Consider the following 72089-nt stretch of genomic DNA (forward strand, 5'->3'; position numbering starts at 1 on the left):
GCACACTCATCTTGGAGAAGAAAAAACACAGAAGATCAGTAGACTAACACACCGCTGCCACAATGTCGGATGGAGAAACACTGATTATGGTGCCTGCCTGCGTATCAGAAGTGTTTCAAGTGGCACAGGGGGATATTCCTCCATGGCAACTGCCCCACAGCATTCAATCTCACTGATACCAACAACCTTGTCTCATGGTGGCTCCGATGGGCTACAGACTTCAAAGTATAGATTGGGGCAATGGCCCCGTGGATGACGAGTGCAAGAAGAACACAATGATTCTGGCAGTAGGGGCTTCAGAGCGGGACATCATGTGCGAGCTGGTCGATGAGTAAAAAGCCATGTTCCAGGAGATTCAAGATGTGCTTGCTACATACTTTGCCCCACACACAAATGTTGACTATGAGAGGCATATTTTTTACACTACTATGCAGGATATATTTGAAACTCTTGACAAAGTTGTTATGCCACTGCTCATCTGCATCAAACTCTGTGCATTCCACCAATACTCGAATGAGGAAGCACTGCACTCTCAAGTTATTGAGGGATGCGAATCCCCTGAATGTAAAAAGAAAAGGTCCTAGCCATGGCACAGCCTGCCTCTGCCATATCCCAGCATGTTGTCAATTTATGGAGATTGAAAGTATCCTCATCACCAAGAAACTAGTAGAACGTCAAGAAACTATCACTGGCGGCTCATGACAACACCAACAGCACCAACAAGACATGCTTCTGTTGTGGGTATGAGTTTCCCTATCAGGGCACGTGTCCTGCACTGTGCCATAAATGTGCCGCCTACGGGGTGATGACCACTGCCGGGCTGTGTGTAGAAATGCCTCTACGCTGGCACCACAAGGGAGCGTACTGAGGAACAGCCGGCAAAACCCAAAATACTGCCCTGATCACTGAAAGGCCAGCCGTGAGCACTGGAAATATCACCCGGCTGAAGGAGAAGGGGACAGGAAGCAGTCTCGACGGTCGTACGGGTCCCCTGACAGGAGGGCCACTTAAAGAACAGGACAGAATGTGCGAGTTGTGGAGGTACGATCCCCCTCCAGAAGCGAGTCTTCCCCATCTCCAAATGATCACAGGAAGAAGGGTTATGTGTGGGCACTGAGCAATGAGACTGCAAAAGAACACAGCCCCACGTTGGTCCGCAAGGTGAATGACATACCTACTGAATTTCTGATTGACACTGGAGCAACAGTAAATGTCATTGGTGAGGATGCATACAACCAGCTCCCAGACCCGCCAAACCTGAGATCATCCACGGTGGATATATACCCATACGGCTCCTACATCCTGGTACTGTGCAAAGGGATGTTCACTACAGCCTGCTCCCACAAGTCCCATTCTTCTCACTTTCAGCTACATGTACTCTCCACTGAAGCCAACAGTGGCTGCCTCCTGAGCTTTCCCACAGCCAACGACATGGGTCTCATCCACATCTTATACAACATGATGCCCACAGGTATCTGACCACAGAAAGGGACATCGCAACGGCTTTTCCTAACATCTTAAAAGGTCTTAGCAAGTTAAGGAACTGCTGAGTGCATCTCCGCATCGACCCAACGGTCAAACCAGTTGCACAACACTATCGTGGCATTCCCATAAACATCCAGAAGCAGGCAGAGGATGAGATCAGGCACCTGCTGGATGTTAGCATCATCGAGTCGGCAGTAGGGTCCACCCGTGGGCCACTCCAATTGTGCCTGCCCCAAAAGAAAACAGCTGGAGGGTCCATTCACCACTGTGTGGACATGCACTGTCCGAATCTAGCCATACACTAAGAACGCCACCAGGCTCCCAGAATCACAGACATGATCCAATTCCTCAATGGGGCGACCGTGTTCTCCAAGCTGGACCTCAACAAGGGTTATCACCAGCTGGAACTGGCCCACAGTAACCCCAGTGGTCGAAGTGGGGGGGCGGTTGGGAGCAGTTGGGAGCACTGCTCCTCTACTTTTTCAAATTAAGTTTTACTATTCCTATACTTTTATTTTACAATATGGTTTCAATTTAAAATAAAAGTGTTGGAAGAAGTTGAAACTTGCACTTCACCGATGGTTCATTGAAACAGCAGGCAGGTTTGTTTGGGGGTTTGGATTGCACGTGGGAGGGGAGGTGATGATGGGATTTGTGAGGAGCAGGGGCAGGTAAGCAGGGAATATAGTTCCACTACTTATTTTCATACACTTCGACCACTGAGTAATGCTATATCACGTTGGTGACTCAGATGCGGCTCTATTGCTACAAACGGCTAAACGTTTGGATATCCACAATGGCAGAAATATTCCAAACGGAGATACACCAGTTTATCAAACATATCCCAAACTGCCTCAATTATAGCAATGACATTTTAGTATTTGGCAAAACATCCCAAGAGCATGATGACACCCTGAAGCAGGTCTGAATGGTGTTTGAAGCCGCCTGGGTGACCTTAACTAAGGACAAGTGCGAGTTCAGGAAGCGCACTGTGAAATTCTTTGGGCACATATTTTCTGATCAAAGTATGCGCCCCAACCCAGACAAAGTTGCAGCCTTAAAAGGGGCCCCACTCCGATGAACATATCAGACCTGAGATAATTTCTTGGCCTCACCAGTTATTGCTCCCGTTATCTGGAGAACTATGCTACAGTGAGCGTGCACTACAAGAACTGACCAGAGACAACCAGGACTTTTTCGGGTCTCCTGAGTGCGAGGCCAGTTTTGAGTTTAGAGACAATTCGAGCAAATATTTCATCCTTCTTCAATATGGCATACTTCAGTTCATCTAAAGGGACAGAGGTGACAGTCAAGGCCAGCCCCGTAGGTCTTGTCGGGGTGTTGGCCCAATATGACCCCAAGACCGTGCACATCAAGAGAGTTGTGTCCTCAGTAAGCCACAGGCTGACAACCATGGAACAGAAATATTCTCAAGATGAGGGGGAAAGCCTTGGCCACCGAGCAATTTCATCTTTTCCTTTTCGGGAGGCTTTCACTGTCTTCATGGACCACCAGGCACTCCTTAGCTTCTACAGGAACCCAAAAGCCTTTATGCCCCTGTGCATTGCAAAATGGGGTCTCGGGCTACAGGACCACAAATTCACCATCTGCCACAGACCAGGAAAGGACCAGAACCCAGCTGAATACCTCTCACGCCATCCGGCCGAGACCTACCAACCCGAACACTTCATTGCAGATGCATATCTGCATCATGTCATACATCAGATGAAGCCATTCCTTATAGTGTGGGGAATGCGCCAACATGAGTCGGAGGCTGATGAGGCCCTTGCCATCATTGCACAGTGCATTGGCCAAGGACGAATGAAGCATGCTAAAGATATGGCCAAACATCTAGATGCCATGTCTCAAGATGACGCAAACACATGACACTGGTACTGGATGAGCTCACCGTTACTGATGACCACATTGTCTTGAAGGGATGAAAATTGTTTTTTCCAAGTCATTATGCCAACAGGTCATGGATTTGGCACATGAAGGACATCCCAGGGTGGTGTCCACAAAGAAGTTGCTCTGTCGAAAGATATGCTTGCCCAGGCTAGACAAGAAGGTTGAAAAAACACTGAAGAACTGTGCCATCTGCTGCGTGGTAGCTCCCCTTTCATGACCAAATCCATCACAGATGTCTCCGCTGATGGAGGGAGTATGGGAAGAGCTAGCGATTGATTTCATTGGGCCCCTCTGGGATGGCACATATGCTCTGGTGGTGATGGACGAATATTCGAGATTTCTTGAGGTACAGATTGTTACCTCCACTGCAGCAGAGGCCGTCACACTGGGCCTGGATGGCATACTGACAGCATGCAGCATTCCAAAGGTCATCAAGTATAACAACAGCCCACCATTTACTAGCCTAGACTTTGCCAACTTTGCACAATATATGGGCTTCGAACATTGCAGGATCACACCCTTCTGGCACCAGGACAACGACATGGTCGAGCCATTCATAGGAAATGTCGAGACAGCGTTGCAGGTCACCTATGTGTCTCACAAACCTTTTAAGCAACCACTGTGTGAACTCCTGAGGGACTACTGACACACGCCTCATAGCACCACAGGCAAATGTCCAGCAGACCTCACGTTCAGCCGAAGATTGAGGACTCAGTTACCTCAAGCCCCTTTTTTAGAAGAGTTTAAATTATCTGACCAAGAGATCCAAGAGAGGGATTTGAGAGAGAAATTGAAGATAGCAGCTGCTGAGAGAAGGGGTGCTCGTGAGAATACAGTTGTAGTAGGAGACAGGATGATACGCCAGATGCACCATCACAAAGAAGATTTCACACAAGTAAAGGTACAATGATCTTGGTAGCGGACACTGAGGGGCGAGAGATCACTCAATACGTATCCCTCTTCAAGTTGTACTGTGGAACCTTGGAGGAATGCGATGAGCTTTGGGATGAACCTGCAGTGGTTTGGTCCTTGGGAGAGTGGGATGATTGTTACTTGGGAGATGGGGAGGCATCTGAGGGAGAATAGAGGGACATGGAATTCAGTGCCTCAAGTCGCAGTCCAGCTCCACCACGTGAAGGACGGCCCATACAGGTCAACACTAAACCCATAAGACTTATTGAGGAAATGGGTTCACATTTATCTACTTGTTTAAGAAGGGGGAAAGTGTCATGTTGTTAGAGACAGTCCTCCTCATTATGTGTAAGTGGGGCTAGTGTGGGGGCAGGTTGTGGGGAAGTGATCTATGAAGGCAGGAAGTCTTCGATGAAGATTAGAGAGCAATTAAAGCTGGAGCTGACGCTAGACCTCTCTGTGTGGACCTCCATTATTAGTGCATGCTGCGCAATTGTTGTTTTAAAACCTTTTATCAGTATATCCTTCGCTGGAAGGCCTGACTTGCTTGGAGAGGAAGAGCAATATTTATATGGTGAGGAGAAGGTGCAAGATTCCTGCCAGAAGGCAGCAGATGTCTTATTTTTGGGCCGATGATGGATATGCACTGTGATTTTCGACCACACATCATATGCTCAAATGCAGCTGTAGACTTTTCAGAGACCCTGTTCCCTCCTTTTTAGGATCAGACTTTCATGAGCACAACAGGCATGCTGGGAGAATTGTGAAGAAAATATCCCAGTCATTTGGAATGATTTTGGGGGGATCATGGTGCCCTTATCTACAATGATAGTGTTAGTCTGTGAGGACTCTTGAGCACTAGGTTTTTCTGATGTTCACATATGCTTATTATTATTTTGCTTCCTAATGGCAGGCCATTCAATCCATTGGTGTGGATGAGACCATACCTAGTAGGCTTACATAGCAGACAGCAGATCTCTGTGGGATCACACTTTCATTGCTTACATAGAGTTTGAGTCAGCATAAAGTAAGACTGAAACACACTGGTGGGGTGGCCATGAATCCAGGCAGTATAGTGGGGTTGTCTTTTATTTACATCTTAGTGCCATGAGTGCAAGCCCATTGTGCTTTGAGCAACTATGCCCCATCTCTGGAGTGTACATTGCTGGTAATGGTCCGCCAGCCCCAAGCCTAGGCAGACCCAAGGAATCCGAGGGCCCGGCGAGTGATGTGGGCTGTTACGGCAATGTATGCCCCCCAGCTCAGGGTTGATATCTATTCTTACCCTGGGTTTTGCTGGGGGTGGAAATAGTTTATTTTTTATTCCTGAAGAGATGGGCTCTGTGCTATTTATTGCACAAGCCCAATCTCCAGAGGAACAAAAATATGGAAAGATGGCTGCCGCTATAGGAAAAGGGACTTGGTTTCTATAGCAGCAGCGAGCGTGAGGAGCACCAGGACGGGAGCACAACGCTACGGACCAGCAGGTAAGAGGGGGGAGGAGGAGTTAAGAAAGAGTTGTAATGTCATGGGGGGAGGGAAGAGGGTGAGGTTGTGGGGAGACAACAGGGAGAAGCACCCTGTTGCCTCTCCACAGTCAGGATTGTGCCACCTGGGGAAGGGCCTTTGGAGTTGTTAGGGAGAATTCACAAAAAATGTGCTAATTCCCTTCACCTTAGAGACCCACAGCAACTTTGCTGGATTTTGAGGACTTGATTTTTTTTACCTGGGGAGAATGTGACCCTTTTTCCCACGCTCTCGTGTATTTTGATATGTATTTTACTTCTGTGTTTTCTTTGGTTATGGAGTCTAAACAACTCAAGATGCATCATCTTTTTCATTTGTGTCACACAGCACCCTCAGTGCAGTGGCACAGGGAAGCCTTTCAGGATTTCCCCAGGTTTAACTACCTTCTCTGGGATAAACGACTGTTTCCCAGAGTAAGTAAAGTGAAATTGACTTTACAAGTCTTTTAAATTCCTAGACCCAGAACATCTTACATTAGCGTGCTGGAGGGGTTACTTAGTATCCCCTGTGTCTAGATACTCATGTGGCAGTAAAATGCTACCCTTTCCTCTCAGAATTGCTGGTGACAGTGGTTTTACAACGAACTACCATGATTTTTCTTGACCGCAAACTAACTCCGGTAACATTAAATCGCGGGAGCCATGTTTTTCAAGATGGCGTCTGAGCCCCCTCTGTAAAAACAGGTCCCCATCTTCTTTTTTTGCCATTTATTTTTGGAAAGATCCTTCTAGAGTTTGTCTATGCACACCAAACCAGGTTTGGTCTCTTTGTTCAGGAGTGAAGACTGCCTCTGGCGCCCGAGTGTCTGGGGTGGGCAGGAAGTAAGGAGGTGCCTGAAATTCCCTGTGCTTAATCTCATAGGAGACCCAAATGCACTCTGTGGTGATTGGCTGGCTGACTGTCTGGCAAGGACACCCACCCTGCTGGGTGAGTGACAGCTAGGCTGGAATTAATGGGAGAGAACTGAATAAAAGGCGAGTCTCTTGGCTTGGACGCCAGAGTCGACCACTGGAAAGAAAGAACCAAAGATGAGCTTGAAGAGGAAGACTGCTGCAACTCCTGGACCATTGGTTTGCCCGGTGATGCCCTGCTGCAGGTCCGAATCGGCAAGTTCATCTCGACAGAGAAGCCCTGCAAGGATGACTTCTCCCTTTGAGTTGGTGGGACCAATCAACTCAACAGTAAGCCACCTGGACACCTATCTCAGAGCTAGTTGCATTTTCCTCAGTGTGCTGCAGGAAACCATATAACCTCGGAGAGGGACACCAGCTTGTGTGCGTTACTTACAGCCACCGGAATTGAAGATTCACAGTTGTGAACTTTTTTACCAGTTCCAGTGCAGTGCAGGACTCCACCGACGTCCTCCCTCTAGTCCCCACGACTGAGGCCCAGGAACAGCGAGATCTGCAGGAACTGCCAGGAACAGAAGTCACCAGCTGCATCTTTTTCTTCATTTGAAAGGTACTGTGAAACGAGACTGAGGGTACTTACCTCTCACAGTGAAAGTGATTGAAACTTTTACAACTTGCAAGCCTGATAAGCTTGTGACCCAACATATTATTCTTCTTTTTCCAAACTACTTCTAAGAACTTGTGCAGAGACTTTACTGTTTACTTACCAGAACCCCTTTATCCTATCCAAGACTTTAGCCCATTGACTTTGGCCTAGCCTATTGAATTGAATTGACTCTTCTGGTGAACTCCAAGTATTTGCACTGTCTAATAATAATTGTAACCTTTCATGTTCTAATAATCTTTACCTTTTACTCTGCTTGAAAAGTATTCTGAAATAGTATTGAAGTGTATTTCTGTGTTATATAATTGCCTCCTTCTTATGAATGTTTTATAACTGACAGATACATAAATTAATAAGTATTTATCAAAGAAACCTTGAGTGTAAGAGTTTTTTTTAACACTTGTGATCGTAGACCTCTGTGTAGCATCATTACTGCTCAAATTCCCCTCTTGAGATAAGCCTGGCTGCTCAGGTCCACTCCAAAACTGTGTAGTACAGACTTATACCAAAGGTTGGTTTGCTTACACCTGTAGTCATAGTTGTGTGTAGTGGTCCCAGAGGGTACTACATGCAAACTCTGCCTAACAGGTGTTTGGAAAGAGTAGGTGGTACGCACTGTATTTTCACCCACTGTTCCAGCAACCAGATTGAATGAGCACCCTTCACCGGGAACAAATGGACAATAACCTAGGCACACGTGAGTACCTGTTTAATCTCCAAAATTCATAGATGTCAGGCAGATAACACCAATGCCTTATCAAAATAAGTGTCCTTGTCATAAGAGGAACACTTTCTCCTCATGGTATAAAGGAAGATGGACTTGGGGCTCAAGCAGATGGTCATGATTCAAAACAAATCCACCTAACCTTGTTGGTTGGAATCCTGTTGGTTTCTCCACCAAGCACAGCTGTTTTTGTGGTAAAGATTTTCTCTTCCAGATCAAATGACTGAACTTGAGCTGCCCCTCTCCAGAAACCAATTCTAACTAGAAATATGTTGGCTTCTACACCCACTGCAGGTGTTTGTGGCAATGGTTTCTGTGAAGGATGACCATCTGGAAAGGGTGTAGATGTCCTAGCATTTTATGTATGTTTATTAATAACAAAATGATGCATGTCATTGTATTTTAGAAAAGGTGCTAACCAGGCCCTCCTTTCAGGAAACTCCACCCCCAAAATATAGTGCACACAGGTCACATGCATCCTCTTAACAGCCGCAGTGACAGTCAAGTCACTGCAGAGCAGGGCCTAATGTCATGATATGCACCTCTGTTCCCAAGCTATATAACTATGAGAGTGACCATTCTGGTGGCAGTTGTTAAGTGTAAATATATGCCATACCTGAGCTGGGTATGCTGGCTAGCATCTCTCGTACCTGTCATAGCCATACAAAGTTGATATCATATAGCTGTGATATGTTTATGTATTTTCTGGTCAGATAGCCTATCCCTGCTAAGTGATAGGATACTGGATGACTATTCCTCTCCTTTAATCATCTGTGATGTTGGGAAACACCCCTCTCCACTGAGCCAACCTCCCTGCTGGTGCCTGACTGGAAAACAGGAATCTAAGGCTACACCCATCCCAGAAGAACTAGCCTCACATCATGGTGCTGCATACTATATGGGCTTTATTGCTATTAACACAGGAAGGGGAAGATTTAGTATAGAAAGGGGGAGCTCAGACAAGCTGGAGGAAGGTTCCACCATCTTGATGTTTCTATATAACTCTTCTCCTTCATGTCCTCTTCAATTACTTCAACACAAAGCACTTTGGGTATGATGTCAGAAGGCAAAGCCCACTTGACCCAAGGACAGGGAATGGACCCCTAAAGTAGGCTTGCTTTACTCCATTCTCACCACTCAAATTGGGGACATCTTGTCCTCGCTTTCCTCTTCCTCAACCTCTACCTTGTCTCGGGCAGATAGCTGAGGGGCAACATGCTCACCTTGGAAGCAACACGACACAGAGCAACATAGGTTTGATCCCTGGATCCGTGCATAGAAACTTCTGGGTATTAAGCGTGTTGTAAATAACCAATTACAATTACTTCCCTCAGGCTCCCTTTGGCCATCTCTCCCTCTCCTCTTCCTTTTTCCTCCTTCTCTCTGATAGCACGTGACTATGTTTCTAGACAAGTCCAATCTATGAAAGTGTCATCCAAATAGGTGCTTTCCTGCTCTTCCAGAACAATCAAGGACAACATTGCCACCCTCGCTCCAGCCTTGGCCGATTTCTGCAATCACTCTTTTGCCAATGGATCTTTCTACTCTCTCCTCAAGCACTCCCTTGTTCATGCCCTCCTAAAAAATCCTTCTGCTGATCCTACTTGTCCGGTTACCTATCCCCTGATTTCTAGCACTCCTTTCCTGGGCAAACTCTTGGAAAAGCTGGCCATCTCCCAGCTTACTCTCCACACTGAATCTCCATGATAATATCTCTTGCTTCAGAGCAACCAGAGATATGGAAACTGCTCTCCTGAACAGCGGTGAAGATCTGCTCTCTAATCTTGACTCCATCTCTCCCTCTGTTCTCATCCTCCTTGACCTTTCCTCTGCTTTTGACATGGTCAATCACGCAACCCTAATCAATCGTCTCTGCGAGAAACAGTGAATCACTGATCAGGCCCTGGTGTGGCTGACCTCCCTCCTTTTGGACTGACCCTCTGAGGTCTAACCTGGATCCTTGCTCTCCACCACCTAACTCTCCACATATGGTGGCCCCAGGGCTCTATCCTCTCACCCTGGCGCTTGAATGCATATCTGGCCTCTTTGGTTCACCTGATTTCCAGATGACACTCAGCTCTCTTTCAGGCTTCCATCAGCCTCCTCTCATCCCTCGCTCATTCCTGTCTATCCACAATTCAGGATTGGTGCCTCTCCAACAATTTCTGCCGTAATGCCAGAAAGAAGGATATCCTTCTCATTGGGCATCTACTCCCACTTTCCCTCTCTCACTCTGGCCGCCCTCCTTCGTCCCCTCTACCCTTGCCATCGTGTGAGGCAAAAAACCTTGGTGTCATCTTCGACCCCACACTCTCCTTTTATCCTCACATCATGGACCTTGCAAAAAAAAAAAAAAACTTCCAGCTTCACCTCCTCAGAGGTATTCTACCTTTTCTCACTAGCCCCAGAAGCTCACTGTCTCCAAAGCCCTGGTTCTCTACAGGCTGGATTACTGCAACAGTCTCTTTCTGAATCTGCCTAACTCAACCCTTCGCCCCCTGCAACTAATCCAGAACAGGACTGCAAGACCTATCCTTGGCCTCAAGCACAGGGACCACATATCTTCAGCCCTGAAATCTCTCCACTGGCTGCAACAATCAAGTTTAAGGCCCTCTGCATTGTCCACAAGGCTTTCTGGGGTCGATCCTGCACTTCATCCAACTCTCTCTACCAAAATAAGTTCCTTTTAGAGCCCTTCGCTCAGCTACATCCAACTCTTTGAGGGTCAGACGCTCCTCCAAGCTGAGCGTGAGGAATAGATCTCTCTCCTCTGCAGGTGCTGCCCTCTGGATCAGCTTCCCTGCCCCACTCAGACTTCAGCCGGACAACCTCAAGATCCAGAAGCAGCCCAATACATTTCTTTTCTCCTCTGCCCTCTCTCTCTTGCTTCCTTTCTAACTTTCCAGTCTACTGTGCCAACTGGTTGCTTGGTACCCTCAGAGCCTCACTGCCTGCCAGACTCCCCCATGACCAGTCTCCCTTGCATTGCCTCCTGGCCTACCACACACTTAGAGAATGTAATTGTAACCATTACAGCCCCGCTCCCTCAATGCCTCCTTGCACTTACCCAGTGCATTGCTGCTGTGGCTGTATTTACTCTTAGCCTGCTGCCCTGATTGCACTTTCCCCCTATTCCCCCCAAAGGCGAATGAACAAAGAGACCAAACCTGGTTTGGTGTGCATAGACAAACTCTAGAAGGACCTTTCCAAAAATAAATGGCAAAAAAAGAAGACGGGTTCCACTTCCCCCCTCTCCCTTCCCCCTGCACTTTCCGTGTTGCACTTGCACAATCTGAATGACACAGGCCTAGTAAGATTGTTTGTCTTGTCTTCCCTCCCTTGTTTTGTGGCGCGTAGAAACACTTGTGTACAGGCGCATTATAAATGCCATATCATATCATATCCTGGAGACTTTTGCCATTAAAAGAATGGGTCTCCGACTCCTCCGCTGATTCATTCCTGGAGAAACAGCTGAGGAAGAATTCTTTTAGACATCTTTTCAGAAAGTAGTTGATTTTTCCAAAGCCCTCAACCACTGAGGTTAAGACTTGCAGTCCAAAGCCGAGGCAAGCTCTGTCATGGTTATGGGCCAGAGGCATACTTGCAGGCCCTCTACCTGTGTTGTGCATAGGGATAGTTGACAATCAGGAGTGGCATGGGTTAAGGCTCTGAGAACCCAGAGTATGTCACCAGGGAAACCTCATCATCCAATCACATCCAAGAGAACGTCCTGCTTTCCCCAACATGGACAAAGGTTCCCAGCACAAAGTAAGCAGTGCGGTCTAGTCTCTGGGCGTGGTTGCCTGTATAAACCACGCCCAGGGATCGACACACGCTTTGTGTGAATTCTGTATCACATGCTTATCCAGACCTTTCCGCTTACCTGCAGTCCTGTGTGGGCTTCTTCGCTTACCTGTAGTCCCGTGTGGACTTCTCTGCTTATCTGCAGTCCCGGGTCGACTTCTCTGCCTACCAGCATTTCCGTGAGGACTTTGCGGCTCACGGAAATGCATCTCCAGAGTAGCTCACCTTCATCCCACAGCCTCCACAGCATACCAGCACCTGAAAAGGAAAACAAGAACAGGTGATTAAGACCGGCTTGTGTCAGACTGACTTCGTCTTCTGTAGCGCGTTCAGATAATGCTCTGAGGCCGCTTACAGACACTCACCTCCGGAGTGCGATCTTCATCTGCTGGTCCGGCCTCTTGCTCCTTTTTTTCCATCCAGTACCTCAGCACCTTCTGGAGCGGAACTGGGAAGAGAAAGAGAAGACAAGGTTAGTCTCAGAAAACATTTGCTCACCACTTTCAGACTGCAAATCACGCAGTGCAAGGAACTCGGAGTAACCCAGTGAGGCAACTGGGGAATTGAATTTACCTGGTACCAGAACTTAACTGCCAACTCAAAACCCAGTGAGTTAACTGAGTTACTGAATTTACCATTGAAATCTACCAGTGAGGCAACTGGTCCGGAACTGTAACTGAACTAATACTTACCTGAACATTAGCTGTTGTAAGCGGCCATCTCCAGCAGCACCCTCTGGTCCCCAGACATTGCGCCCCTGCAAGAGCAGGATGGAGAGTTCGCCCAGTTAAACAGAAAGGTGAGTCATCCTCTGGTTGGGCTCTGGTTAGAGGGGACTGGGTAGAAGGGTGGGGTTTTTGACTACTCGCCTCCTCTCCTCTAAAACGTTACCTTTCTTGGCAGATAGTCCACCCAACAGTAGTGGGAAAGTAGGAGTCAAAAGAGCCAGTGGACTCCATTGCTCCTGCGGAGGGTCAGGTAAGCGTGACAGCTCTGCACCCTAAGCACTCCCAGGGTACATTGGGAGTGACTCTTGCTGAAAACTAGGAACTGCCACTCCTAGACCAGATCTCCCTAGGATGGAGAGCAAACCCGAACACACGTATCCTGTCCTAGAACCCCTTAAGTGAGTCTAACAGTATCTGAAGGAGCAGACCAGCCAAAGCTCCCTATCCTGCTGCATTAAACTGATTGAACTGCATTTGAGCCGTATTTGCCACATCCAAACCAGAGGGACTTGCGAGTGCTGCTTTTGGCACTCCATTAAACTCGAGGAACCACTGGAACAATGACCATCGTACCTGTCCAGCCGTCTCTCTGTCACATCATGCCAAAGGAAGCATATCAGCTGTTCGGCTTGAAAAACCTGCTCTCAGCTGTGGACCCAACGCAAACCACGATTTCCTTGAACCCTCCACTGAAGCACCAAGATCACTGCATTGAACTGAAGGACCTCAACTCAAACCGCTGGAGCAATGCTGACCCAAGCCATCAGTTACCAATGTCTTCAACCAACTTGACTCCCAATCTGACCCCTATGAGCCATCCAAGCTGCATTCAAACCTCACTAAGCTCCCGATTGGAACTGACTAGACACCAGCTCACTGTTTGACCTTGCAGGACTCCCGGGACCTGAATTTGGACTGACCTGCACCACCCCTTCGAAACCTGGTTTGATGCTGTCAAGCCGCATTAGAACAGTGGAAAGGCACTATTGGCCCATAACTGCTCCCATGTATTTCTTTGGGCCCTAGAGACTGGTTAGGTCAGTTTTGCACCTTTGTTTCCACTGAACGACATCTACGTTTGAGCTCCTTGGTTGTTTATTCCCTGTTCACCCCTGTTTTCATTACCCAGAGTGCTGTATCTTTCTACCGTTGCTTATTCTGTGTTCTCTATTACAGGTTGTATTTTTCTAGTTTTTTTATAGTTATTTGTACCTTAGTGTTTAATTAAAGTTTATGGGCCTGATTTACAAAGCCTTTTTCAATAGGATTGTGCCATTGTACAAAGCTTTTGTAAATCCGGCGCTATTTAAAGAACCTTATTTGGACATTTATTTTTGGACTTTTTTTGAGTCACTACTGGATCACAATCACATCCTTTCTAAAAGAATTGCCTTCCCTTGCACCACGTTACCACAAAAGGTGAAGGATGCATATCTCTTGGCTGCGCCTGTTTTACTTTTATGATGTGGATCATTGTTCATTGTAGAAGTGTGGGGGCTGAGCAGATGGTTTAGTCACTACTCAAGTCATTTGGTCACAGTTTACATTCCAGCTCAAATGCTGTTGTTGTCTCTTTGAGTTAGAGAACAAAGGCAAAAACTAAATGGATACATGGCCTGCGATAGCAGCCATATAGTTATGTTTAAGTTGCTCAACTCATTGGAAGAACACTTTTTAGGAGGCATATAACTTCGCTCCCCATTTACGAATCCTTACCAAACTTTGCAAGAAAAAGTATATGGCCCGCTCTAAACTTTTTTGGCAAGTTTGCTGAGGGTTTGTCTAGGGGGGGCAAAGTTATACACTTTTCTTTCCATAGAGATAATGGAAAACAAATTTGCTCATGCCTACAGCCCAAACCGATGGATAGATTTTCACCAACTCTGTGCCAGGAGTGACGTTTTGGTCGTGAAAGTGTGCTTTTGTAAATTTGGTGTAAATCCGTCCAATTGTTTTTTTTTTAAATGACCAAAAAGTAGGTCCAAAAAATGTGTGATATCTGGCTCTGCTACATGGACCCATTTCCCTGTTTTGTCCTCGAGCAGGCATCTGATTGGCCCAGAGGGTGCTGTGATGTCTGCGGACATCAGACGTGCCCACTGATTGGATGGTGAAAAGCGTGAAGTGTGTCAGATTGTTTAAATGCCCGCCATTTTGGATTCGCGGACATCTGCCGGTGTCCGCGGACATCGCGGTAGAAACATATAAAAAAACACAACACAAACAATCTCTGGGGACGTGAGGGGTGATGAGGATGGGATGGGATATAGCCGTAAGAAATAAATTGGTGTTTTGCACCCCTGAAAGTCTGTGAACATTCCAGATGTTCGGGGGGTACGGTGGGGATAGTCCTGTGATGTTCGTGACCACTAAGGTGTTCAGGAACATCTACGCCTCTTTCTGCATTACTAGGTTGATGAAAAGCAATTATTGGATGGCTCATAGCGTTGGCGTCACTCAATGAAACTTCATGACATTTTGGAATGTTCTTCTAGACTTGATTGTGAATGGGTTTGGAAAGTGTGGAGCTGTTTTGTCGAGAGGGAACACATTTAGAGGGGGGCAAAATATTGTAAAGACTTATAAATGTGGTGCCATTTGACGAATCTGTACACAAGTTTGCAAAACAATTTAAAATCTAGATGTAAATGTTTTTCTAATGTTTGGTGGGATTTTCTCAAGAACGGGCTATATTAGAGGGGGCTCTCAACATGTTTAGATGACTTATAACGGTGTTGCCGTTTGAAAAATGCGGACAAAAGTTTTCAGAAAGATTATAGATCCAACCTTCAATGTTTGTGTAAAGGCTGAATGGATTTTGTCAAGTGGGGGCTAAGTTATATGACATACATTTTGGAAAAAATAAAACATGGGCAGATTTCAAGCAAACTCTTGAACCTTGGACCTTAAAGCATGGTTTTGCAATTGTGCCCATGTTTTATTTTTTGCCAAGTGTCATAAAGTAGGTACAAAAAATAGTGATATACCTTTGGGGACTGAGGTATAGCCTGTGTCCATGCACAGTGGCTAGATTGTCTGAGTCATGGTATAAGGTCATGACCCGGACAATGTGGCTACTGGCCATGACCGTGAGGGACGAAAAATTGTGTTAAAATGGCCATGTAAGATCGCTATTTTGTTTCTCCCCTTTTCCCCTCTTTTGCCTTGTTGCACTCTGAAACACCCGTGTATGAGCGCGATAGAAATAAAATATCAATTCAATTCAATTCATGTCCACCTGGGACTGGCTATGTGGTAAAGTTATTTGAAAGTAGGATAGGTTTGAAAGGAAAAATAAATTTGCTTGTGGTAATATGGTCATAGGGTTCTGACTTCACCTTCTGCAGGCTGCCATGCAAAGAGAAGGAGGGGCTCTGTACAGAGCCCTGCCTTCTCTTTCCATGATGGCTATGTTGGAAAAGGATTTCCCTTTCTACTGCTTTGGGAACCAGGGGTACTAATAGCCTTTAAACCCCATTGCAGGGGCTGTAATATAGGATAATGGTCCGGAGCCCTTGTTATTTATTTATTTATAACGTGCCAAAGCCCGCTGGCATCAGGGCACACACACGCACATTTTGCTTGGGCCGGGGGATGAACGTCACATTATTCCCATTAGCATAACACAAAATGCTAATGGAAATGTTGGCAAAACATATTGGCCCTCATTAGGACTCCGGCAGAAAACCATGTTGTTATTAGCACCATGGTCGATGCCGGAGTCCGCCATGGCGGAATGGGGAATTACCCCCCCATTCCATGGTTGGCGGGGCGGTAATTCCCCATGCCACCATGGCCCTTCACCATTCCCATTTTTGCCCCATAGGGCATAATGGGAATGGGGAAGGCAGTAAGTACGGCACCGCAAATTGCGGTGCCGTACTTACCTCGAGAGTCCCTTTGCAGGCCCTTACTTTAACGGCTGGTCTTGGGTCCCACAAAGGGACCTCAAAGTAAGGCGTTAAGGGTTTAACAGCGCTGACACCTTTTACAGCGCCGTTAACCCCTTACCGCCAGGGTCCTAATGAGGGTCATTGAATCTATGTGGGTCATTATGACCCTGGCGCTAAGTGTTTAACGGCGCCGTAAAAGGCTACGGCGCCGTTAAACGCTTAGCGCCTGATTACAAGGTCCCTTTGCGGGACCCGACCTTAACGGCTGGTTAAAGTAGGGTGCCGCAAAGGGACCTTGGTGCTAAGTACGGTACCGCAATTAGCGGTACCGTACTTAGCGCCTTCCCCTTTCCCATTGAGCCCTATGGGGCAAAAATGGGAATGGGGAAGGGCCATGGCGGCATGGGGAATTACCACCCCGCCAATCTCGGAATGGGGTGGTAATTCCCCATTCCGCCATGGCGGAGTCGGTAAGTTACCGGCATGGACCATGGTGCTATTAGCACCATGGTCCAACGCCTGGGCCGTAATGAGGCCATATGTACTTTACTGAGAAATGTAAAGTAAATGGAGTCTATAAGATTTTTCTTTGTTCTGTTTTTTTAACTGTGAAAGGTGGTTCCTAAAGGAAACTTTCGTTTTTTATTTTAAAAAAAAAAAATGTGCACGATAGGTTACAACGTAAGGTGAGGAGGGACTTGAGGGAAGAGGCACCAAGCACTAATATGGAGGGGCATGTGGACAAGGGAAGATGTTGCCCATGTGTTATTTGTAAGGTAGTGGGCATTGTTTCTCATGCTGCTTGATTACAGCTTCAAACACTCGTCCAAATTGGTTCCCCCTGCAGAGTGGTGTGTTGCAGTATATACAGAGAACTGTTGTCTTCCAAACATATAGGTCAACAGCCTCTTGTATTGCTTGCAAGGTAGCTGGTGGGATTTTGTGTCTCACAGAAGGAATCTGTCTGGTTACATTATTGGTTGAGGAAGATGATGTGGAGGAAAACAACCTACTACTTGCTAAGAAAGGAACAATCTTTCTGAGAGCATTGCAGTAGTTGGATCTGGTGTGGCTGCACATGGAGGTGGTCCCGTAGGAGTAATGTCCAGGTAGTCCGCGACTGAGCACAAAAATGTACACAGTGCATTTCCGTTTTGTAGCTTTATCCTTTGGTAGATTCCAGACAGTGGTAAAGAACTGCCACACCCATGATTCTCTCTTGGTGCTTGAGGTAAGCACTTTTCTGCCTCATCTTCTTGGTTGTCTTCATTGTCTTTGGAAATACTGCACTTTTTTTTGATGTGTGGGTCCTCCAGCTGTTGGTGGTGGTGGCTCTTGGGGAGGAGGTATGGCGATAGCTGATGCCATTTTTAAAATAAATAGCAGTTTTTCTTCTATTCTTCCAAGTATGTGCTTCGTCCTAGATTTTTAATGGATAATGAGTAAGAATAGGTCTAAGAGCTGTGCCAGGGTACATTTTGAGCTTAAAAGTTCCTAGATCAGTAGAAAATGCAGTTCCGAACTGTCCTCGAAGCAAGGACGCGAAATGAAAACATATTGATATACACGTCATCATGCCACGCGCAGCCGCATGGTCATGTGGCACTATCCGGAAGGTCCACAATGATGTCAGACGTTCGCAAACGTCGACGGAAGCAAAAACATTGGAAAATATATAGAAGCGTTAAAAATGATGCTAGAAGGTGGGAAATGGCAGAGTTTAAAGGTGAAACGTAAATTAGACAAAAAGTTGCCTATATTGGCGTAAGTATGATATTAGTAAGTTGTAGGAAAATAGCATGTACTGGTAAAAACCCATGGAATTCTCTGAAAAATACTTTGTTAAAGAGATGTTATCGTTAAGTTGCACCAACAAAAACGTATATAATTCACTGAAAAAACTTTGTTAAAGGGACTTAATGGTTGAGTTGCACTAATAAATTCAATGAAAAAACATTGTTAAAGTGGCGCCACCACCGTGCACTGCTAAGACTAACACCCAGGACATCAAAGATGGCATTACAAATGTCATTAATGACATCACATGTAAAATTAAGTTGATGAAAAGTCCCTACAAGGGGTTGTGTTTATAATGTTGGTTACATGATGTCACGGGTGATTGTGTAATGTTAAACATGCAATAACTAGCTAACAATTCAAAACTTACTACAACCTTGAAATTTACAAATTTACAAAATCACACTTTCGGGACCAAGTCGCAGCTCCTGCCAAACATTTGGTGAAAATCCGTCCGGCGGTTTGTGCTGTAGGCATGAGCAATATTTTTTTTCATTGCGTCAATGGGAAAGACCTCACATTTTGGGACAACTCCTATAACTTTGCCTCCCCTTGACAAAACCTCACCAATCTGACAGGGCTATATACTTTTTTTCCAAAGTTTCGTGAGGATTCGTCCAGGGGGGGCAAAGTATAAGCCGGCCAAAAAGCAACTTAACCATAACTACAGGGCCGCTACCACAGGCACTGTAATATAGATGTTTAATTCTAAGTCCAAGACTCACAGGTGTATTGTTGCCCCAAAGCACAGTAAATAACTACATTTGCCTTTTTCAGGTTACAGAATGAAAGCAAAATCACTGCCAGAATAAATTTTCCTTCTAGTTCCGACTATTCTAAAAATAGTCCAAAGGAACAGTTAATAGAGAAGCGCACCGCCGGGAACAGTCATTGCAAGACTGCAAGTGTATGTTCAATGGAGCATTAAATATATTACTTTTTTAACATTTATATTAAAAGCTGTTTGTACATTTTATAGCCCTGATTTAGAACTTGATCGATCTAACAAGCTTAAACTGCATTATGTTTTGTAAAATAGCAAGAACCTTGAGGAAAAGCTATCAAGCAGGTACAGGAACATTAATCAAAAACAGAGCTCTCAACAATAATTGAAGCTTTAATAAGGATAAATGTATTGAAGCACAGCGTTGCATTAACTCTGCATGCCTCGCTGAAAAACTAACGGTGGTATGGGGTTTTTCAGAAAGCAAAAATGGATCTGGGCGCAGCCATAATGATTCCAAAAAGGGGTTGTTAAGCAACTCATGCAAATTGTGTTTTTTTTTTTTAACATTACTGTGGATTTCTGTCACACTCTTTTAAAGGGGCTTGTAAATCATGCATTAGTTTCCACACATGCTGCTGCCTTCCTGAGCTTATGTTAGGCGGCTTTTATTTTCATTCTCAACAGCTTGCAGTTTAGAGCTAGAATGCTGACAGCAATGAACTCACTCAGAGTCAGAGGTGGACTGAAAACAAAAGATGCCGTAGTAGCCCCATATTGCACATTTTCAGCAAGCCCAAGCCTTTTTCCTATGAGAACATTTGGAAATAAAATAGGTTACTGCACGAAAAGAGGTGCAGGGTGACGGGCCTACTGCAAAATCTCGACTATGGACCAGTACCCCCTTAAGGATCGAGTGCAAAAGTCTAAAATCTGTCATAACGTTTCACAAGGATTAATGGCCCAGGCACGCTTTCCCACATGCAGCAAAACGGTGTATGTGTATGCGTATTCGGGTTTTTATGCATGTGCTACTGCTGTGCATGCTAACGTATTACATTTGTGTGCACATTTTCTGCTCTGACATTGCAATGGAAAGTCTTGGTGAAGTGGGATTATTAAAAGTATTCCCACTCCTTCCACCAATTCTTCTGTCATTATCTGGTCGAAGGAAGTGGAGGGATCATGTTGCGCCCCCTTGTCTGATGGTGTTTGTGTTTCTGCGTGTCCAACAGGCGTCACCCAGAATAATGTAACACTTTAGGCAAGCTCTCAGCATATCAAAAAGGGGTCCATTTCACTATAAAACAGGGATCTATGGCAGGAAAGCCCCCTTGCTAATACAACCCTGCCCGCTCACTGTCTGTCCAGTACTACCAGGCTCACTCTTTGTTGGTTACCCCTATCCACTTTCAGGTGGTTTGTAAGTGGTATGGTGACAAAATGCCAGGCAGTTGGTCATGTGATTTTCAAAAATCTTGCAAGTAGCCCAGATTGCTGAATGAGATTTAAGTAGCTGAGTTAATATTTTAGGGTGGCTATTCCACCTGTTTAACGCTTAACAAGTGACTACTTAAATGTTAAAAACAATTGTGGAACTTTTAACTCATATGTATTCTGTCATTGATAATTTTGCTTTGGCTAATCAGTTAATGTTGTTGTTTTTGCAAGGTTTACCTTTATGATTTCACAAAATGTCTGTCTTTGTGAGATAATCACATAAAACATTTTTGAACCACAGCACATTGTAGTGTCTGGACTTAATTTTCTTTTATAATGTATGGGAGGTAGCCTTGTAAAACTCACCAAAATATTACAAAAGAAGGAGTTTACACTGGTGCAAGAAGTAACACCATTTTATTCAGGGCCCCAGACGCAGCTGGGACAGCAGATTCAAACGGATCGCAGGACAGAACTGCATAAAAAGGCACTGTCAAAGAAACGTCCCTAAAGTCAGAACTTTTATACAATGCAAAGTAATTAGTATCCATGATTGTGTGACATGAAAAAATCGCCCCACACAGAGGTGAGTGGATTTCACACTTTGAACCCTTATAGAAAAATATACATTGCATTCAACAATTGGATCCACAAACCTTAATTACACATGTACACAATTACACATTTGACGTCACATTCCACCCCCAAATCCCACAGTACAAAGTAAAGGCATTGAAACATTTGAGATGACCAGCAGAACTTTAATCAATTGCCCTGGTCATCTCATCGGGATGGCCGACCACCATGACACTGCCAGAGCCTTGAACCACGGACCTATTGCTACACAAATGTTGCATATCGGGAACACTCTAACCCTTTTCCCGGGGAAAATGTTCTACCAGGCAATTTGACCAAGCATTGGTTCTTTTCGGCTCCATTAGAAAATCGTATTTCATAAATGATTTTGAATTATAAAATGTTCATGAATTCATTATTCGTTGGCGGAATCTGTGAGCTCTAATCTGTGACCTCGAAAAAAGTAACCACTGTATGCTTCTTTCAGCACTGGCCTGGGAACGCAGACTCTGCACTGAATCATCAATGTCAGGAATAAGGGCAAGCATGTGTACACTGGGCTCAGAGGGCTAACACACTGAAAAGTCCAACAAAACTACAATTCCCAGCAGTACTTGGGAGGCTGGGTAGTTTACTGCCGTGCGCGCGTGGGGCCAGCTGATCATGATTGCTAACGGTTTATGAGCGGCCCACGCCGCGCGGCAGGTGTGGCTTATTTTGTTTGGAGGTCGAAGCTGCGTCGGTCGGAGCAGCATTCGGAGAAGTCAGGAGCCGCCCGCTATGAAATTGGCAGGAACACGGAGGCGGCGGGCGTGAGCACTTTGCAGCGGGGAGAGGAGTGATCTTCACGGCTGCTACGGGCGACAGCATTCAACGTCCGGGAAGGCTCAGGAGCTTCCCGGACACAAGATAAGTGCGGAAAGGGTTTATTGGTCATTAATGAAATGCACATGTGATTACGAGCATGCTCATAGAAGTACTCGGCGTTGAGAGACTGTGCACATTTTTCTGTTCTGCTGCAAGGAAGCAGTCGACAAATCTTTATGTCCTACACGTTTAATTATTGTCGTGCTTGTTGTACTTGTTAGTTGCTATAAGTGTTGCATATACCAGCCCAAGGGGCCATGTGTCATGTCTTCATCTTGGGAGTATTCCCATCGTATGTTTCATCTGCTAATCATGCTTTGTTGTTTCATGTCAATGACATGCAGTGTGTGAGATACATGTATTAAGATGTTCTCAAGGTATGGGTTATCAGGTAACAGGCAGTAATACCACATATGAAATCAAGTAATCAGAGTATTGCAGAGTATTATGTTATAAGTATCACTAAGTGTAGGCTTTTTTCCTGTACTTCCCCCAGTCCTATCCAAACTAGGTTTTCCTATACCCTCTATCCGGTGTTCCTAAAACCCCTCACCCTGTCCACAACCTCTCCCTAACCCTCTTCCCCCCACTGGCTGCCACGTGGTGTCCTGTCTATATATATATATCAGGTACCTGTGCCAACCATGGTGGGAGGGTCGACTTCATTCGGCTTCTGTGGTTCGGGGGAGAGTGTCGACCTCTCCTCCTATTATTGTGTATTGTGACATAATAAGCCACCCCCATATTGGGATACTCAAACCACCCAAGCCAAATGGAAGCGACTCCTCCGCCTTTGGCCGATGTGCTAAAGGCCCTACAAGATATGCAGTTAGAATTAGCTCAGACAAGACAAGAAGCTGATAATTTGAAGACTCAAGTTCAAAGTTTGGTTGCTCAGAGAACTCCTTTGGAGGGGGTAGGTGCAATGGGAGTTGCCTCTTCTAGTCAGAATTCCACGGTAATTGTCCACCCTCCCAGTAGTGTCCCCTTGGCAGCCCCCGAGCGTTTTTCGGGGGATCCCAGAAAGTACATGATGTTCCTTACACAGTGTAGATTACATTTCCTGTGTAAACCTACGGCCTTCGAGACTATTCAAGCTAGAACGGCTTTTGTCATTTCCTATTTAACCGGGGATGCTGCAGCATGGGCAATGCCCTTGGTACAAAAGGATGATCCCCTATTATATAACTGGGATGGGTTTTTGACGGAATTTGGCCGGCTATTCGATCGCCGAGAGGTATCTCTAGCTCAGGATAAGGAATTGTTGGGATTAAAACAAGGAGTGCGGGACCTAGTAACGTATGTAACTCAGTTTAACAGGCTAGTCATAGAGACAGACTGGCCAACAGCCAAACAAACAGTATTGTTTTACTAAGGATTACGGGAGGAATTAAAAGATGCCATTGCACAAGTGGAGCCACAACCGAGCACATGTACTGCTATGATAGATTTAGCGCTGAGGTTGGATCATCGCATGAATGAAAGGAAAGGTGATAAAAAGAGACCGGAAGTAGCACCTTTTGTACGACTAGACAGAAGTAGAGGAGGAAGGGCAAGTGAAGCAGAACCAATGCAGATTGGAAGTGTCAGAGGGCCATTATCGGCGGCAGAAAAGGAACAACGTAGGTCCAATAAGCTGTGTTTGTATTGTGGGGAAGCAGGGCATTTTATACGAACATGTCCCAATACTCCTCAGAAGAGTGGTGAAAAGAGTTCAAAGGAGGCGGGAAAAGAATTGGGCCGGCCTTGAGGGGAACACAGGTGTCAGGCCCATTAGAAGTAAGATTCCCCAGGTGGATTGCAAACATGGTGGGTGGGACAACTTCCCATTTTTACATTCTTGTTACATTATGTTTTGCTTTGACGAAACAGGAGGTTAGGGCGATGGTGGACTCAGGGGCCACAGGTAACTTTGTAGACATATCACTGGCTACTCAGTTAGGGTTACCTGTAGTTGACAAGCAGCAGGTAGAAGGAGTCCAGTCGGTAGATGGTTCAACATTAATATCAGGTCCCATACGACAACAGACTGAGGAATTGGAAATGATTTGTGAAGGAGGTCATCAAGAACTAATTACCTTTGACCTTATAGCAGCCCCGCAATTTGGGTTGATTCTGGGAATGCCATGGTTAAGATTACATAACCCGCAAATTGATTGGGTACTACGGACAGTAAGGTTTGATGAACAACGGTGTCAAGAACACATGCTGCTTGAAACAGGCCCCACAGCATTGTTAATTGAGAAGGTAGTAGGGCCCCAAGTGGTGGGAGCAGTGGAAAAAGGAATTCCCTCACAGTACATGGAATTTTCAAAAGTGTTTGACAAAAGAGTGGCGGAGCAGTTGCCTCCTCATAGGACCTATGATTGTGTTATTGAACTAGAAGAAGGGGCGAAATTACCTTGTAGTAGAATATATGCCCTTACAGAGAAGGAAAATGAACACTTACGAGAGTATCTTGATGAAATGTTGTCTAAAGGATTTATTAGGCACTCTACTTCTCCAGTTTCTTCTCCATTATTTTTTGTCCCTAAAAAGGAAGGGACGCTACGCACATGCATAGACTATCGGGCATTAAACAAGGTGACCATCAAGAATCGATTCCCTTTACCTTTGATTTCGGTTCTATTGGACCAAGTAAAGAATGCAAAGATTTATACCAAATTGGATTTAAGGGGAGCCTATCATTTGATACGGGTGAAGGAGGGAGATGAGTGGAAGACGGCATTCAGAACAAAGTTTGGATTATTTGAGTATCTTGTCATGCCGTTTGGTTTGTGTAATGCCCCTGCTGCTTTTCAGTTTTTTATGCAAGAAGTATTGCGTGAGTTTATTGATCTCTTTGTAATTGTGTACATTGATGATATATTGATTTATTCAGATTCCCCAGAACAACATGTAAAACATGTAACAGCAGTGTTGAAAAGGTTACAAGAATATCAATTATGTGTGAAATCAGAGAAATGCGCATTTCATGTAAGTCAGGTGGAATTTCTGGGTTTTATATTGACAAACACCAGGATTGTGATGGACCCAAGGAAGGTGCAAGCAGTAGTGAATTGGCCTTCTCCACAATGTATAAAAGATATACAATCCTTCTTGGGGTTTGCTAATTTCTACAGGCGTTTTATTGGCAATTTCTCCAAGATCGTTAGTCCAATTACACAACTACTAAAAAAGGCAGTGAGATTTACATGGAGTGTGGAGGCAGAGCAAGCATTTCAACAACTAAAAACAGCGTTTACTACCGCTCCTGTGTTAAGGCATCCTAAACTAGAGAGAGCCTTTCAGGTGGAAACTGATGCTAGTAATGTGGCAGTAGGAGCTATTCTATCACAAAAGGATGAAGAGGGAATTTTGCATCCTGTGGCTTTTTTTTCTAAGAAATTGTCAGGGTGTGAACAAAACTATTCTATTACGGATAAAGAATTATTGGCCATTCGATTAGCATTTGTGGAATGGAGACATTATTTGATGGGTGCAAGACATCAGGTGGTGGTGGTAACAGACCACAAAAACTTGCAATACTTCACAACAGCACAATCACTAAGCCCTAGGCAACTACGTTGGTCTCAATATTTTAATGAATTTGACTTTGGGGTTACATTCAGACCAGGTAGTAAGAATGGAAAAGCGGATGCTTTGTCTAGACAACAAAATGTGGATAATTCAGTAGGGGAAATTAAAACTGTTATTTCACCTGAAAGAATTGTCGGGGCTATTACACAGAAAATCATTGAGCAGGTCAAGAAGGCTTTACCAGTTAGACAACTGCAGGAATGGTGTAAAACACATCCCGCACGTACCCTACGAGAAGGCTTACCCTATCATCAGGGTAGACTGTACTTGCCCACCAAGGAATTACAGAAGCAAGCATTATACTGGTGCCATAATTCTCCATTGGCAGGGCATGCAGGTTTGAGAAAAATGCAAGAGATGCTAGGGAAATATTTCTGGTGGCCCACAGTAAAACAAGACTCGGAGAAGTACTTAAGGTTGTGTGAGAATTGTGCACGTAACAAGGCAGAGCATGGGAAGAAGAGAGGGTTGTTACAGCCCTTACCAACCCCAAGTCAGCTATGGACTTCCATTTCGATGGATTTCATTACGGATTTACCTCCTGATAATGGTTATGATACCATTTGGGTAGTAGTGGACTTCATGTCTAAGCAGGCTCACTTTGTTCCATGTGCAGGAATACCAGGAGCAGGAAAGTTGGCAGAGTTATTCTTGCAACATGTGGTCAGATTGCATGGGTTACCAAAGTCTATAATATCGGATAGAGGTTCACAATTCACCTCCAGGTTTTGGCGTGCCTTTTGTCAGATGCTAGGAATCAACTGTGCGCTCTCTACCAGCTATCATCCTCAAACTGATGGGCAAACAGAGCGCGTTAATCAGACCCTAGAGCAATATTTAAGAGGGTACTTGGGAGATGGCAGAGATTCTTGGGTACAAGCGTTATGGTTGGCAGAATTCACCTACAATAATACCTATCACACTTCCCTGGGAATGGCACCAAATGAATGTTTATATGGACAAGTGCAGAATATGCTACCCGAACATTTGCCAGAAGTGGGACAAATCCCCGCGTTACAAGAGCGAAAGCAGTTGCTTCTGGAGATCAGGCAAAAGGCACGGGCAAATTTAGAACAAGCCAAAAGACAATATAAAAGTCAAGCTGACAGACATAGACAAGCAGGTCCTAAATATGCAGTGGGAGATAAGGTGTGGTTATCCACACGAAATTTAGCCTTGATAGGCTCGCGAAAATTTCTGCCTCGTTTCATTGGGCCTTACGTGATAATTAAATGTGTGTCAGCCACTGCAATGAAATTACGTTTGCCAAAAAATGTACCTATCCATCCGGTATTCCATGTCTCTTTACTTAAGCCCGCAGCTCCGGGGATGACTGCTAAGAGACCACCAGCCATCATGAAAGAAGGTCAGATGGAGTATGAAGTGAAAAGTATTCTGGATGCAAAAATAAGGAATCAACGGTTATGGTACCTGATTAACTGGACAGGTTATGGGCCGGAGGACTGTTCTTGGGAGCTGGCGGAATCAGTACATGCTCCAAGGTTGGTTAAACAATTTCATCAACAACATCCGGGTAAACCAGGTCCTGGGAAGGGCCCTCAGAGAGGAGGTAATGTCAGGAATAAGGGCAAGCATGTGTACACTGGGCTCAGAGGGCTAAAACACTGAAAAGTCCAACAAAACTACAATTCCCAGCAGTACTTGGGAGGCTGGGTAGTTTACTGCCGTGCGCGCTTGGGGCCAGCTGATCATGATTGCTAACGGTTTATGAGCGGCCCACGCCGCGCGGCAGGTGTGGCTTATTTTGTTTGGAGGTCGAAGCTGCGTCGGTCGGAGCAGCATTCGGAGAAGTCAGGAGCCGCCCGCTATGAAATTGGCAGGAACACGGAGGCGGCGGGCGTGAGCACTTTGCAGCGGGGAGAGGAGTGATCTTCACGGCTGCTACGGGCGACAGCATTCAACGTCCGGGAAGGCTCAGGAGCTTCCCGGACACAAGATAAGTGCGGAAAGGGTTTATTGGTCATTAATGAAATGCACATGTGATTACGAGCATGCTCATAGAAGTACTCGGCGTTGAGAGACTGTGCACATTTTTCTGTTCTGCTGCAAGGAAGCAGTCGACAAATCTTTATGTCCTACACGTTTAATTATTGCCGTGCTTGTTGTACTTGTTAGTTGCTATAAGTGTTGCATATACCAGCCCAAGGGGCCATGTGTCATGTCTTCATCTTGGGAGTATTCCCATCGTATGTTTCATCTGCTAATCATGCTTTGTTGTTTCATGTCAATGACATGCAGTGTGTGAGATACATGTATTAAGATGTTCTCAAGGTATGGGTTATCAGGTAACAGGCAGTAATACCACATATGAAATCAAGTAATCAGAGTATTGCAGAGTATTATGTTATAAGTATCACTAAGTGTAGGCTTTTTTCCTGTACTTCCCCCAGTCCTATCCAAACTAGGTTTTCCTATACGCTCTATCCGGTGTTCCTAAAACCCCTCACCCTGTCCACAACCTCTCCCTAACCCTCTTCCCCCCACTGGCTGCCACGTGGTGTCCTGTCTATATATATAAATCAGGTACCTGTGCCAACCACGGTGGGAGGGTCGACTTCATTCGGCTTCTGTGGTTCGGGGGAGAGTGTCGACCTCTCCTCCTATTATTGTGTATTGTGACAATCAGCCACAGTGGCATTTGCTGGACATAAAATGTTAACACATGCTTTCTACAAAAGCAAGCTTTTAAGACCCATTTACTGCATTTTGTTCTACCACTAAGTTTGATTATACTTACTGTGCCCTTGTATTTGTGGATTGGTTTTATTAAGCATTTTATTTTACAGATATTTGAAAGAGCCCACTCCCCTTTTACAGTGCTACTCTCGCAGCTGATAAATGTGTTCCTTCATACCACATTGAACTTGCATTTTTATTACTTTATTACCATCTTTTGATTTAATAATGACTACATCCTTTTGGGCCTATTGTTCCTTTTTAGCAACTTCATCTTTATGTATCCACATTTTTTCCATTAGTGTCATGTCTCCCCCAGTCTCCTCCCAACCATTCAGATCTACCCACACCAATACACACCCTGTCCCAGCCTTTGAACATTGAATACAGAACTCTTTATAATTTTCAACATCTGCAGGCTGTGTAAAATCCCATTCATCTGGATCCTCCTCTTCATCTTTCCCTATTATTTTGTTCCTACTCATTTCAAAACCGTTTTTGTCAACACTCAAGGGTAACGTCAAATGTCCTTTTTGCTTGTTAAAATATACTTTTAAAAAAGTAGATGGTGATGAGATTGAGAACCAACAGTCACTTAAAACAATCCGGAAAGCCAGGTGGGTACCCATGTGAATATGCTGTCCAGCCAGTCTTTCCTTGCACTCCATTAACCTTGCTTGTCGTCTTTCCCTGGAGCATCTGTATCACTTTCATGGCTTCATTTAGAGTTTAATTTGAGGGCTCACCCTCAGATGTGGCAGTACAGTAACTTTTCCCAAATTTGGCATAGACACCCCATTTTGATGGCTGTTAAGAAGTCCGGGATGAAACGATTTTGAAGGGCCACTAAGCGAAAAGCCCTCATCTCCTCTTCAATTGCATTCAAACCAGTTGCAATAACTCATACCAAGTCAGCTACAACCATTTCGAATTTGCTGCAGCCTGTACTCCTGGAAGCAACAATGAAGTGTAAAAGGTGGCAGCCATGGAGAATAAACGGTACTCATCCAGGATAGGAGCACGGATCTCAGTGCTTTTTCTTGATAAATAATTGTTTTCTCCTTATTATTTTTTTCTGATCATTTTGCTGCACCATTTTTCCCTGCTGTGCAATCTTTGTGGAAGTGCTATTTTGAGGCACCACTAGTGCAGGGCTGTGCACAGTGACAAAAGCACACACTCCACTCCAGTCAGGGGGAAGTTGGGCATTTAGTTTGGATCCAAAGGACTACCAAACATCCATCACTGCTGCTGTTCCCCACATCAATGCTGCATTCTTCACCACCTTGGCACAGCCCAAATTAGTCCCTGGGAACATTGACTCACTTGACCTGAAACACAAAGGGAATCATGTAAAGCTCCTTGTGTCAAGTGCTTGATGTTTTCATGTAGCCATGTTAAGGCATGCACATATATTCCCCAAGTTGTTTGGCAGCTGTCATTTACCTTGGCTGCCATGTTTTGCTCAAAATCCACCAGTCCTTCAGCATGACACTTCATTATTCCCCCCTCCCATTTGTCCCTATAGATTATTGCTCCTTTAACCCTCATCAGTGACCTTGTGTGACACCAGGGTACACTTTGCTCTTCTTTTGTTGTGCACTGCAACCTTTTATTGTCTCTTATTTGTAATGTCCCCTGTTTAGGACACTCAGTGACATACTCCACCACCTTATGCCGGGTGTCCTCATTTTGAAGCATTTGTGTTAATGTTATGACATTGGGTCTCATTCAAGTGTGGCGTTCAGGAAATAAGGATGCCAGAGAGACATGTGCATTAGGCATCCTGCCTGCTCATAGGACACAGTTTAGCACAGGAAAATCTTGGACACTCCAACTACGTGTGGAATGAGAGAGCAGACGTGGCATGTGCCATTTACTCTCTCTCTTCCTACATGCATAATCTCATCATACCAAATATTTCCCGTTATTTAATTATGCTCCTCTTCAGTGCCATAGGGTAGGGGAAGCCCTCCCCATTCATGAAATTTCTTTTTCCTATCTTTATTTTTTCATTCATTTGTGTGTCACTTTTTTCTTTAAAAATCAAATAAAACAAAAGTATTAGTACTATACTAAGATATATTAACATCCTTATGCTCCAGAAACCTGAACATGTGTTTTTCTTTGCCACACATTTTGCACTATAAACTTCTTCAACACTGTCTTTTGTTGGCTGTTTACAAACTATAATGGCTGTAAGAAAACTGAAAGAAAGCTTGGCCATTATCTTGTGCTTTGGGAGACAGTGCTTTTGTCTTTGCGAAAGTCGGTTTTGTGGACCCATCCCGCCATCATTCAAGCTTGACAGCAGTTGGTGTTGAATCAATGACGGTATGTGGACAAGTGAAGTGCTCCTCTTTCCACTTTCTGATTTGGTTCCGTCTGAGAATGCGGTCATCCAGATAAAGGGGTGCTGCTTATGGGAAATGTCTGTTTGAATCACCTGAGTGTTCAGGGTGGCTTTTAGGCCCCCTCTGGAAGGAAATATATTTAAGGGACTTGGTAAGTTCTTTGAGATACATATCAATTTTCGCCCCCAGAATAGCAGAGGTAGAGTGAGCATCAGAGATTGTACACAACTGCAGAATAGGCACATGTATTCTCTGCCCTTTCTACAATCTCAATCTCATGAAGAGTCAGTTGATGACTTCCTAAAGGCGTATTTCTTAGCGCAAACAAAGCAGTGCACCCATTATTTTTCAAGCATTTGCGTAAGCATAGACAATTTGAGCAGTCCATGCATCTTCTCTACCAAACCGTTGGCTTGGGGATGGTGTTGGCTTGCGGATGGTAACCCTTGCATAGTTTATCCCCATGAGTGTTGTTATTTCCATTAATAAATCATTGGCAAAGTGCTGACCATTATCACCTTGCTCACAAGCAATATAGCCGCAGAGCAGACATCAGTGTGGGCACAGGCACCTGCCTCAAGCCAATGTGCGAATGGACACAGAACTACAAGCAGGTTCGTGTAAGAAGTACACTTCTCTTGCATATCAACATAATCGATATTCAAGTGCTGGAAAGGGCCTTTTGGTTGCAGCAATGTTCCCTGTACAACTCTCAATGTGTGACCTGGCAGAAAGTTCTGGCAGGTCATGTAGTTATTTATATACTCTGTGACATATTCAAACAAATTTGGCACCAACCAGTCTTCACTTATCCCTGCAGCCACATGCTCTTATGATACATGTGTAGGATAGTGAAGCTGTTCCAATGACAATTGTAACATTTTCTTCAGCATGACAACCTTTCCTGTAATATCATGTTGCCAAACTAAGGACAGAGAACCTTCTCGCTTTTTCCACAGCTCCTTTTCAGCATCTGTTGCTTCTCCCTGTTACTTAATTATCTTCAATGTTGGGGTTGCATTAACGTTTTCTGGTAATGCATCTGTTTCTTTACTAACTTTTACTGCTGCTATCAGAGGTATTTTTTCTTCTTTGCCAGGGAACAACACATGTGATCCCTCTGGCGTATATGCTGCTTCTTTTGGTGCTCTGTCTGCTCTTTTGTTTCCTAGTGAGATAACATCTTGCCCTCCTGTATGGGCTTTGCCCTTTATTAATGCTAACTCTACTGGGAGTGGTAACATTTCTAGTAGTTTACTCAGTAATGCTGTATGCTGAACGAGGGTGACATCACTTCTTTTAAACCCTCACCATTCCCATTTTGCTAATCTTAAGTGCACTGTAGAGGTGACATAGGCCATATCAGAGAAGATGTTCACTGCTTGGTCCTCTGACATATTTATTACTTCAATCAAGGCCAGCTGCTCTGCCACTTGTGCAGAGATTGGCAGGTGTGTCTGTGAGTACGCTATCAATTCCTCCCCTTTGTGCACTCCCTGTCTTTGCCCCACCACTATGCAACCTGAATGCATTTACCATGTGGTTTGGTTAGTACTGGAACTTCCATCAATGAAAATCATGTCCACCCCTTCTATTACTTCTTCCTTAACAAGGGGTCACCTTCACTACTCTCTATGCAAGCTATGCAGTCATGTACATAATCTGCATTTCTATATTCTCTGCAATGAACTCTGCTGGGTTTATTGTCCTTCACCTCACCACTTGTACTGCTGGGTTGCTGGGTTGGTCAGTATTACCTCATATCTTGAGGACCTCTGTGTTGTCAGTGTTGATTTTGTTTTCTCCAGTTTGGAAAATAATGCGTCTTCCACTTACAAAACTACTGGACACCCAATAGTTACTTTGGAAGCTTTCTCAATGGTGAATGCAGCAGCAGAAAGTGCCTGCTGACATGGGAAATGTCCCTGCATTACTGCATCCCAGTGACCCATTGTAATATGCAAGTGGTTTGTGTCCCTGTCCCTTTTTCTGTGTCAATACTGCTGTCATTACTTTTCCATCTGAATGTGAGAACAGGTGAAACTTTTCTTTTGGAATTGGGAGTTGCTTACACTGGTGCATGTGCTAACTCTTGTTTTAGCTCATCAAAGTTTTTGCCCATTTCAGCTATCCATTTTCTATGTGTTTTGTTTTTCTGTGCTTCTTTTAGTGTTTAAAGGTGTGAAGGCAGGCGCTCAGTTACCAGTCTTTAGCTTCTCCTCCTAACGCACGTTTTCATGACTTCATCAATCTTCAGGGAGGCTGAGTTTCTTTGTTTTTTCAGGCGGGTCTGCATTTCTGTTTCAGGTGTGACAAATTAATTATCTCTGAGGATTCTGGTACTTGTATTTTTCTCACTTGATTTTGCTGGCAGGTGACTGGAAACAACTCCCTCCATAGCACAAATCTACCCCTTGATGGGGGGAGGGGGAAAGCCATGGTTGTGGCTCTCCAATGTAAGGCATGGTGGCCCTGCTGCACTGCCTTTCCCGGGATTTCTGTAACAATGTTTAAAGATGTAAAGGCAGGCGCTCTGTTACCATGTCTGAAATGCATTAGCATAACAAATCCATAGGCGCTGATTGATTACATGATGCCCAAGCCTCAGCAATAAAACAGAAGATAACAACAATCTTCATGATTTTAACAAGTGACCACAGAGTGATTATTTGGAAATTGAAGTAATTACACTATAAGAAAGTTGGAGCAACTCCTATTGGAGAGCAAGGGGCAGCACACCTAGGATCAGATTAGGTTCTGAATCCTTTTTGTTTATTATTCACTTACACCCTGTGCCAGGGTTTCAAGGTGTGCCCCAAATATCGAATCGACATGTTTGTAACTAACGAGTTAATTTAAGTACTTAGCAGTGCCAACCCTTTCCATTCCAACATTATATAAGTGACCATATATATAGGGACAGAGGGAGCGGGGGTGTCCCCCACTCCCCTTGAAAAAAAAAACGGTTTGGGAGTTGCGGGGGTGTCCCCAACATGCATGTTCCATCTAAGAATGTCCCCGCAAAACAACGGCCATTTTTTAGCGATTTTTTTTAGCATGCCGTTATTTTTGAGGGGACATTATGACATGGAACCGACGCTCCTCACCTCTGTCCATACCACTGTCCTATGACCCATCTGGCCGATGCCATACCTGGAGAAGGTACAGCAACTCTCAAGTATACTACCAAGTTGATCATTTAGCCATCTAACAAAGGGTGCTGTCTCCAGTAGTTGGAACATAAAATCCTCATCAGAACTGAACGAGGTTTGATTTCTGGAGAATTGGAAGAAATGTCTGGTTTCTGAGATGACGAACAGAAGCTTTTTCTTCTTCCATGTTTACTTACAGTGGGCGTACATCAGCCATTAATCCTGGCAAAGGTGCCTCAAGGTTTTCTTCTTCTGTAGTAGGCCCACCAAGAGAGAAACTATGTGTGTGAACATCCTGAGGAACGCTGACCTAAACTCAAAAGGCAGAACATTAACTTGACTGATGATCCCCTGGATTCAAAAGCACAAGACTCTACTGGTATTGGAATAAGCACTCCTGGGATAGACTGACACAAGCTACACTCCCTGGGTAACTAAAGAAAACAAGCTTTGTAAGCTCTCCTTTTTGAGCAAATAAATTGACAATTTCCCAATATATTGCCATTGGGTAGCTCCCTGACAGCTGCTCAAAAAGAAAGATAGTGGGGTAAACTCCTTGCCGCAAGTTCCTACTTGAACATTGTTTGTCGTCCATTTCTGAAAACGAGGCTGAAGTTCCGTCCATAAAGTCTCGCTTTTGACTTAAAATGCTGGCCGCAGAGCAACAGAGGTCACTTATTCTGGTTGCAGCAAGAGAGAAATGTATTGTATAGCATCACATTCTGATGCACTTGACCCATGTTTTCGAAACCTGTCCAGTGTGTGAGGGAATGTCAGAGTCCACCTGTCTCGGGTAATAGCAGCAGCAGTTAGTCAGGGATGTTTTGGCCCATCGGGATGAGAATAATAGTCTCCATAATACCATAATGCTGTATAAAAATGGAGATGGAGGTTCATAGATGAAGAAGCAGTCTGACGTATGCAAAATGTTATTCGTTATTCCTTAAGGGCCAGCAGTTCAACAGGCATCATAAAGCTCATCAGGTTAAGAAGATCATTCACCAGACCATCCTCACAGGCGGATATCCAAGTGTGCACTGGCATCCATGGAACACTTAGGCGTGTCACCCAGCCATAGCTTCACACATCACCATCACAATGGCATCACTCATGCTGTCAGTCAGACAGGTGCATACATTCGAGAAACTACACACCTCTACTCTTTCATTAACAAACATGCACACAGACACATCTTGACGAAGGGTAAAATTAGTTCAAGAATACTTTCTTAACTTGCAATGAATCTTTGATAACATAAGCAGATGATACCGGATAGTCATGTTACATTGCATTGGGTTTTCAAAGACTATAAAGCTCATGTTAGACCTTGAAAAGCTCAATGCTTACAGACCGGCAGGGATTAAATATTGCTAATTATTAACAGAACTGATGCTCAGCCATAACAGAGAAGACACCCAAATCTTGGAAGGTATGCATGAACCATAGCACTAAATAGATTAAACTCTGCAGCACTTGAACAAAGCACATTATATTATCAACTCAGGAAAAAAAGATGGCCATAGTAACAGAGTACACAGCATTACATTTACATTGATGACCAAGAGGACACACATCCCCCCTTTTCTAGTTCCATCTGGGGTGCAATGAGAACCACATGGTCTGCAAACCCGTCCTCAGCCGACCTCTTCAAAGGCATGGACCATTTATTTTGAACTGTGCACTGGGTCACGGCGATCATTTTTAATTATCAATTTTAACCCATACCAATTAAGGGGTCGATTCATGGAATTAATGTGCGCCGAAAATTCCCGCGCAGAGGTGCCAAAACGTGCGATTCGCAGTAAAAGTGCGAAAATAGCAGTGCAAGTGCGAAAATCGCAGGGAAACCAGCGCACATCGATTCATGGAAGTCCGTGCGCGAGAAAAACATTGGATGTGCGCTAAAAATGTGCGTCGCGCACGCCGGCGCATAGGTCATCCAACAGCGTGCGCCACGGCCACTGCGAAATCGCACATAGCGCGGCGCACATCACAAAAGTAGGCGGAACACGGGGCGTAACACTCGGAATGGGGAACAACGCGTGAAAATATGGGCGTCACGGGGGAAGTACAGGAGGCAAGTGCACGGAATGCCCACACGCTCGCCTACAACCCGTATTCATGGAATCGAATAGGGCAAACCAGCGCACGGTGAAAGACGCGCACAGGGCCAAACAAGTACGCCATAAGAAAGAAGGCGGTAGCGCCCCTCCGCCTGAAAAAAATGTGTACTAAAATGTGCGCTAACAAAAAGCACCCATATACAGCCATGATGAATGGTCCATACAGTTTCCCTCTAGGACAAATGAGGTGCAAAGGGGTACCGACAAACACGGACACCCGCTGTGTGAAAAATAGCATGTGCGTGTGTTCCTGGGTGCGCGGGAAGTACCACACGCGATTAGCCTGGGTACGTGATTTTCTGGGTGCGCGGGAAGTTCCACATGCGATTGGCCTGGGTACGTGTACTTCGGGGTGCGCGGGAAGTTCCACATGCGATTAGCCTGGGTAGGTGTACTACGGGGTACGCGGGAAGTTCCACACGCGATTAGCCTGGCTACGTGTGTTTCGGGGTGCGTGGGAAGTTCCACATGCGATTGGCCTGGGTACGTGTACTTCGGGGTGCGCGGGAAGTTCCACACCCGATTGGCCTGGGTACGTGTACTTCGGGGTGCAAGGGAAGTCCCACATGCGATTGGCCTGGGTATGTGTACTTCGGGGTGCGCGGGAAGTTCCACACGCGATTGGCCTGGGTACGTGTACTTCGGGATGCGCGTGAAGTTCCACATGCGATTGTCCTGGGTATGTGTACTTCGGGTGCGCGGGAAGTTCCACATGCGATTGGCCTGGGTACGTGTATTCCGAGGTGCGCAGGAAGATTCACACACGATTTCAGCAGGGTACGTTTATTTCGGTGGTGCCGGGGAATGCTACACGTGATTTGGCTGTGTGGGTCCTCCCAGGTGTTCCCTCTATACCCTCCACGGCCCCTGCAGGCAGCCCATACCACAAGGGACTACCCTGCACCCCTGCTCATGTCCCACAGGCAACCCATCCACCATGGCCATGCCCACCAGCCAACCCACATGTCACTTTGCACTACTGATCACCAACACATGTCTCCCAGCACCCGCACCCCCAGCATCCAGGGGCACCCTCCACCAGGCCCCCACACATGTCTACCACCACCCCCACCCCCCAGCATCCAGGGGCACCCCCCTCCACCAGGCCCCCACTCATGTCTCCCTGCACCCCCACCCCCCAGCCACCAGGGGCACCCTCCACCAGGACCCCACTCATGTCTCCCAGCACCCCCACCCCCCAGCATCCAGGGGCACCCTCCACCAGGCCCCCACACATGTCTACCACCTCCCCCACCCCCCAGTATCCAGGGGCACCCTCCACCAGGCCCCCACTCATGTCTCCCACCACCCCTACCCCCCAGACACCAGGGGCACCCTCCACCAGGACCCCACTCATGTCTACCACCACCCCCACCCCCCAGCAGTGCAGGGGCAGCCTCCACCAGGCCCCCACTCATGTCCCCTATCACCCCCACCCCCCAGCAGTGCAGGGGCAGCCTCGACCAGGCCCCCACTCATGTCTACCACCACCCCCAACCCCAGCATCCAGGGGCAGCCTCCACCAGTCCCCCACTCATGTCTCCCACCACCCCCACCCCCCAGCAGTGCAGGGGCACCCTCCACCAGGACCCCACTCATGTCTCCTACCACCAGGGGCACCCTCCACCAGGCCCCCACTCATGTCTCCCACCACCCCCACCTCCCAGCAGTGCAGGGGCAGCCTCCACCAGGCCCCCAATCATGTCTACCACCACCCCCACACCCCAGCCACCAGGGGCACCCTCCACCAGGCCCCCACTCATGTCTCCCACCACCCCCACCCCCCAGCAGTGCAGGGGCACCCTCCACCAGGCCCCCACTCATGTCTACCATCGCCCCCACCCCACAGCAGTGCAGGGGCAGCCTCCACCAGGCCCCCACTCATGTCTCCCACCACCTCCACCCCCCAGCATCCAGGGGCACCCTCCACCAGGCCCCCACTCATGTCTCCCACCACCCCCACCCCCCAGCAGTGCAGGGGCAGCCTCCACCAGGCCCCCACTCATGTCTCCCACCACCCCCACCCCCGAGCATCCAGGGGCAGCCTCCACCAGCCCCCCACTCATGTCTCCCACCACCCCACCCCCCAGCAGTGCAGGGGCAGCCTCCACCAGGCCCCCACTCATGTCTCTCACCACCCCCACCCCCAGCATCCAGGGGCACCCTCCACCAGGACCCCACTCATGTCCAACTCATGTCTCCCACCACCCCCACCCCCAGCCACCAGGGGCACCCTCCACCAGGCCCCCACTCATGTCCCCTGTCACCCCCACCCCCCAGCAGTGCAGGGGCAGCCTCCACCAGGCCCCCACTCATGTCTCGCACCACCCCACCCCCCAGCAGTGCAGGGGCAGCCTCCACCAGGCCCCCACTCATGTCTCCCACCACCCCCACCCCCAGCATCCAGGGGCACCCTCCACCAGGACCCCACTCATGTCCAACTCATGTCTCCCACCACCCCCACCCCCAGCCACCAGGGGCACCCTCGACCAGGCCCCCACTCATGTCTACCACCACCCCCACACCCCAGCAGTGCAGGGGCAGCCTCCACCAGGCTCCCACTCATGTCTCCCACCACCCCCACCCCCAGCATCCAGGGGCACCCTCCACCAGGCCCCCACTCATGTCTCCCACCACCCCAACCCCCCAGCAGTGCAGGGGCAGCCTCCACCAGGCCCCCACTCATGTCTCCCAACACCCCCACCCCCCAGCATCCAGGGGCACCCTCCACCAGGCCCCCACTCATGTCCAACTCATGTCTCCCACCAGCCCCATCCCCCAGCCACCAGGGGCACTCTCCACCAGGCCCCCATTCATGTCTACCATCACCCACACCCACCAGCAGTGCAGGGGCACCCTCCACCAGGCCCCCACTCATGTCTACCATCACCCCCACCCCACAACAGTGCAGGGGCACCTTCCACCAGGCCCCCACTCATGTCTCCCACAGCCCCCACCCCCCAGCCACCAGGGGCACCCTCCACCAGGCCCCCACTCATGTCTACCACCACCCCCACCCCCCAGCAGTGCAGGGGCACCCTCCACCAGGCCCCCACTCATGCCACCTATCACCCCCACTCCCCAGCAGTGAAGGGAAAGCCTCCACCAGGCCCCCACTCATGTCTACCATCACCCCCACCCCCCAGCCACCAGGGGCACCCTCCACCAGGCCCCCACTCATGTCTCCCACCACCCCCACCCCCCAGCAGTGCAGGGGCACCCTCCACCAGGCCCCCACTCATGTCTACCACCACCCCCACCCCCCAGCAGTGCAGGGCACCTTCCACCAGGACCCCACTCATGTCTACCACCACCCCCACCCCCCAGCAGTGCAGGGGCACCCTCCACCAGGACCCACTCATGTCTACCATCACCCCCACCCCCCAGCATCCAGGGGCACCCTCCACCAGGCCCCCACTCATGTTCAACTCATGTCTCCCAACATCCCCACCCCCCAGCCACCAGGGGCCCCCTCCACCATGCCCCCACTCATGTCCAACTCATGTCTCCCACCACCCCCACCCCCCAGCCACCAGGGGCACCCTCCACCAGGCCCCCACTCATGTCTCCCACCACTCCCACCCCCCAGCATCCAGGAGCACCCTCCACCAGGCCCCCACTCATGTCTCCCACCACCCCACCCCCCAGCCACCAGGGGCACCCTCCACCAGGCCCCCACTCATGTCCAAATCATGTCTCCCACCACCCCCACCCCCCAGCCACCAGGGGCACCCTCCACCAGGCCCCCACTCATGTCTACCATCACCCCCACCCCCCAGCCACCAGGGGCACCCTCCACCAGGCCCCCACTCATGTCTCCCATCACCCCCACCCTCCAGCAGTGCAGGGGCAGCCTCCACCAGGCCCCCACCATGTCTCCCACCTCCCCCACCCCCCAGCACTCAGGGGCACCCTCCACCAGGCCCCCACTCATGTCTCCCACCACCCCCACCCCCCAGCATCCAGGGGCACCCTCCACCAGGCCCCAAGTCATGTCTCCCATCACCAGCAACCCCCAGCAGTGCAGGGGCAGCCTCCACCAGGCCCCCACGAATGTCTCCCACCACCCCCACCCCCCAGCAGTGCAGGGGCACCCTCCACCAGGACCCCACTCATGTCTCCCATCGCCCCCACCCCCCAGCATCCAGGGGCACACTCCACCAGGCCCCCACTCATGTCTCCCACCACCCCTACCCCCCAGCATCCAGGGGCACCCTCCAACAGGCCCCCACTCATGTCTGCCACCACCCCCACCCCCCAGCATCCAGGGTCACCCTCCACCAGGCACCCACTCATGTCCAATCATGTCTCCCACCACCCCCACCCCCCAGCGACCAGGGGCACCCTCCACCAGGCCCCCACTCATGTCTACCATCACCCCCACCCCCCAGCAGTGCAGGGGCACCCTCCACCAGGCCCCCACTCATGCCTCCCACCACCCCCACCCCCCAGCCACCAGGGGCACCCTCCACCAGGCCCCCACTCATGTCTAACACCCCCCCCAGCAGTGCACGGGCACCCTCCACCAGGCCCCCACTCATGCCCCCTATCACCCCCACTCCCCAGCAGTGATGGGAAAGCCTCCACCAGGCCCCCACTCATGTCTACCATCACCCCCACCCCCCAGCCACCAGGGGCACCCTCCACCAGGCCCCCACTCATGTCTCCCACCACCCCCACCCCCCAGCAGTGCAGGGGCACCCTCCACCAGGCCCCCACTCATGTCTACCACCACCCCCACCCCCCCGCAGTGCAGGGCACCTTCCACCAGGACCCCACTCATGTCTACCACCACCCCCACCCCCCAGCAGTGCAGGGGCACCATCCACCAGGACCCACTCATGTCTACCATCACCCCCACCCCCCAGCATCCAGGGGCACCCTCCACCAGGCCCCCACTCATGTTCAACTCATGTCTCCCAACATCCCCACCCCCCAGCCACCAGGGGCCCCCTCCACCAGGCCCCCACTCATGTCCAACTCATGTCTCCCACCACCCCCACCCCCCAGCCACCAGGGGCACCCTCCACCAGGCCCCCACTCATGTCTCCCACCACTCCCAAACCCCAGCATCCAGGAACACCCTCCACCAGGCCCCCACTCATGTCTCCCACCACCCCACCCCCCAGCCACCAGGGGCACCCTCCACCAGGCCCCCACTCATGTCCAACTCATGTCTCCCACCACCCCCACCCCTCAGCCACCAGGGGCACCCTCCACCAGGCCCCCACTCATGTCTACCATCACCCCCACCCCCCAGCCACCAGGGGCACCCTCCACCAGGCCACACTCATGTCTCCCATCACCCCCACCCTCCAGCAGTGCAGGGGCAGCCTCCACCAGGCCCCCACCATGTCTCCCACCACCCCCACCCCCCAGCACTCAGGGGCACCCTCCACCAGGCCCCCACTCATGTCTCCCACCACCCCCACCCCCCAGCATCCAGGGGCACCCTCCACCAGGCCCCAAGTCATGTCTCCCATCACCAGCAACCCCCAGCAGCGCAGGGGCAGCCTCCACCAGGCCCCCACGAATGTCTCCCACCACCCCCACCCCCCAGCAGTGCAGGGGCACCCTCCACCAGGACCCCACTCATGTCTCCCATCGCCCCCACCCCCCAGCATCCAGGGGCACACTCCACCAGGCCCCCACTCATGTCTCCCACCACCCCCACCCCCCAGCATCCAGGGGCACCCTCCACCAGGCCCCCACTCATGTCTGCCACCACCCCCACCCCCCAGCATCCAGGGTCACCCTCCACCAGGCACCCACTCATGTCCAACTCATGTCTCCCACCACCCCCACCCCCCAGCGACCAGGGGCACCCTCCACCAGGCCCCCACTCATGTCTACCATCACCCCACCCCCCAGCAGTGCAGGGGCACCCTCCACCAGGCCCCCACTCATGTCTCCCACCACCCCCACCCCCCAGCCACCAGGGGCACCCTCCACCAGGCCCCCACTCATGTCTAACACCACCCCCACTCCCCAGCAGTGCAGGGGCACCCTCCACCAGGACCCCACTCATGTCCGCTATCACCCCAACCCCCCAGCAGTGCAGGGGCAGCCTCCACCAGGCCCCCACTCATGTCTCCCACCACCCCCAACCCCCAGCATCCAGGGGCACCCCCCACCAGGCCCCCACTCATGTCTCCCACCACCCCCACCCCCCAGCAGTGCAGGGGCACCCTCCACCAAGCCCCCACTCATGTCTACCACCACCCCCACCCCCCAGCAGTGCAGGGCACCTTCCACCAGGACCCCACTCATGTCTACCACCACCCCCACCCCCCAGCAGTGCAGGGGCACCCTCCACCAGGACCCACTCATGTCTACCATCACCCCCACCCCCCAGCATCCAGGGGCACCCTCCACCAGGCCCCCACTCATGTTCAACTCATGTCTCCCAACATCCCCACCCCCCAGCCACCAGGGGCCCCCTCCACCAGGCCCCCACTCATGTCCAAATCATGTCTCCCACCACCCCCACCCCCCAGCCACCAGGGGCACCCTCCACCAGGCCCCCACTCATGTCTCCCACCACCCCCACCCCCCAGCATCCAGGAGCACCCTCCACCAGGCCCCCACTCATGTCTCCCACCACCCCACCCCCCAGCCACCAGGGGCACCCTCCACCAGGCCCCCACTCATGTCCAACTCATGTCTCCCACCACCCCCACACCCCAGCCACCAGGGGCACCCTCCACCAGGCCCCCACTAATGTCTACCATCACCCCAACCCCCCAGCCACCAGGGGCACCCTCCACCAGGCCCCCACTCATGTCTCCCATCACCCCCACCCTCCAGCAGTGCAGAGGCAGCCTCCACCAGGCCCCCACCATGTCTCCCACCACCCCCACCCCCCAGCATCCAGGGGCACCCTCCACCAGGCCCCCACTCATGTCTCCCACCACCCCCACCCCCCAGCATCCAGGGGCACCCTCCACCAGGCCCCAACTCATGTCTCCCATCACCCCCAATCCCCAGCAGTGCAGGGGCAGCCTCCACCAGGCCCCCACGAATGTCTCCCACCACCCCCACCCCCCAGCAGTGCATGGGCACCCTCCACCAGGACCCCACTCATGTCTCCCATCGCCCCCACGCCCCAGCATCCAGGGGCACCCTTCACCAGGCCCCCACTCATGTCTCCCACCACCCCCAACCCCCAGCATCCAGGGGCACACTCCACCAGGCCCCCACTCATGTCTGCCACCACCCCCACCCCCCAGCATCCAGGGGCACCCTCCACCAGGCACCCACTCATGTCCAACTCATGTCTCCCACCACCCCCACCCCCCAGCGACCAGGGGCACCCTCGACCAGGCCCCCACTCATGTCTACCATCACCCCCACCCCCCAGCAGTGCAGGGGCACCCTCCACCAGGCCCCCACTCATGTCTACCATCACCCCCACCACCCAGCAGTGCAGGGGCACCCTCCACCAGGCCCCCACTCATGTTTCCCACCACCCCCACCCCCCAGCCACCAGGGGCACCCTCCACCAGGACCCCACTCATGTCCCCTATCACCCCCACCCCCCAGCAGTGCAGGGGCAGCCTCCACCAGGCCCCCACTCATGTCTCCCACCACCCCCAACCCCCAGCATCCAGGGGCACCCTCCACCAGGCCCCCACTCATGTCTCCCACCACCCCCACACCCCCAGCAGTGCAGGGGCACCCTCCACCAGGACCCCAATCATGTCTCCGATCACCCCCGCCCCCAGCATCCAGGGGCACCCTCCACCAGGCCCCCACTCATGTCCAACTCATGTCTCCCACCACCCCCACCCCCAGCCACCAGGGGCACCCTCCACCAGGCCCCCACTCATGTCTACCACCACCCCCAACCCCTGGCAGTGCAGGGACACCCTCCACCAGGCCCCCACTCATGTCTCCCACCACCCCCACCCCCAGCATCCAGGGGCACCCATCACCAGGCCCCCACTCATGTCTCCCACCACCCCCACCCCCCAGAAGTGCAGGGGCAGCCTCCACCAGGCCCCCACTCATGTCTCCCATCACCCCCACCACCCAGCAGTGCAGGGGCACCCTCCACCAGGCCTCCACTCATGTCTACCACCACCCCCAGCAGTGCAGGGCACCCTCCACCAGGCCCCCACTCATGTCCAACTCATGTCTCCTACCACCCCCACCCCCCAGCCACCAGGGGCACCCTCCACCAGGCCCCCACTCATGTCTCCCACCACCCCCACCCCCCAGCATCCAGGGGCACCCTCCACCAGGCCCCCTCTCATGTCTCCCACCACCCCCACCCCCCAGCAGTGCAGGGGCACCCTCCACCAGGCCCCCACTCATGTCTGCCACCACCCCCACCCCCAAGCCACCATGGGCACCCTCCACCAGGCCCCCACTCATGTCTACCACCACCCCCACCCCCCAGCCACCAGGGGAACCCTCAGCCAGGCCCCCACTCATGTCTCCCACCACCCCCACCCCCCAGACACCAGGGGCACCCTCCACCAGGCCCCCACTCATGTCTAACACCACCCCCATTCCCCAGCAGTGCAGGGGCACCCTCCACCAGGACCCCACTCATGTCCCCTATCACCCCCACCCCCCAGCAGTGCAGGGGCACCCTCCACCAGGCCCCCACTCATGTCTACCACCACCCCCACCCCCAGCATCCAGGGGCAGCCTCCACCAGGCCCCCACTCATGTCTCCCACCACCCCCACCCCCCAGCAGTGCAGGGGCAGCCTCCACCAGGCCCCCACTCATGTCCAACTCATGTCTCCCACCACCCCCACCCCCAGCCACCAGGGGCACCCTCCACCAGGCCCCCACTCATGTCTACCATCACCCACACACCCCAGCAGTGCAGGGGCACCCACCACCAGGCACCCACTCATGTCTACCATCACCCCCACCCCCAAAGGTACAGGGGCACCTTCCACCAGGCCCCCACTCATGTCTCCCACCACCCCCACCCCCCAGCGACCAGGAGCACCATCCACCAGGCCCCCACTCATGTCTACCACCACCCCCACCCCCCAGCAGTGCAGGGGCACCCTCCACCAGGCCCCCACTCATGTCCCCTATCACCCCCACCCCCCAGCAGTGCAGGGACAGCCTCCACCAGGCCCCCACTCATGTCTACCATCACCCCCTCCCCCCAGCCACCAGGGGCACCCTCCACCAGGCCCCCACTCATGTCTCCCACCACCCCAACCCCCCAGCAGTGCAGGGGCACCCTCCACCAGGCCCCCACTCATGTCTACCACCACCCCCAGCCCCCAGCAGTGCTGGGAACCCTCCACCAGGACCCCACTCATGTCTACCACCACCCCCACCCCCCAGCCACCAGGGGCACCCTCCACCAGGACCCCACTCATGTCCAACCCATGTCTCCTACCACCCCCACCCCCCAGCCACCAGGGGCACCCTCCACCAGGCCCCCACTCATGTCCAACTCATTTCTCCCACCACCCCCACCCCCCAGCCACCAGGGGCACCCTCCACCAGGCCCCCACTCATTTCTCCCACCACCCCCACCCCCCAGCATCCAGGGGCACCCTCCACCAGGCCCCCACTCATGTCTCCCACCACCCCCACCCCCCAGCAGTGCAGGGGCACCCTCCACCAGGCCCCCACTCATGTCTGCCACCACCCCCACCCCCCAGCCACCATGGGCACCCTCCACCAGGCCCCCACTCATGTCTACCACCACCACCACCCCCCAGCCACCAGGGGCACCCTCAACCAGGCCCCCACTCATGTCTCCCACCACCCCCACCCCCCAGCCACCAGGGGCACCCTCCACCAGGCCCCCACTCATGTCCAACTCATGTCTCCCACCACCCCCACCCCCCAGCCACCAGGGGCACCCTCCACCAGGCCCCCACTCATGTCTACCATCACCCCCACCCCCCAGCCACCAGGGGCACCCTCCACCAGGCCCCCACTCATGTCTCCCATCACCCCCACCCCCCAGCCACCAGGGGCACCCTCCACCAGGCCCCCACTCATGTCTCCCATCACCCCCAGCAGTGCAGGGGCACCCTCCACCAGTACCCCACTCATGTCTCCCATCACCCCCAGCCCCCAGCCACCAGGGGCACCCTCCACCAGGCCCCCACTCATGTCTACCTCCCACCCACCCCCAGCCACCAGGGGCACCCTCCACCAGGCCCCCATTCATGTCTCCCACCACCCCCACCCCCCAGCAGTGCAGGGGCACCCTCCACCAGGCCCCCACTCATGTCCAACTCATGTCTCCCACCACCCCCACCCCCCAGCCACCAGGGCCAGCCTCCACCAGGCCCCCACTCATGTCTCCCACTCATGTCTCCCACCACCCCCACACCCCAGCAGTGCAGGGGCACCCTCCACCAGGACCCCACCCCCCAGCCACCAGGGGCACCCTCCACCAGGCCCCCACTCATGTCTACCTCCCACCCACCCCCAGCCACCAGGGGCACCCTCCACCAGGCCCCCACTCATGTCCAACTCATGTCTCCCACCACCCCCACCCCCCAGCCACCAGGGGCACCCTCCACCAGGCCCCCACTCATGTACAACTCATGTCTCCCACCACCCCCACCCCCCAGCCACCAGGGGCACCCTCCACCAGGCACCCACTCATGTCTCCCACCACCCCCACCCCCCAGCAGTGCAGGGGCACCCTCCACCAGGCCCCCACTCATGTCTACCACCACCCCCAACCCCAGCAGTGCAGGGGCACCCTCCACCAGGACCCCGCTCATGTCTCCCACCACCCCCACCCCCCAGCAGTGCAGGGGCACCCTCCACCAGGACCCCACTCATGTCTACCATCACCCCCCCCCCCAGCAGTGCAGGGGAACCCTCCACCAGGCCCCCACTAATGTCCAACTCATGTCTCCCACCACCCCCACCCCCCAGCCACCAGGGGCACCCTCCACCATGTCCAACTCATGTCTCCCACCACCCCCCAGCCACCAGGGGCACCCTCCACCAGGCCCCCACTCATGTCTCCCACCACCCCCACCCCCAGCATCCAGGGGCACCCTCCACCAGGCCCCACTCATGTCTCCCACCACCCCCACCCCCCAGCAGTGCAGGAGCACCCTCCACCAGGACCCCACTCATGTCTCCCATCACCCCCACCCCCCAGCCACCAGGGGCACCCTCCACCAGGCCCCCACTCATGTCTCCCACCACCCCCACCCCCCAGCCACCAGGGGCACCCTCCACCAGGCCCCCACTCATGTCTCCCACCACCCCCACCCCCCAGCCACCAGGGGCACCCTCCACCAGGCACCCACTCATGTCTCCCACCACCCCCACCCCCCAGCAGTGCAGGGGCACCCTCCACCAGGCCCCCACTCATGTCTCCCACCACCCCCACCCCCCAGCAGTGCAGGGGCACCCTCCACCAGGACCCCACTCATGTCTACCATCACCCCCACCCCCCAGCAGTGCAGGGGAACCCTCCACCAGGCCCCCACTAATGTCCAACTCATGTCTCCCACCACCCCCACCCCCCAGCCACCAGGGGCACCCTCCACCATGTCCAACTCATGTCTCCCACCACCCCCCAGCCACCAGGGGCACCCTCCACCAGGCCCCCACTCATGTCTCCCACCACCCCCACCCCCAGCATCCAGGGGCACCCTCCACCAGGCCCCACTCATGTCTCCCACCACCCCCACCCCCCAGCAGTGCAGGAGCACCCTCCACCAGGACCCCACTCATGTCTCCCATCACCCCCACCCCCCAGCCACCAGGGGCACCCTCCACCAGGCCCCCACTCATGTCTCCCACCACCCCCACCCCCCAGCCACCAGGGGCACCCTCCACCAGGCCCCCACTCATGTCTCCCACCACCCCCACCCCCAGCAGTGCAGGGGAACCCTCCACTAGGCCCCCACTCATGTTTACCTCCACCCCACCCCCCAGCAGTGCAGGGGGACCCTCCACCAGGACCCCACTCATGTCTACCACCACCCCCACCCCCTAGCAGTGCAGGGGCACCCTCCACCAGGCCCCCACTCATGTCTACCACCACCCCCACCCCCCAGCAGTGCAGGGGCACCCTCCAGCAGGCCCCCACTCATGTCTACCACCACCCCCACCCCACAGCCACCAGGGGCACCCTCCATCAGGCCCCCACTCATGTCTATCACCATCCCCACCCCCCAGCCTCCAGGAGCACCCTCCACCAGGCCCCCACTCATGTCTACCATCACCCCCACCCCCCAGCAGTGCAGGGGCACCCTCCACCAGGCCCCACTCATGTCTCCCACCACCCCCACCCCCCAGCAGTGCAGGAGCACCCTCCACCAGGACCCCACTCATGTTTCCCATCACCCCCACCCCCCAGCCACCAGCGGCACCCTCCACCAGGCCCCCACTCATGTCTCCCACCACCCCCACCCCCCAGCCACCAGGGGCACCCTCCACCAGGCCCCCACTCATGTCTCCCACCACCCCCACCCCCAGCAGTGCAGGGGAACCCTCCACCAGGCCCCCACTCATGTTTACCTCCACCCCACCCCCCAGCAGTGCAGGGGGACCCTCCACCAGGACCCCACTCATGTCTACCACCACCCCACCCCCCAGCAGTGCAGGGGCACCCTCCACCAGGCCCCCACTCATGTCTACCACCACCCCCACCCCCCAGCAGTGCAGGGGCACCCTCCACCAGGCCCCCACTCATGTCTACCACCACCCCCACCCCCTAGCCACCAGGGGCACCCTCCACCAGGCCCCCACTCATGTCTACCATCACCCCCACCCCCCAGCAGTGCAGGGGCACCCTCCACCAGGCCCCCACTCATGTCTACCACCACCCCCACTCCCCAGCCACCAGGGGCACCCTCCACCAGGCCCCCACTCATGTCTACCACCACCCCCACCCCCAGCCACCAGGGGCACCCTCCACCAGCCCCCCACTCATGTCCAAATCATGTCTCCCACCACCCCACCCCCCAGCCACCGGGGGCACCCTCCACCAGGCCCCCACTTATGTCTACCCTCACCCCCACCCCCCAGCAGTGCAGGGGCACCCTCCACCAGGCCCCCACTCATGTCTACCACCACCCCCACCCCCAGCCACCAGGGGCAGCCTCCACCAGGCCCCCACTCATGTTTACCACCACCCCCACCCCCCAGCCACCAGGGGCACCCTCCACCAGGCCCCCACTCATGTTCAACTCATGTCTCCCACCACCCCCACCCCCCAGCCACCAGGGGCACCCTCCACTAGGCCCCCACTCATGTCTCCCACCACCCCCACCCCCCAGCAGTGCAGGGGCACCCTCCACCAGGCCCCCACTCATGTCTCCCACCACCCCCACCCCCCAGCCACCAGGGGCAGCCTCCACCAGGCCCCCACTCATGTCCCCTATCACCCCCACCCCCCAGCCGTGCGATTTGCCTGGGTATGTGTATTCCTGGGGTGCGCGGGTAGTCTCCCATGCGATACCATCAGGGTACGTGTATTATGGGTCCGCGGGAACTTCCACATGCGATACCAGCGGGCTACGTGTTTTACGGGGTTCGCGGGAAGTTCCACACGCGATTGCCCTGGGTACGTGTATTTCGGGGTGCGCGTGAACTTCCACACGCGACTGGGCCTGTGAGAGTGGGGTACGTGTATTCCAGGGGTGGCGGGAATATTTACTCGCGACTGGGCCTGGGAGAGCGGACTACGTGTATTCCTGGGGTGGTTGGGAAGATTCACACGTTCGCCTACGACGCGCCGAAAAATAAATGGTCCAATCCTGAAAAACGTACGACAGCATGAAGCAGGCGTACGTCGACCCGCGCAGCATAAAAGTGCGCGCAAACAACTGTTAGGGAGAATTCTCTGTTTAGGCTGAATTTCCTAACCTAGTGAGTCCCCTAGCAGCTTTGCTGGATTTCGGGAGTTTGTTTTTTCCATCCTGCCAAGAGTGAGACTCTTTTCCTTCCACTCTTGGACATGAAGGTGTGTAATTCCTTTGAATGTCAATGTGTTCTATGGGCTATGGGGTCTTTTACTCCATAGGGTCTCATATGTTTTTCTATGTGTGTTACACCGCACCCTACGTGCCGTAACACTGGGGCGTCCTAGCGGACCTCCACCATAGACTCCATACCTGGGGACTGACTACTGTCTTCCCCGGGCATGTAAAGTCACCATTGGCTTTACTAGACCTAAATTTACTAACATAACTAGTACCAACCATCTTATTGTGGACGTGCTAGTAGGGGTAATTCGATAACTCCTGGGTCTGTTACTCGAGGGGGCACTGTCCCGTCCCCCCTCCTCGAGTTTTGGCTGGTGGCAGTGGAAACTACTTGTTATGTTCGACCCCGGACATAACCCTATGGGATTCGTCCCATTGTTGGAGATTGATACTTTTCCTCGTTAATCTCTAACGTACCACCGGTCTAATTATCTTAAATAAGTTTATCGGATGGTATTTTCTGCCAGAACTCGGTTTTTAAAATGGCGTCTGTGTTTGTCTCTGTGACTCCTAAACCAAAGGTTGAGCCCTTTGTTCCACTTTTGGCGGGCCTCTGTACAGAGACCCTCCAAAGTGGTGCCATTCTGTCTGGGTTACCTCTGGGGTGTGGGAGGGGGTTTAGGCACCCTGGACCGAGTTGCCTTGCCAACTCCGGTCGCACTCTGGAGTGATTGGCCCAAGTGGTGAGCCTCCCCGCTCACCACTTAGCGAGTGTTGATTGACAGCTAGGCTGAATGAATGGGGGTTTTCTGCATAAAAGCAGGGCTTTTGGGACTGGATCTTCAGAAGTCGCCACAGGACCTAAGAATCCAACGAGGGTACCGCTGAGCCGACCTGCAACGACGATACCTCCGGTGGAGCCCTGCTGAACCAACTCACCACTTCCCGACGACAGAGGAGATCTCCCTGCCGGAGAATCTCTTCCCCTGACTGGTGGGAACAACCAGTCCCCTTTGCTTTTTCTTTGCCTCAGGACGCGGTGGTCGAATTGCCCGTGCAGAGCACCCCGGCAACCGGATAGCCACTACCCCTGTACCGCGGCCAAAAGGTGGTGCCTTGTGACGGAGCACTCCGCGGCTGGTCTCATCCCTGGTGGTGCACCGGACTTCACTTTTCTTCGACGACGAGATCATCTCTACTCTTGGCAAAGACCCGACGTGCATCCACCACCAGGAACAACTGCCCCCACCGGAGCTGTCTCTCCACAACAAGGTACTGTGTCCGCCTGGCTTCCCTTTCGATCGGTTCGAGTGAGGTGTCTTAATCCTCGCCTTTCCGTTGGGTCGCCTCCAAGCTTTTTCTAGCGTGTTGTTCTGAACTGGTTCAATCTGCCGATAACAATTTGCTACAAAGACTCGAACGCATTTCCACTAGAGACTTTTTGGGACATATCGCCTTGCCTCTCTCCGAGTGGACCTGGCCTCTGAACTTTATGATCTATTGTGGTTCTTGCCTTCTTGCCTTGCATTTTATCCGTGAAGTATTGAACTGTGTTGATTTCGTAACCTGCCAATTTGTCGCTCCCGTCCTAACTAATATTAGAGTGCGATCTAGGTTGAGGTATACACCTCTGTCTGAAAACCGATACCGGTAGAACCTAGACTTGTCGAAATATTGTTAGGGGGATTGATCGTTTTCTTCGGCGTAGAGTAATTGTAATTGAAGTGTTTGCCGTGATAGTGCCATAGTGTTTTCTATAGATGTTCCGTTATAAATAAATACCTTAATATCTTTACACTGAAGCCTTGTTGCGTGTTTGCTTGTCTTACTGTGAAGAATTGTCCTATATTGTATACTCCACATACTGCTCAACTCTTCTTGAGAGAAGTCTGACTGCTCAGCCACAGCTACCAAGTGAATCTGTGTGGTACAGACTGCTACCAAGTGGGTTCACCGCCAAAAACCTGTAGTCCTAAATCTTTTGCAGTGGTCCCAGAGGGAACTGCACAGGTTTCCGCCTAACACTGGTGTACAGCGGTGGGATTTGTATCGAGTATACAGTTTAGAGTACTTTTCGACGCTTTAGGATAACTAACCACAAAGCTTAGCACTAAAAAGCAACTTTCACAAACATGTCTACGATAGAAACTTACAGTCAAGAATCCTTGTCAGGTGAAAATACTGAGAGTTTGCGAGCTCTCTGTAGGCAAGAGAATCTTTCTGTAAGAGGCAAGAAGTTAGAACTAATAGAGAGATTGCTGGCGAACCAAAGTCTGGGTACTGGTTCAGAGGAACCAATTTCTCCAGCAAATGTAGATAACAGTGATGGTGTTGATCTAAATCGTAATTCTGATGATAGCGATGAAGAGGCTGACGAGGACGGAGAGGCTAACGGAACTGTCTTCCCTGCTCCTCTACCTGCCTTACCAGCTGTACCTACGGGGCCCATTCCAGGTCCCACAAGTAACCCTGCTTATTTTGAACTTGAAAAAATGAAGCTCGAATTAGAATACAAACGGTTCTTGGCTCAATCTGAACATAACCAAGAGCTCGAGTTCAGACGGATGAATGCCCAGGCTGAGCAGAAGCAAGCTGAGTTAAGACTCAGGGAAATAGAACTTAATTACGAGTTAGAAATGAAAAAGCTGTCTATGGAAAATGCTTCTCTCTCCTCTGGTTCCTCTAGGAGCTCCAGTCCCAAAAGACCCTGGATGCCGAAGGAATTAGTGGGTATGTATGAACCGAGATTGGATGTGTTGGATTGGTTAAAACTGTTTGAGTACAATCATGGGCTCCAGGACATCACCGGGAATGCTTTACTTCCCTGGTTGTTCTCTAGGCTCCCTCCTGTTGCGACTGATGTGGTAATGGAGTTGGGGGAGGCGGATAAGACGGATTACGAAAGTGTGAAACTAGCTTTGATAGCTAGATTCGGGAAGACCATTTCCGAGTATCTTAAGAGGTTTAGAACCCTCAAAAAGCATGATGGTACCCCTTGGGCTACCTGGGTGAGTGAAGGGTTGAAAAACTTAGAGGGATGGATTAAGGGTTACAAAGTGAACACTTATGAGGGTATGAAGAATCTTTTTATGTTGGAGTCGATTTATGATGCCTGTTCTCCTGAGCTCAGACAGCACTTGGCTGATTCGAAGGAATTGGATTCCCGGACGCTAGCTAAGGCCGCTGACTTGTGGGTTGCCAACAGGGCTACTCATAAGGATTCTGGGGCAACTCAGAAAAAGGATGAGGGAAAACAGCCTAAAAAAGACTCAAAAGAGAATTCGAATAACTCAAATTCCAAAGAGGGCCCCAAACAAAACCAGAAGGGTAAGCCACAGAGAAAACCACAACAGAACAGTGTGTCTTCTGGTGCCAAACCGGAAGGAGGTCAGAGCAAGCCACCATTCCAAAAAGCGTTCGGTAAATGCTTTGTTTGTGGCTCGACTGACCACGTGAAAGGAGATCCCAGATGTAAGGGTAAACCTTCAGGGGTCCAGCTTGTCTCCTTAGCCTTCGCTCCAGAGGAGGAAGTCCAAATGGCAAGTGGAAACTTTCTACTGCTAGCTGACGAACCCATTGGAGTCTCAGCCAGCGTTTCTTTAGTATCCCTGGGGTTGTGGGAACAACAGAATTTAGATGTCTATAATTCTATCCCCGATAATACTAAAGAGTATTATAAGGACAGTGTCCAGGTGAATGGCCAGGAGACTCCTGCCATTAGGGACACTGGGGCCAGCATAACTGTGGTGGATAAATCGTTTTTTCAGGCTGAGGATGTTGCTAAGGCACCCAAACGCCTCACCAAGTTAGCTGGAGGGCCTGTGCAGATGCTTCCCCAATTACCAGTTCTCATCCAGTGTAACGACATGACTGTAAAGATACCTGTCAGCACACAGAGTGAGGTACCAGGACGCGTACTGTTGGGTAACGATTTGAAAACTCTCGGAGTTGTATCGCATAGTCCCAGACCTCCTAGTAAACGGTTACAGGAGGTGACCAGACCCGCAAGAGAGAGGACCATGCGCGGTACTCTCCAGGAGATGATGAAGACAGAAATCACTCCTGCTCCACTAGAATTGTTGGCAGCTGTCTCCAAGAAATCGGAAGCGAAAGGGAAACCTAAGACTTCTATCCCGAAACCAGCAGCCAGCATTTCAGTGCAGCCAACACGGACTTCCCCGCGGTTGTCCAAAGTTACACCCGTAACTCCACCTCCAGCCGAGGCTGAGAGGGAGGTACAACCCTCTGTGGTAGAATTAGACTCTGAGGAAGAGCTAATGGAAGGCCAGGAACTCATTGGAGATCTGGATCCTGTTGACCATCCTGAGCTGCAGTCTTTACTGGCAGAAGGTGGACCCAGCAGGGCAGACTTCAGTAAGGGACAGAGAGAATGTCCAACTCTGGAAGGTCTTCGCCACCAGGCAGAAGCTCAGGCTGAAGGGCAAGAGCCTGGGAAATACAGGTTGCACTGGGAAGATGGCCTCTTCTACAGTAAAACGACTGAGTCTGCCCCTGGAGACTACAAACGACTTGTAGTACCCCAAGAGAACAGACCACAGTTCTTGCAGTTAGCCCACAAGATTCCTTTGGCTGGTCACTTGAGTTTCAAGAAGACTAAGGAAAGGCTCTCTCTCTACTTCTATTGGCCAAAGATGGGGGCCGAAGTAGAAAAACACTGCAGGAGCTGCCACACCTGCCACACCTCTGGTAAGGTTGGCTCCAAGAATGTGGCACCTTTAGTGCCTCTCCCAGTTGTGGGAGTCCCATTTGAGAGAGTAGGGATTGACATTGTTGGTCCCCTTGATCCTCCAACCTCCTCAGGCAACAGGTTTATACTTGTTGTAGTAGACCATGCTACTAGGTATCCTGAGGCAATTCCTATGAGGACTGTTACAGCTCCGGCTGTGGCTAAGGCCCTCCTTGGTATTTTTACTAGGGTCGGGTTTCCTAAGGAAGTAATCTCTGACAGGGGGTCAAACTTTATGTCCCACTACATGAAAGTCATGTGGAAAACCTGTGGAGTTACTTACAGGTTCTCAACAGCTTACCACCCCACAACCAATGGATTGGTAGAACGGTTCAACCGAACCATGAAGAGCATGATAGGTGCTTTAGAAGAATCCCTTAAGCGTAAGTGGGACCTTCTACTGCCATGCCTTCTCTTTGCTTATAGAGAAGTCCCTCAGGAGGGAGTAGGTTACTCTCCCTTCGAACTTCTCGATGGTCATCCCGTCAGAGGTGCATTGGCCCTGATTAAGGAGGGGTTGGAGAGTGCTCCTTCCCCCAAGCCAGTCAGAGTGACTGACTACGTGATAGGTCTCCGGAGGAGAATGTCGCACATGATAACGGAAGCAAGCGATAACTTGAAAGCTGGACAAGCATTGGTCAAGCACTGGCACGATCAAAAGGCTAACATGGTTGAGTTCGCTCAAGACCAGCTCGTTCTCGTTATGATCCCAACAAGGCAGAGGGCCTTGCAAGATAAATGGATGGGACCCTTCAGAGTTGTGGGTAAACTCGGAGAGGTTAACTATCTGGTGGACTTGGGCAATCCCAAGGAGGCTCCGACCGTCTTCCACACCAACCGCCTCAAAGCGTATGTCTCACGACCTGATGTAGGAGCATTGCTTCTAGCATCATCCGAGGAAGAAGAAGAGAGTGAAGCTCTTCCGGATCTCCTCAAAGGCTTACCCTTAGACGAACAAATTGAGGGAGTAAATCTCTCCCCCAATCTGACACCCGAGCAACAAGAAGAGTGCAAATCCATGTTGAATCAATTTGCCTCTCTGTTCTCGCTTTCGCCAGGCTTGACCCCTTGGGGCCAGCATGACATACTCACTGGTGACTGTCTGCCAGTCAAAATCAGAGGATACAGAATGTCAGAAAACGTACAAACCCACATCAAAGGTGAGGTCAGCAAGATGCTTGATCTCGGGGTAATAGAGCCCTCTACTAGTCCATAGTCTAGCCCAGTTGTGTTAGTACCAAAGGCCGGATCTAAAGAGCTTAGATTCTGCGTGGATTATAGAACTCTTAATGCAGTCACCACGACTGATGCCCACCCTTTGCCGAGAACAGATGAGTTGGTGGATAAACTTGGTGCCGCCAAGTTCCTCAGCACATTTGACTTGACGTCAGGCTATTGGCAAATAGCCCTGACAGACCATGCCAAGGAGAAAACTGCATTTTCTACCCCCGTTGGCTTATACCAGTTTAAGGTAATGCCTTTCGGATTGAAGAATGCACCTGCTACGTTTCAACGGATGGTAAAACAGGTTCTGAATGGGATGGAGGACTTCTGCATGGCATACTTGGATGACATCGCAGTGTTCAGCAATTCCTGGGAAGAACATGTAACCCACCTAAGAGATGTTTTGCAGGCTCTTGGACGAGCCAATCTGACCATAAAGGCGAGTAAATGCCAAATTGGACAGAGTAAGGTATTCTATCTTGGACATGAGGTAGGAGGTGGAGAAATAAGGCCTTTGCTCAGTAAGATTGAAGCTGTGCAAAATTGGACACCTACTACTCAAACCCAAGTGAGAGCCTTCCTAGGCCTCACTGGGTACTACAGGAATTTCATAGAGAACTATGGGACCATAGCTTCTCTACTGAATGTCATCTCCTCGCCCAAATTTCCTAAAAAGTTTAAATGGAACGAGGAGTGCAATCAGGCTTTTGAAAACCTGAAAAAGGCTCTTTGCCAAGCCCCAGTACTCAGAGCTCCTGATTACCGCCAACACTTCATTGTGCAGACAGATACTTCCAATGTAGGGATAGGTGCCGTACTCAGTCAACTGGATGGGAAAGGTAGGGAGCACCCCGTTTGCTTCATCAGCCGCAAGCTGAAGAATCCTGAAACAAGGTGGGCAACAATCAAAAGAGAGTGCTTTGCTATCGTGTGGGCTCTGAAGAAGTTTAGGCCGTACTTGTATGGTTCTACTTTTGTCATTCAGACTGACCACCAACCCTTGAGATGGTTAATGCAAATGAAAGGGGAAAACCCAAAACTATTGAGATGGTCGATCTGCCTGCAAGGGTTTGATTTCACCATTGAGCACAGGTCAGGATGTCACCACCAAAATGCTGATGGTCTCTCTAGGATGTATGTCATCGACTAGAGGTATGAGATTCATCCAGGAGTGGATTAAATCCTCCTGTCCCTTAGTCTGCGGGGGGGGCGAGTGTTAGGGAGAATTCTCTGTTTAGGCTGAATTTCCTAACCTAGTGAGTCCCCTAGCAGCTTTGCTGGATTTCGGGAGTTTGTTTTTTTCCATCCTGCCAAGAGTGAGACTCTTTTCCTCCCACTCTTGGACATGAAGGTGTGTAATTCCTTTGAATGTCAATGTGTTCTATGGGCTATGGGGTCTTTTACTCCATAGGGTCTCATATGTTTTTCTATGTGTGTTACACCGCACCCTACGTGCCGTAACACTGGGGCGTCCTAGCGGACCTCCACCATAGACTCCATACCCGGGGACTGACTACTGTCTCCCCGGGCATGTAAAGTCACCATTGGCTTTACTAGACCTAAATTTACTAACAGAACTAGTACCAACCATCTTATTGTGGATGTGCTAGTAGGGGTAATTCAATAACTCCTGGGTCTGTTACTCGAGGGGGCACTGTCCCGTCCCCCCTCGTCGAGTTTTGGCTGGTGGCAGTGGAAACTACTTGTTATGTTCGACCCCGGACATAACCCTATGGGATTCGTCCCATTGTTGGAGATTCATACTTTTCCTCGTTAATCTCTAACATACCACCAGTCTACTTATCTTAAATAAGTTTATCGGATGGTATTTTCTGCCAGAATTCGGTTTTTAAAATGGCATCTGTGTTCGTCTCTGTGACTCCTAAACCAAAGGTTGAGCCCTTTGTTCCACTTTTGGCGGGACTCTGTACAGAGACTCTCCAAAGTGGTGCCATTCTGTCTGGGTTACCACAGGGGTGTGGGGGGGGGGTTTAGGCACCCTGGACCGAGTTGCTTTGCCAACTCCGGTCGCACTGTGGTGTGATTGGCCCAAGTGGTGAGCCTCCCCGCTCACCACTTAGCGAGTGTTGATTGACAGCTAGGCTGAATGAATGGGGGTTTTCTGCATAAAAGCAGGGCTTTTGGGACTGGATCTTCAGAAGTCGCCACAGGACCTAAGAATCCGACGAGGGTAACGCTGAGCTGACCTGCAACGACGACACCTCCGGTGGAGCCCTGCTGAACTGACTCACCACTTCCTGACGACAGAGGAGATCTCCCTGCCAGAGAGTCTCTTCCCCTGACTGGTGGGAACAACCAGTCCCCTTTGCTTTTTCTTCGCCTCAGGACGCGGTGGTCGAATTGCCCGTGCAGAGCACCCCGGCAACCGGATAGCCACTACCCCTGTACCACGACCAAAAGGTGGTGCCTTGTGACGGAGCACTCCGCGGCTGGTCTCTTCCCTGGTGGTGCACCGGACTTCACTTTTCTTCGACGACGAGATCATCTCTACTCTTGGCAAAGACCCGACGTGCATCCACCACCAGGAACAACTGCCCCCGCCGGAGCTGTCTCTCCACAACAAGGTACCGTGTCCACCTGGCTTCCCTTTCGATCGGTTCGAGTGAGGTGTCTTAAACCTCGCATTTCCGTTGGGTCGCCTTCAAGCTTTTTCTAGCGTGTTGTTCTGAACTGGTACAATCTGCCGATAACAATTTGCTACAAAGACTCGAACGCATTTCCACTAGAGACTTTTTGGGACATATCGCCTTGCCTCTCTCCGAGTAGGCCTGGCCTCTGAACTTTATGATCTATTGTGGTTCTTGCCTTCTTGCCTTGCATTTTATCCGTGAAGTATTGAACTGTGTTGATTTCGTAACCTGCCTATTTTTCTCTCCCGTCCTAACTAATATTAGAGTGCTATCTAGGTTGAGGTATACACCTCTGTCTGAAAATAAGTGATACCGGTAGAACCTAGACTTGTCGAAATATTGTTAGGGGGATTGATCGTTTTCTTAGGCGTAGAGTAATTGTAATTGAAGTGTTTGCCGTGATAGTGCCATAGTGTTTTCTATAGATGTTCCGTTATAAATAAATAACTTAATATCTTTACACTGAAGCCTTGTTGCGTGTTTGCTTGTCTTACTGTGAAGAATTGTCCCATATTGTATACTCCACATACTGCTCAACTCTTCTTGAGAGAAGTCTGACTGCTCAGCCACAGCTACCAAGTGAATCTGTGTGGTACAGACTGCTACCAAGTGGGTTCACCGCCAAAAACCTGTAGTCCTAAATCTTTTGCAGTGGTCCCAGAGGGAACTGCACAGGTTTCCGCCTAACACTGGTGTACAGCGGTGGGATTTGTATCGAGTATACAGTTTAGAGTACTTTTCGACGCTTTAGGATAACTAACCACAAAGCTTAGCACTAAAAAGCAACTTTCACAAACATGTCTACGATGGAAACTTACAGTCAAGAATCCTTGTCAGGTGAAAATACTGAGAGTTTGCGAGCTCTCTGTAGGCAAGAGAATCTTTCTGTAAGAGGCAAGAAGTTAGAACTAATAGAGAGATTGCTGGCGAACCAAAGTCTGGGTACTGGTTCAGAGGAACCAATTTCTCCAGCAAATGTAGATAACAGTGATGGTGTTGATCTAAATCGTAATTCTGATGATAGCGATGAAGAGGCTGACGAGGACGGAGAGGCTAACGGAACTGTCTTCCCTGCTCCTCTACCTGCCTTACCAGCTGTACCTACGGGGCCCATTCCAGGTCCCACAAGTAACCCTGCTAATTTTGAACTTGAAAAAATGAAGCTCGAATTAGAATACAAACGGTTCTTGGCTCAATCTGAACATAACCAAGAGCTCGAGTTCAGACGGATGAATGCCCAGGCTGAGCAGAAGCAAGCTGAGTTAAGACTCAGGGAAATAGAACTTAATCACGAGTTAGAAATGAAAAAGCTGTCTATGGAAAATGCTTCTCTCTCCTCTGGTTCCTCTAGGAGCTCCAGTCCCAAAAGACCCCGGATGCCGAAGGAATTAGTGGGTATGTATGAACCGAGATTGGATGTGTTGGATTGGTTAAAACTGTTTGAGTACAATCATGGGCTCCAGGACATCACCGGGAATGCTTTACTTCCCTGGTTGTTCTCTAGGCTCCCTCCTGTTGCGACTGATGTGGTAATGGAGTTGGGGGAGGCGGATAAGACGGATTACGAAAGTGTGAAACTAGCTTTGATAGCTAGATTCGGGAAGACCATTTACGAGTATCATAAGAGGTTTAGAACCCTCAAAAAGCATGATGGTACCCCTTGGGCTACCTGGGTGAGTGAAGGGTTGAAAAACTTAGAGGGATGGATTAAGGGTTACAAAGTGAACACTTATGAGGGTATGAAGAATCTTTTTATGTTGGAGTCGATTTATGATGCCTGTTCTCCTGAGCTCAGACAGCACTTGGCTGATTCGAAGGAATTGGATTCCCGGACGCTAGCTAAGGCCGCTGACTTGTGGGTTGCCAACAGGGCTACTCATAAGGATTCTGGGGCAACTCAGAAAAAGGATGAGGGAAAACAGCCCAAAAAAGACTCAAAAGAGAATTCGAATAACTCAAATTCCAAAGAGGGCCCCAAACAAAACCAGAAGGGTAAGCCACCGAGAAAACCACAACAGAACAGTGTGTCTTCTGGTGCCAAACCGGAAGGAGGTCAGAGCAAGCCACCATTCCAAAAAGCGTTCGGTAAATGCTTTGTTTGTGGCTCGACTGACCACGTGAAAGGAGATCCCAGATGTAAGGGTAAACCTTCAGGGGTCCAGCTTGTCTCCTTAGCCTTCGCTCCAGAGGAGGAAGTCCAAATGGCAAGTGGAAACTTTCTACTGCCAGCTGACGAACCCATTGGAGTCTCAGCCAGCGTTTCTTTAGTATCCCTGGGGTTGTGGGAACAACAGAATTTAGATGTCTATAATTCTATCCCCGATAATACTAAAGAGTATTATAAGGACAGTGTCCAGGTGAATGGCCAGGAGACTCCTGCCATTAGGGACACTGGGGCCAGCATAACTGTGGTGGATAAATCGTTTTTTCAGGCTGAGGATGTTGCTAAGGCACCCAAACGCCTCACCAAGTTAGCTGGAGGGCCTGTGCAGATGCTTCCCCAATTACCAGTTCTCATCCAGTGTAACGACATGACTGTAAAGATACCTGTCAGCATACAGAGTGAGGTACCAGGACGCGTACTGTTGGGTAACGATTTGAAAACTCTCGGAGTTGTATCGCATAGTCCCAGACCTCCTAGTAAACGGTTACAGGAGGTGACCAGACCCGCAAGAGAGAGGACCATGCGCGGTACTCTCCAGGAGATGATGAAGACAGAAATCACTCCTGCTCCACTAGAATTGTTGGCAGCTGTCTCCAAGAAATCGGAAGCGAAAGGGAAACCTAAGACTTCTATCCCGAAACCAGCAGCCAGCATTTCAGTGCAGCCAACACGGACTTCCCCGCGGTTGTCCAAAGTTACACCCGTAACTCCACCTCCAGCCGAGGCTGAGAGGGAGGTACAACCCTCTGTGGTAGAATTAGACTCTGAGGAAGAGCTAATGGAAGGCCAGGAACTCATTGGAGATCTGGATCCTGTTGACCATCCTGAGCTGCAGTCTTTACTGGCAGAAGGTGGACCCAGCAGAGCAGACTTCAGTAAGGGACAGAGAGAATGTCCAACTCTGGAAGGTCTTCGCCACCAGGCAGAAGCTCAGGCTGAAGGGCAAGAGCCTGGGAAATACAGGTTGCACTGGGAAGATGGCCTCTTCTACAGTGAAACGACTGAGTCTGCCCCTGGAGACTACAAACGACTTGTAGTACCCCAAGAGAACAGACCACAGTTCTTGCAGTTAGCCCACGAGATTCCTTTGGCTGGTCACTTGAGTTTCAAGAAGACTAAGGAAAGGCTCTCTCTCTACTTCTATTGGCCAAAGATGGGGGCCGAAGTAGAAAAACACTGCAGGAGCTGCCACACCTGCCAGACCTCTGGTAAGGTTGGCTCCAAGAATGTGGCACCTTTAGTGCCTCTCCCAGTTGTGGGAGTCCCATTTGAGAGAGTAGGGATTGACATTGTTGGTCCCCTTGATCCTCCAACCTCCTCAGGCAACAGGTTTATACTTGTTGTAGTAGACCATGCTACTAGGTATCCTGAGGCAATTCCTATGAGGACTGTTACAGCTCCAGCTGTGGCTAAGGCCCTCCTTGGTATTTTTACTAGGGTCGGGTTTCCTAAGGAAGTAATCTCTGACAGGGGGTCAAACTTTATGTCCCACTACATGAAAGTCATGTGGAAAACCTGTGGAGTTACTTACAGGTTCTCAACAGCTTACCACCCCCAAACCAATGGATTGGTAGAACGGTTCAACCGAACCATGAAGAGCATGATAGGTGCTTTAGAAGAATCCCTTAAGCGTAAGTGGGACCTTCTACTGCCATGCCTTCTCTTTGCTTATAGAGAAGTCCCTCAGGAGGGAGTAGGTTACTCTCCCTTCGAACTTCTCGATGGTCATCCCGTCAGAGGTCCATTGGCCCTGATTAAGGAGGGGTTGGAGAGTGCTCCTTCCCCCAAGCCAGTCAGAGTGACTGACTACATGATAGGTCTCCGGAGGAGAATGTCGCACATGATAACGGAAGCAAGCGATAACTTGAAAGCTGGACAAGCATTGGTCAAGCACTGGCACGATCAAAAGGCTAACATGGTTGAGTTCGCTCAAGACCAGCTCGTTCTCGTTATGATCCCAACAAGGCAGAGGGCCTTGCAAGATAAATGGATGGGACCCTTCAGAGTTGTGGGTAAACTCGGAGAGGTTAACTATCTGGTGGACTTGGGCAATCCCAAGGAGGCTCCGACCGTCTTCCACACCAACCGCCTCAAAGCGTATGTCTCACGACCTGATGTAGGAGCATTGCTTCTAGCATCATCCGAGGAAGAAGAAGAGAGTGAAGCTCTTCCGGATCTCCTCAAAGGCTTATCCTTAGACGAACAAATTGAGGGAGTAAATCTCTCCCCCAATCTGACACCCGAGCAACAAGAAGAGTGCAAATCCATGTTGAATCAATTTGCCTCTCTGTTCTCGCTTTCGCCAGGCTTGACCCCTTGGGGCCAGCATGACATACTCACTGGTGACTGTCTGCCAGTCAAAAGCAGAGGATACAGAATGTCAGAAAACGTACAAACCCACATCAAAGGTGAGGTCAGCAAGATGCTTTATCTCGGGGTAATAGAGCCCTCTACTAGTCCATAGTCTTGCCCAGTTGTGTTAGTACCAAAGGCCGGATCTAAAGAGCTTAGATTCTGCGTGGATTATAGAACTCTTAATGCAGTCACCACGACTGATGCCCACCCTTTGCCAAGAACAGATGAGTTGGTGGATAAACTTGGTGCCGCCAAGTTCCTCAGCACATTTGACTTGACATCAGGCTATTGGCAAATAGCCCTGACAGACCATGCCAAGGAGAAAACTGCATTTTCTACCCCCGTTGGCTTATACCAGTTTAAGGTAATGCCTTTCAGATTGAAGAATGCACCTGCTACGTTTCAACGGATGGTAAAACAGGTTCTGAATGGGATGGAGGACTTCTGCATGGCATACTTGGATGACATCGCAGTGTTCAGCAAATCCTGGGAAGAACATGTAACCCACCTAAGAGATGTTTTGCAGGCTCTTGGACGAGCCAATCTGACCATAAAGGCGAGTAAATGCCAAATTGGACAGAGTAAGGTATTCTATCTTGGACATGAGGTAGGAGGTGGAGAAATAAGGCCTTTGCTCAGTAAGATTGAAGCTGTGCAAAATTGGACAACACCTACTACTCAAACCCAAGTGAGAGCCTTCCTAGGCCTCACTGGGTACTACAGGAATTTCATAGAGAACTATGGGACCATAGCTTCTCCACTGAATGTCATCTCCGCGCCCAAATTTCCTAAAAAGTTTAAATGGAACGAGGAGTGCAATCAGGCTTTTGAAAACCTGAAAAAGGCTCTTTGCCAAGCCCCAGTACTCAGAGCTCCTGATTACCGCCAACACTTCATTGTGCAGACAGATGCTTCCAATGTAGGGATAGGTGCCGTACTCAGTCAACTGGATGGGAAAGGTAGGGAGCACCCCGTTTGCTTCACCAGCCGCAAGCTGAAGGATCCTGAAACAAGGTGGGCAACAATCAAAAGAGAGTGCTTTGCTATCGTGTGGGCTCTGAAGAAGTTTAGGCCGTACTTGTATGGTTCTACTTTTGTCATTCAGACTGACCACCAACCCTTGAGATGGTTAATGCAAATGAAAGGGGAAAACCCAAAACTATTGAGATGGTCGATCTGCCTGCAAGGGTTTGATTTCACCATTGAGCACAGGTCAGGATGTCACCACCAAAATGCTGATGGTCTCTCTAGGATGTATGTCATCGACTAGAGGTATGAGATTCATCCAGGAGTGGATTAAATCCTCCTGTCCCTTAGTCCGGGGGGGGGGGGCGAGTGTTAGGGAGAATTCTCTGTTTAGGCTGAATTTCCTAACCTAGTGAGTCCCCTAGCAGCTTTGCTGGATTTCGGGAGTTTGTTTTTTTCCATCCTGCCAAGAGTGAGACTCTTTTCCTCCCACTCTTGGACATGAAGGTGTGTAATTCCTTTGAATGTCAATGTGTTCTATGGGCTATGGGGTCTTTTACTCCATAGGGTCTCATATGTTTTTCTATGTGTGTTACACCGCACCCTACGTGCCGTAACACTGGGGCGTCCTAGCGGACCTCCACCATAGACTCCATACCCGGGGACTGACTACTGTCTCCCCGGGCATGTAAAGTCACCATTGGCTTTACTAGACCTAAATTTACTAACAGAACTAGTACCAACCATCTTATTGTGGATGTGCTAGTAGGGGTAATTCAATAACTCCTGGGTCTGTTACTCGAGGGGGCACTGTCCCGTCCCCCCTCGTCGAGTTTTGGCTGGTGGCAGTGGAAACTACTTGTTATGTTCAACCCCGGACATAACCCTATGGGATTCGTCCCATTGTTGGAGATTGATACTTTTCCTCGTTAATCTCTAACATACCACCAGTCTACTTATCTTAAATAAGTTTATCGGATGGTATTTTCTGCCAGAACTCGGTTTTTAAAATGGCATCTGTGTTCGTCTCTGTGACTCCTAAACCAAAGGTTGAGCCCTTTGTTCCACTTTTGGCGGGACTCTGTACAGAGACTCTCCAAAGTGGTGCCATTCTGTCTGGGTTACCACAGGGGTGTGGGGGGGGGGTTTAGGCACCCTGGACCGAGTTGCTTTGCCAACTCCGGTCGCACTGTGGTGTGATTGGCCCAAGTGGTGAGCCTCCCCGCTCACCACTTAGCGAGTGTTGATTGACAGCTAGGCTGAATGAATGGGGGTTTTCTGCATAAAAGCAGGGCTTTTGGGACTGGATCTTCAGAAGTCGCCACAGGACCTAAGAATCCGACGAGGGTAACGCTGAGCCGACCTGCAACAACAACACCTCCGGTGGAGCCCTGCTGAACTGACTCACCACTTCCTGACGACAGAGGAGATCTCCCTGCCAGAGAGTCTCTTCCCCTGACTGGTGGGAACAACCAGTCCCCTTTGCTTTTTCTTCGCCTCAGGACGCGGTGGTCGAATTGCCCGTGCAGAGCACCCCGGCAACCGGATAGCCACTACCCCTGTACCGCGACCAAAAGGTGGTGCCTTGTGACGGAGCACTCTTCCCTGGTGGTGCACCGGACTTCACTTTTCTTCGACGACGAGATCATCTCTACTCTTGGCAAAGACCCGACGTGCATCCACCACCAGGAACAACTGCCCCCGCCGGAGCTGTCTCTCCACAACAAGGTACCGTGTCCACCTGGCTTCCCTTTCGATCGGTTCGAGTGAGGTGTCTTAAACCTCGCATTTCCGTTGGGTCGTCTCCAAGCTTTTTCTAGCGTGTTGTTCTGAACTGGTACAATCTGCCGATAACAATTTGCTACAAAGACTCGAACGCATTTCCACTAGAGACTTTTTGGGACATATCGCCTTGCCTCTCTCCGAGTAGGCCTGGCCTCTGAACTTTATGATCTATTGTGGTTCTTGCCTTCTTGCCTTGCATTTTATCCGTGAAGTATTGAACTGTGTTGATTTCGTAACCTGCCTATTTTTCTCTCCCGTCCTAACTAATATTAGAGTGCTATCTAGGTTGAGGTATACACCTCTGTCTGAAAATAAGTGATACCGGTAGAACATAGACTTGTCGAAATATTGTTAGGGGGATTGATTGTTTTCTTAGGCGTAGAGTAATTGTAATTGAAGTGTTTGCCGTGATAGTGCCATAGTGTTTTCTATAGATGTTCCGTTATAAATAAATAACAATATCTTTACACTGAAGCCTTGTTGCGTGTTTGCTTGTCTTACTGTGAAGAATTGTCCTATATTGTATACTCCACATACTGCTCAACTCTTCTTGAGAGAAGTCTGACTGCTCAGCCACAGCTACCAAGTGAATCTGTGTGGTACAGACTGCTAACAAGTGGGTTCACCGCCAAACACCTGTAGTCCTAAATCTTTTGCAGTAGTCCCAGAGGGAACTGCACAGGTTTCCGCCTAACAACAACAAACAAGCTCAGCCGCCAGGATGAATATACCCTTCCTAGCAGCAGTGGCCGTGGGTTACCAAAGGAGGAGGAGGAGGATAGTGAAGGCCCGAATTTTCACTCCCAGAACCAGCCTTTTTGGGATGCCTGATGACCAGGTGTATGGGAGGTACAGGTTTCCACCACACATAATACTGGACCTGGTCAGTGAGTGGGAGGATGACCTCACATCACCCACCCTGTGCTCCCAAGCACTCAGCCCCCTGGAGAAGGTCCTCAATGTACTGCACTTCTTGGCCACAGGATCATTTCAGCCGACAAGTGCCATAGTGGGTGGGGTGTCACAGGCCACGCAGTCACTCTGCCTACACCAGGTCTTGAACATCATCACTGCACGCCCATCAGTCTGTAGGCAAATATACCTGCCCAGGACACCTGCAGAAAGGCAGGCTGCCACCCTTGATTTCTACGGTGTGGCACAATTCCCAAAAGTGCTAGGTGCCATTGACTGCACCCATGTGGTACTACGTCCCCCCATGGCATCTGAGCACATCTATAGGATCCGCAAGCACTGGCATTCCATCAATGTGCAGGTATTATGTAATGCCAAGGGAATCATCACCTCAGTATATGCCAACTATCCAGGGTCCACCCACGACAGCTTCATTTACCGAATGTCTACCCTAAGCCGGGACGTAGAAGCTGGGCGGCATAGCGATACATGGCTGCTTGGTGAGTATGAATGCCACTGCACATGCATGCATGTCAGATGCAGAGTTATGTCACTACCCCACTAATGATACCCATCACCTCTTCACCAGGGGACAGTGCCTACCCTCTAAGCACCCACATGATGACGCCAATTCGGAACCCCATCACGCCTCCAGAGGTAAGATACAACACAGCCCATATTGCAACCCGGGGCATAGTGGAGAGCACATTCGGAGTGCTCAAGTCACGCTTTCGCTCCCTTGACCGTTCTGGCGGGCAGCTGTTATATGCGCCCCCAGTAGTGTGCAGGATCATAGTGGCAGCATGTGTCCTGCACAATGTTGCAACACGCCGGGGCCTGGCTGTGGACATGGTGGTGCCCCGACATCCCCAAACACATGCACGCCCACTACGCATGGGAGGGGAGAGGGCACGGGGTGAGGCAGCCCATACGCAGCTGGTGGCTAATTACTTCACATAGAAATCACACCCCTGGGGAGTGCACACAGCCCTGGCACATACCATCTGATAAGCAATGATGACTCGACCTGACAATTATGACGAACAAAGGGACAGTCAACTGTCAGAACCATAGCAGCCTGAGTTTGTTCATGTGGAAGTTTCACAATGTGTACATCCCTACCTACACAAACACCACCAATGCAGTGTCATCGAAAGACACACTTCCATGCGGCAGAAATGAATACCCACTTGAAAAATACTACATGAAAAGAGTGCCATGTCACCCAACCCCTCCCCGGCACGGCCGCACAACACACCATGGCATTTCATGCAATGTGAGAGGAAACAAATTAATCCCCACAACATGCCCCAAGTGTCACCAGCTACATTGACCCTAAAGGAAACATGGCCACACATGAAATGCTCACAGTAATGCAGGACCTACAACACACATTACCAAATACTTACCAAAAATACCAATCACCTACACAACCTCCAACCTACCTTAAACATGACATTACAGACTTAAAAATTTACTAGCCTCACTACCTGGTGATGCCAGCACTCCGAACACTTCCAAGTATACAGTGTTAGCGCCACGCAAGAGTGTAGGTGCACTGCTTACAACATGGACTCCAGTTCCAAGGTGGACCGCCGTGTGAAGACATGAGAAATGGACCTGCAAATTAGGAGGATGAGATGGATGCAGAGGCACATATCAATACACCATGCAGTGTACAATACAACAACAATATGCACTATGAATGTATACACAGTATTGACTACAGACTGCCCACACATCGAATGGGAGTCCAATGTCACCATGTACGTCAATGTCACTTGGGCACACCCTTTGCAAGCCCATGGAAACCGGAAGCAGGAGGGGTGTGTGTCACAAAAATCCAAGCATCTGAACCAAATTCATGACAAGCCTGCATGTGCCCAGCCACAATGCAGCGTATGCCCACGGGAGCCACACAAGGCAACACACTGTCCCAAAAAAAAAAAAAAAAAAGAAAATGGCCATTAATGCGCCCAGGGGGAGGGGGGAAGGCCACCCATGAGGTCCGAGGACAGGGTGCACACCAAAACCCATCTGTGTGGATCTTGCGGAAAAAAAACACCTCCATGGGCTCATGGCCTACACGGCTACCCTATTGTGGGAGAATCACTGCTGACGCTCTCCTCACCCTCTGCAGCTGCATCAGGAGGTGGTAGCACTATGGGAGGCAGCCCACGCAAAGCCCTAGTCTGTTCCTCCATGGCTGCAAGCATGCGGGTGTGGTAGGTCTCGTTCTGGAGGATAATTGTGCAGAGGTCCCCATGCAACAACTCACGGGATGCCCGGACCTCCGCCCTAGTTGCCTGCATCTCAGCTGAGAGCATACGTGTGAGACGCTCGAGCTGCTGTTCTGTCCTTCTGTTTGTTGAAGCCTCAAGCTCAACAAGAGTTGTCCTGAGGTGAAGGAGTTCCACCCTCAGGGCTTCCCTATGGCCCTGGGTCTCTATGGAAATGGCTTCCTGCAGAGTCGCCAGTGCCGCCCGCCTGTCCCTGTCGGACGCCAACATGTCCTCCCTGTGTGACTGGCAGATGGAGTCTGTTGCCTGCTGTAGTCGCTCCATCAGCCTTTCGGGGGGGACAATGGAAGTGGCCACCCTATCCATGGCCTGAGCCATCATCTCTGATGATGCTGCCTGTTGGGTTGCCATACCATATATGGATTGCTCCCATGCGGTATTGCCAGGTGGCTGACGGCCACCACGTCGGCGGGCACCACACCTGTCTGGGGCAAGGCGAACTGCGCCTTGCTGTGCCGGCACTGCCTGAGGCTACAGGACTGCATTCCCCATCTGATCTGCTGGCCCAGGAACAGGATCAGATGTCGCGGAGTGTGACTCTGCATCCGTAACCACCAAAGGCGTACCTGCCAACACTGACATCCCCATTGAGGGTTCTAACCCTGGTGCAGGTGGGTCGGACAGAACAGAATCCCTCCCACTCACCTGCAACGGCACATAGGTCTCATCATCCGAATCGACACCTGAATACAGCTCGGGGGAGGTGCAGCCAGAGACACCCCTTGAGAGCACGACCTGCAGCAGTTGTGGGTTCTCACCCACCACCACACCATGTCCCTCACTGGTGGTCGGTCGGCCCTCAGACCCCTCCTGGGTCTGCACCATCTCCACAACCCCAGCAGTATCAAGTGCGTCATCCCCTGCAATGACATAAAAGAAAACAAATGGAAACAGGCATTAGCACTATGGCACACACATGTCCCACATGACTAAAACCCTCCCATGCATGCACCGTCACTGCGTGTGAAGGGTAGGCAAATGGCACACATTGATGACACCAAGATGGAAGATGAACACATTTGCTGCATACTGCCTAGCAGTGGCATCACACATTGGCCAGTGATTGGCAGGTCAAATACACATGCCATCACACAGATGGCATGTACTCTAGCCATGAAGTGAAGAGGGAGAGCAGGGCACCAATTGTTCATTCAGTCCAGTTTGCTCATGAAATTGATTTTTTCATTGAAATGGTTCAAATGTTTAACCTGGAGCTGCCAGTCCAAAATGGTCCTATAGCACAGTGACATGTCTAAACAAATCATGTCCAGGAAACAAAGCCAGTCCACTGTACCATAGCCATGTCAGACATGTGACAATAGGACTGAGAAATCCCGAGTAAAAGTGGTGGTATGCAAACAATCTGCCTGAATAAACAGAGGTAAATAAGCAACAATGTTGTGGCAAGATGAAACTCCAAGGGCAACTGGCGTGGTGTTGGGCTGGATGTCTAATGTTGGCAGAAGGGATGCTGCTATACCCAAATGCTGGTGCGCAGAATGTTTAGGATGAAGCACATAGGTGACCCAAACCACTCAGGCACACACACCCTCACCTGGCACCCAAACAGAAGCCCTCCCACACACACCATGCACATGGATGACAAACACATGCATGTGCACTCACCGGACAATGCCTCGTAATCTGCCAGTTCTCCCACGCCTTGGATCTGTTCCTCCGTGACGTAGGTCCCAGCAACCTGCTCATGTGGAGTGAGTTCTATGTCCTCTGCTGGAGACCCACCTCCAGTCACTAGAGTTGCGGCATGACTTGAGGCCAGCTTATTCTTTGCCCTGCGCTTCAGGTCATTCCAGCGCTTGTAGCATTCAGTAGCTGTGCGCCTCACGATTCCAAGGGCACTTATGATGTCCGCAATGGTCTGCCAGTGTGCCTGACGTTGTGCAGGTGTGGTCTTGGATCCTGCAACAATCACCATTTTGCGGTCATGTGCGGACATATACTCTACAAGTGCATTCAGTTCGGCCTCATTGAAGCTGGGCTTCCTTGACGGTCCGAACTGTGTAGCCGTGTCTGGGACATCAGCCTGTGCCGGACGAGCACTCTTCCTCTTCCGCTTGGAAGGTGGTGGGGATCCTGAGTGTCCTACACCTCTCTGGAGACTAGGGGCAGGAGCCCCGGTGGACTCTCTACTAGGAGTGTGGGATTGCATACTCAGCATGGGAGTTGGTGCAGGCATTAGCTCAAGTGTGATGGTGTCAGGCGGAATGTCAGCATGATGGACTTGGACCGACACTGTCCTGGCTGGGTGTGTGAGAGGTGGGGTGGATGGAGCCGCAGCTGCCCCTGCAGCCTCCCCAGCCTGCCTAGGCAGGGCAGCAGATGACCTAGCTGCCCCTGATCCACGTGGTCTGATGACACCAACGTTCACCGGCGCACGTGGCCTAGACCTGCTGACCTGGAAGTCAGCCATGGAGTCACCCTGTGCCAGGTCTGGTTCCACAGTGGGCTGGTCCAACAAGGGCTGAGCATGGATGGTGTCAGCCACGTTAACCTCAACCAGGGGGGGGGGCATGGGTGTCCCTGACTGCTCCTCCACACATGGGGGGCTAGGGGCACCCTGCAAGTCACGGCCACGTCCCCTACCGGATCCACCACGGCCACCACTTGGGGCTCGGCCACCTTTGCCACCCTTACGGCTTGTTCGCCTCCCAGCCATGGCACTGATGTTATTGTGCGTATGGGAGTCGATGTGAACTATTGTCCTGGGCAATTGGGGGTCAAAGGGGTTGGGTACCAGATGGTAATCGTACCCTAGTGCTCTAGCAAGGCTGTATGTCACCCCTGGGGAAAGATGACGGGTCACGCAACGCACAGGCATCCCAAAAAAGGGAAGTAAGGTGCACGCAACCCCTCCTAGACCACGTGCGTGGAAAAATAAACCTGCACTACGCTGTGGCACCCAGAAACACAAGAATGAACGTATGCGTGTCACACGCAGCCTAGAATGACCTCTGAAGGGGTACGCGACACACAGGGCAAGCACAGATGTTAAATACGTGCGTGACTCACCGTCTGCCAGGAACAAAAGCGTGAAAAATATGCGCGTGTGCGCGTTGGCAACACCCCCGCCAAAAGAAGAATTGTACGCTGTCTGAGGAGACAGGACAACAGTAGAAGGGAACGCTGTTTGAGGAAACAGGCCCAGGAAAAAGAGGAAAAGAGGAAAAGAGAAAAAGCTGTCAGAGGTAACAGGGAGTACGAACTGGAAACGCCGTGAAGTAAATCGTGTGTGAACCGACAAGAAGTACAGATTTCACCCACTCGCTCT

The sequence above is a fragment of the Ambystoma mexicanum genome, chromosome 2q, assembly GCF_040938575.1.
Source record: "Ambystoma mexicanum isolate Mex_15411 chromosome 2q, UKY_AmexF1_1, whole genome shotgun sequence".
In the NCBI taxonomy this organism is placed as follows: Eukaryota; Metazoa; Chordata; class Amphibia; order Caudata; family Ambystomatidae; genus Ambystoma; species Ambystoma mexicanum.